Raw genomic sequence first — 72,089 nt, 5'->3', positions numbered from 1 at the left:
ATAACATTAAATTTGCCAAATAAAATGTCTCATATTATTTGAATTCTAGCATGGAGGATTAATAAGTGACTCAACTTTCTCTTCTTTATGAAAGCAAACATTCATCAGACCCCTCTGTGCTTGAAATCAACATTAGCTGGTTATTGTTGCTTGCTCTGGCATGGTTAAATATTATTTAAACAATTGAAATTACAACATTTTCCCCCTTTGCTGATAACACCCCAAAAAATGATGCAGTGCATTTAAATTCTATAATGACATCTAACTTAATAATTTTTTTCACATTTTCACAATTCTTATTTCATTTACTCTTCCATCTTCTATAAAATAGGGAGAGTAGGTAAGTATGTAGTATTATTTTCTTTTTTTTCAGATAAATAAAATGAACATTAATGTGGAAGGAATGTGGAAATTTCTTTATATGGAGGTCTTCTGATGTCAAACCCAGGAGGATATTTCCCACTGCAGTCTGCTAAAGCCATTACATGACCTTGTAATTTGAATGGTTTTTTAAAAAAAATTATCATGAGTTCAGAAGCTCCTTTCCACAGGGACTGGAGTGATTGAGTGGTCATGGAAGGGTTTCAGAGAGGAAAAGAGGGGATTCTCTCTCACTTTGCACCCTACCCTCTCCAAGTGATCTTGTTTTCTCTCCCCAGATCTTAAAAATCTTATGATCTCTCATTTGTCCTTATATCAACTTTAAATCCTACTTGCTTGTGCCATATCTATCACCCTCATTAAAATGTAACTCTTATCTCTATAAACCGAATGCATAATACAGTATAATTGCTTAATAAATATTTGTAGAGTTGAATTAGATTTGGCAAAGTGATTGGCCTAGATCAGAGGTATAAAAAAGGCAACCAGGACCATTATACTCCTGAGTGTGGCTGGAATTATAGTAAAATATAGATTCTATCTGATTTTCATGTATTTATATTTTAATTTAAAAAGTAATATATAAATGTATAGCTTCCTAAATCAATAGTGTATCATTTCATGGCCCCCATTTCTATTGGAGTTTGGCACTACTGGCCTAGAAATGAAGCCCTTTTTGAGTTCTGGCAACAGAGGCACCATGACTATGCTTACCCAGTGATTTAGTGACTGAAAATATCTCCTGACCCTGGCAGGTTCACTTTCCATTAAGTTAAGATGCCACTCCCATCCTAGAGTTCATCCTTAAAAAGCAAATTGAGATCTCCAGGTTGTCTAATGCAAAGCCATTGCTGGCTTTGAATAAACCTTTCTTACTTAAGGAAAGCTTTATTCTACTAGGGTGAAAAGTATTCAATTCAATTACATTACATTCATTTAGTCCAAGCATTGAGTGATATAAACCTGGACTATTGGGATGGCAGTGGGGATTTAAAAAAAAAAAAAAGGAAGAGATGGATGCAAGAGACATTATGAAACAAGAATTGATGGAATCTTGATTGGGTCTGGGAGGAGAGGGAGATAGATGAATCAAAGTTAACTTCAAAGGATTGAGCTTGGATAGCTGGGAGTATGACAATAATGCTGAGAGAAATAAATGGAGATCAGTTAGAGGAGGGAAGTCAATTTGGAGGGGAAAGATATTTTCTTTTAGGAATATTGAGTTTAAGGTAACCGGGATTTTACATTGCTTCATTGTGCTGTTGGAGATCCACTTCTCTGGACCTTACTTCTCTGAGTTCCTGCTGCAGTTATAGTTAGGAAAACAGAGTAGGGACTGAAGTAGTTAGAGAGGGCTTTGTGGAAAAAGTGGAGCTTGAAGAATGCTCAGAATTTAGATAAGCAAAGAGACTATTTCCCATGAAAAGAAGTGTGCGAGGCTAGAAACTGGAAACTGAATGGATGTCCATCAGTTGGAGAATGGCTGAATAAATTGTGGTATATGAATGAATTGTTCTGTAAGAAATGACCAACAGGATGATTTCAGAAAACCCTGGAGAGACTTACACGAACTGATGCTGAGTGAAATGAACAGGATCAGGAGATCATTATACACTTCAACAACAATACTGTATGATGACCAGTTCTGATGGACCTGGCCATCCTCAGCAATGAGATCAACCAAATCATTTCCAATGGAGCAGTAATGAACTGAACCAGCTACGCTCAGTGAAAGAACTATGGGAGATGACTAAAAACCATTACATTGAATTCCCAATCCCTATATTTATGCCCACCTGCATTTTTGATTTCCTTCACAAGCTAATTGTACAATATTTCAGAGTCTGATTCTTTTTGTACAGCAAAATAACGGTTTGGTCATGTATACTTATTGTGTATCTAATTTATATTTTAATATATTTAACATCTACTGGTCATCCTGCCATCTGGGGGAGGGGGTGGGGGGTAAGAGGGGAAAAATTGGAACAAGAGGTTTGGCAATTGTCAATGCTGTAAAGTTACCCATACATATAACCTGTAAATAAAAGGCTATTAAATAAAAAAAACAAAGAAAAGAAGTGTGCGAGCATATATCAATGATCTATCTTGACAATGCTTAAACAGACAAAGTCATTCATCTGGAAAAGGAATACAAAACTAAGATTTCACTGGGATGTAACTAAGAGCCAAGATGGAATCACAGAAAAAAAATATAGTGAGTTCCATATCACCTCTCCTCACCCCCACATAAACTCCTATAAACAGTTATAGAAAATACACCAGAACAAATGATGATTCAAAATGTACTTTAAAAAAGTCACAGTGAGTTATTTTTCCAGTCCAAGTAGACATAGGGAGACAGAGAGGTCTGCAAACACAAGGGATGGAGTCTGTCCAAGGTTGTGTTGCAAAGACCATTCCAAGACATGGGTAGGCTGTTCATCAGGGCAAAAAGAAGTCTTAGGTTCAGCATAGATGGTCTAAAGATGGGTAAGATTCAAGAACAGGTGACAATTAGAGTTCTATCAGTCATATCCCAGATTGAGGAAAAACTTAAGAGGAAGCCACTAAGAGGATTATTTTATGTTAGGAATTGTCACAGGCCCTAGGTTTTATAGTGAGCAAGAATCAAATTCATAAGCAAGCAGCAACTGTGGGATTCAAATCCCTGTAAAGGGGTCTTGGTTCCAGCCTCTAATTCAGTCAGAATCCTGGAGAGGAACAACAAAGGGCAGAAATCCCAAACCAAAAGGAAGCCAACAGTTATGTCATTCAGAACCAGGAGAGCTCCTCAAATGACTGTTAGTGACTGCATCAAACAACAGTCTACTGAAATTCCAAATGGGGCAAGCCCATAACCCTATTGCTCAGACCCAAAATCAAGTCAGGAATTCAGACTGGGGAAATTGCTATCAGACCTGGAGCAGAACATTCTAGAAACACTTTTGAAGCACTCAAATCCCCAACTTAAGCTGGCTTTAAGATTCTGGAATAACACAATACTCAATACTCTTATGCAACAGCAAATAAAGCCCAGAAATTCCTTTCAGAAGTGTGTAGACTAGTCCTGACAAAATCTGAAGCTAGGAAGTAGGTTGGAAGAATTAGTAAACAAAAATGGATCCTGCCACATAGAGATATTATAGCAACAAAGATGCTCAAAAGAGAATGATTTGAAAATATGTACAAGCAAAATCTCAAAGAAAAACACAACTTGGGCCTAAATTTTTTTTAAATGCCTGGAAGAAATGAAGCAGGAATTTTTTTTTTAAGTTAAAAAACGGTCTCCTGTAAATGAAATGAGAGGGCTAGAGGGGAAAAATGGAATAGAAATGAGAGGTATAGAAGAAAGAATTAGAAAGTGAATTTGCCACAAGAAGTACAAAATCTTGTTCAAAACATAACCTTCCAAATAATTGGAATGACTCAAATAGAGATAAAAGACTTCATGAGACAGCAGGAAATATTAAAACAAAGTCAAAAGTATTTTAAAAAACTAGAAGAAAATGCAAGCTATTTCACAGAAAAACAAAGGTGACCTGGAAAACATATCAAGGAGAAATAATTTAATAATCTTTGCACTAGCTGAAATTTATGACCTAAAAAAAGGAATCTAGACATTACATTTCAAAAAAAATTTAAAAGAAAACTGTCCAGATGTCTTAGAACCAGAGGGCAGGTTAGAAATAGAATAGATCCACCAGCAACAACTTGAAAGAAATCTCAGATTGAAACTCCCAGGAATTTTATTGCCAAAATCCAGAGCTTCCAGGACAAAGAAAAAATATAGCAGTCAGAAAGAAATAATTCAAGTACAAAGGAGCCACACGATTGGTAGCCTTCACTAAATAAGAACAGAGGATTTAGAATATGATATTGCAAAAGTCAAAGGATATAGGCTTATAACCAAGATTAATTTATCTAGCAAAACTGAGTATAATGCAACAAGGTTGTTTTTTTTTTTTTTTTAAAGGTCTTTAATGAAATAGAGGTCTTCCAAGTAATACTGCTAAAAAGACCAAAGATGGCTAAAAACTGGAAACTGAATGGATGTCCATCAGTTGGAGAATGGCTGAATAAATTGTGGTATATGAAAATTATGGAATATTACTGTTCTGTAAGAAATGACCAACAGGATAATTTCAGAAAGGCCTGGAGAGACTTACACGAACTGATGCTGAGTGAAATGAGCAGGACCAGGAGATCATTATATACTTCAACAACAGTACTATATGATGACCAGTTCTGATGGACCAGGCCTTCCTCAGCAACAAGATCAACCAAATCATTTCTAATGGAGCAGTAATGAACTGAACTAGCTATACCCAGAAAAAGAACTCTGGGAGATGACTAAAAACCATTACATTGAATTCCCAATCCCTATATTTATGCACACCTGCATTTTTGATTTCCTTCACAAGCTAATTGTACAATATTTCAAAGTCTGATTCTTTTTGTACAGCAAAATAACGTTTTGGTCATGTATACTTATTGTGTATCTAATTTATATTTTAATATATTTAACATCTACTGGTCATCCTGCCATCTAGGGGAGGGGGTGGGGGGGGGGGTAAGGGGTGAAAAATTGGAACAAGAGGTTTGGCAATTGTTAATGCTGTAAAGTTACCCATGTATATATCCTGTAAATAAAAGGCTATTAAATTAAAAAAAAAAAAAAGACCAAAGATGCAAAGAAATTTAGGAATGCAAACATAGGATTCAAGAGAAAAATAAAAAGGTAAATATAACTGAGTAATCATATGAAGTAAACATGGATAAATTGACTATATTTTAATAAGGGTAGAGGATATATGTAGCTCCTCTGAACCTTAATATCATCAGGGGTCATAGAGGGAGTCTACTTAGAAAACCTTGCAGTAATTTTCTTATGTCTTAGTCTTTAAAAAAAGGGGGGGGGGTGGAAAGTGAAGGAATTAGAAGAGAAAGGAACATGGAAATTAGGGAAATTTTTCTCACCTAATCAGGGTATGCAAATAGAAACAAGGAAGAAAATGTTGGAATAGCTGATGTTTGAACCTCATCTAAAATGGTCAGAGAAATACACATGCACACACATAGAATTGGGTACAAACATATATTACATTTAGTAGGAAAGAAAGACAGAGAAGAGAGAAGAGGGAAATAGAGGGAAGGTAGGTTAAAAGAGGGATTAGTCCTAATGGAGCAAACTGAAGATGTGCAAAAACATTGCAGTAGCAAAGAATTAGAAAGTGAAGGAATCCCCATCCATTGGGTAATGGCTGAACAAGTTAGAATATATAAATGCTATTGTAACTCGTTTGGAAGAAGTGATTTGCCTAAGGTCAGTCTAGTGCCAAGTATATAACAGATCCTTAATAAATGATTAGTAATTGCAGAACGAGGACTTGTGCCCAAAGAATCCTGGTCTTAATAATCTAAAGACCTAGGATCAATATTCAGATTTTACTATCTTTGTGTCTTTGATTAATTTCATGTCTATGTGCTTCAATTTCTTCCTCTGTAAAACAAGAACATTGGTATGTAATAAGGTCTCATTCAGTTGTAAATCTTATTATTCTCAGTACAGAGTGCCTTTTATGCAACAACAAAAACTCAAAATCAAGTAGTTTTCAGTGTATAATTTTTGAAAGAGCAAATTATTTTCATTGACAATTTAAACTCTGACAACCAAAAAGACATCATCATCCTTTTAATTGAAACAACTTTTTTTGAGACAATTGGGTTTAAATAATTTGCTTAGGATCACACAGCTAGTGAGTGTTAAGTATTTGAGGCAGTATCATCCTTTTAATGAAACCAAAACACAGCAGTCACTAAATCTTAGATTTAAACCATCATTTAAAAACTTTACTTCACAGAACCCCAGATCTAGAACTGGAAGGGATCATCCAGGCTATTTAATACAACTCATTTTGCAGATAAGGAAACTGAGGGCCCAGAGACTCTAAATCATGGTAAAGATTATGTATGTATCTAATACACAATGTCAAGACAAGCTACAACAAAGCACATAGTCTGAGATAAGAATAAAAGATCCCAGTTGATGTTGAAACTGGATTTCAATCAAGGAATCCTATATTTGGTCTTTTAAAATTTAGAAAATGAGACTCTGAGGGGAGGACCAGTTGCTGAAGCACCAGAAGTGCTTCAATATGAAGACCACATACTAAAAGATGGAAGAAGTGGGACTAGAAACTAAGTCTTTGTCTTCTAATACAGTGTTCTTTGTTGGTGCATCAATTTGCCCTTTGAGCAGAAGATATAGAGAAATATCCTAACCTGACTTATTAAGGAGAAGATGCAGCTTCTGGGTTAAGCAAATGTGAAGAGACAGAACAACTTGAATTACAAATCATAAATCAACATTGGAAGCAAAGAGAAAAAAAAAACAATCAAGACCTTTTTGTCCTGAGATTCTTGAGAAACTTTTGTATTCATTTATATCTTTAGTAAAAATCATATGATGTTGTCAATGTTATCCCCCTCTGCGTCTCATGTATAGATCTTATAGGTGAAATTTATGTGCTTTATTCCATCATCAGCAGACTAATTTTTGTTGTCTTTCTCCCTTTGGGCTGCATTGTGTTAATGCATTCATTTACATGGTCTCATTTTTCTCTTCTTTGGGGTATATAGTAGGTGTTCATAAAATGACTAATGGGGTTAGAATTCTGCTTGAAGTCTGGAACTTTTCCTATCTAATGGGTAGGATTTTAAATTTGGAATCCAGTGACGATAATCCAGAAAGCATTTCAGAAACTGCCAACCTCTGCTAACATCTGGGGTGGAGAATCACCTATAGATTCTTTTCAGATTTGGAAGTCCCTTATATAGTCCAACACTTACTGAAATCCTCTCCTGATTTCTCCATTTGTTAGTGTCTCTCCATCCCAACTCTCACCATCCAATCTGTATTTTAAAAATATCTTTATTTACTTATCTATGAATGTGTTGTATGGCTACCTGTACTCTTCTTCCCATATATGGCCCCTTGAAGGAACGGACTTAGTGGTTTATCAAGAATTCTGATTATACCACAGTTCAAAGGCAACTTGAACATATACTGTCCAAAGCCTTCTTTCAAACACTTGCTGCTGGTCACCTGTGCTCAATTTCCCTTTCTCCATTTTAACTAGAACTACCAAACCTTTCCCTTGGTCTCCCCTTGAATTCAAAAGCTTAAGAACTGGGTCTTTGAAAAAGAGTCATAGTGTACTCCGGGTTGGAAGTCAGAGGAACAATGTTCTATTTTTGGCCCCACTCTATAACAGTAGTGATGTAGTGCCAGGATAGTGCCAGGTCTGGATTCAGGAAGATTCATTTTCCTGAGTTCAAGTCTGGCCTCAGATACTCACCATTTGTGTGACCCAGGCAAATTGCTTAACCCTGTCTGCCGCAGTTTCCTCATCAGTAAAATGAGCTGGAGAAGGAAATGCCAAAAAGAAACCCACCACAATTCTAATATCTTAACAATGCTGAATCAAGGCAAGTCCTTTTCCCTGACTGTCCAACTTAGGAGTTGGACTACATGCTCTCGGGTATTTTTAAGTTCTAAATCTTTTATAATGTGATCTATAATAAATTGTTAAATGTATAGATACACAAGGAATAAATATTCCATGCGTTAAGTGTAAAATGAGGTTGGGAGAGATATTTCAGGTCCCTCTCAGCTCAAATATTCTAAAATTCATTTTAATAGAATCACAGAATTAGTTGGAAGAAACTTGTAACTACCTAGACTAACTCACACCTAAATAAGAATCCCTTTTTCCAACAAGCTTAACATGGGGTCATCCCATCTTTGCTTGGAGATTTCTACACTAGATTATGAAGCGAGGAAGTTTTACCCAACCAAAAGTCCAAAGCGGCTGCTCTGAACTTAAACCTGTGGTTCCCAGTGAAGTCCACTGGAGCCAAGCAGAACAAATTTTATCCTTTTCCCAAAAGACAGAAAGAACTTCATAGGCTTAACAATGCTCACATCCTTCCCTTTGTCCTCACCCACCCTATATCTCTATCCTAAGTCTTCTCTATTCTAGGACAAACATTCCCAGTCATTGCAACCAATTCTTATATGGCTAGATCTTAGGGCCTTTCACTATTTGATCAATCTCCAGCTGATCAATGCAGTTTCAAATTATGGTGCTCAAAGTGAATACAGAACTCCAAATGATGGGGGCAGAGTCCAGGAGGACTAGTCCTTGATGCTGCTTTTCAGTGCAACCTAAGATCCCATTAGCTTTGAAAGCTGTTCATTGCACATGGATGACTCATTATTGAGCTTGTAGTCCAGAGCTTTCTCAGACTATTGTCTAGCTACTACCTTTCCCATCTTGTACTTGTGAAATTGATTTTTAAAAAAAAACCAAATGTAAGACTCTACATCAATCCCTATTAAATTTAATCTTATTAGATTTAGTTCAACTTTCTCTCCTGTGGATATTTTGTTGAATCTTGTCGTTTGCCATGTAAGACTATCCTTTCCCTAGCTTTGTATCATCTGAATACTGGGGAAGTATGCCACTGGGGCCTTGATCCGGGGCCTATGTGGTCAGGAAATGCTATTAGAGATGACCTTGGTGAAGGAAGGCCATCTCTTTTCAGAGACTTGAACAAGAGAGAATGGTAGGGGTTAGGAGGACCACACAGGAAGAATTGACTTCCACTATTGGTAAAGCAATATTGCTTACATTTTCATGTTTTGTTGAGTGTATTTACTTTTTTTGCTTATTTTTTCTTTTCTTCTTCTCAATTATTGTTTAAAAATATTTCTTGTAAAGTGTGTGTACATCATCTCTTAGAGAGAGAGAGAGAGAGAGAGAGAGAGAGAGAGAGAGAGAGAGAGAGAGAGAGAGAGGAGAGACACAGAGAGAGAGAAACAGAGAGACACACACACAGAGAGACAGAGACAGAGACAGAGACACACACACACAGAGAAGACAGAGACAGAGAAAGGAAAGACACACACAGAGAGAAGAGAGAGGGGGTAGGAGGGAGGGAGGGAGGGAGAGGAGGAGAGAGAGAAAAGGAGGGAGGGAGGGAGAGAAGAGGGAGGGAAGAAGAGAGGAAGGAAGAAAGAGAAAGAAGGAAGGAGGAAGGGAAGATTTAGAAGTTTGCAATAAGGGGAAGGGACCTCACTGAAGAAGAGCCTTGATTTTTTGAGTAAAACCTGTGGTCATGAATTAATGGGGTTAATAATAGGCCCACCCATTCTAGAATCAAACAAGTCTCATGAGCACTTTGATAATTATCCAGTGATTAACTCACTTAAGGTCAAAGGGGACCATTTTTTGATGTCTCATGTGGTTACCTTCCCCTCACTTCCAGGGGCAAATAGGACCTGAGGAACCTAGGAGCTGAGCCTTCATGCTCCATTAGGACTGTGAAGTTTATAACCTGATCAACCTGCCTATTAATCTTATTGATTCCTTGATTCTTTTTAATTTAATGGGGGTCAAAGAGAAATATAATTAGGGAGGCAAATATATAACAAATTAACTTAAAGCATTTTGAGATAAATTATTTTGAACTGTATCCTTACTTCCCACGTAGTCGAGTTGACTATATAATCTTCTGAGAGATGTGGCCTGTTAATTGAACATAACTTCCTTTTAGGGCAATTACATATGACATTCGTTGGGGTATAGAAGGAATGTGTTCCAGACCCATGGACCTTACCATCAGATCCTCACTGAGTAGGTAGGGGTATGAAACTGTCACATAAAGAAACTGAGGCCCAGAGAATTGAGATTATTTACCTAAGGTCAAATAGCAAGTTTTGGATAGAAAGGACTAGAAACAATCTCTTTGCCAGCTCTTTGTTAGTAATCATTTACTAAAATTCAGCACACACAAAAAAAAGGACTTCTCTTAACAATTCACGTTTTGACAGTGCTTTACAAAGCACTTGGCAGATTCTGCGGATGAAGCAAGCCTTGTGCCTTTTTACAGAGGAGCAAACAAACTTTAGAAAGTGATGTGAATGAGTTGACCACACAGAGGGCAAGATTGGAACCCAGACTTCCTTGGTGCCATATCCTTTTCTCAACATGAACACTGTCTTCCATCATCGTGCCAGGTCAGGCACGTGGAAGCAACAATTAAATGGAAGTCACTAACTTACATAACACACCTTGACCAACAAGATTTTGAAATGCCACAAATACATCACCAGTGTGCTTTGTTCAACTTTTTTTTTTTTTGAGGAGAGGGTCTGAAACTGTGACTTCATTAGTATCAGGGACTCCATAGATATAGATATAGGCAAATTTCATCTCCATGCTTTGGAATTTATAACAACTTAGATTTAGTATTGATTATTATATGCTAGGCACTATGCTAAGTGCTTTGAAATCATTACTTATTTGATCCTCATAACCACCCTGGGATGGGGATGCTATTATCCCCATTTTACAGATGGAGAAACTGAAGTAAACAAAAGAATTTTTTTTTTTTTGTAACTTAGCCAAAGCATAAGTATCTAAGACCAGATCTAAACTGCAGTTCTCCCGGCCCAGAGCTGACACTCATAAAAGCCATCAGTGATTTGGGAAGCTGAAGGGTGAAGTGATGTGTTTGTAGTCAGTTTTTCGGTTTTCCCCATCCCCATGCCTTGGTACTTGCTAACCTTCACTCCTAGAAAGCTCCTCCTTCCTGTAGAGTACCTGCTTTCCTTCAAGACTCGGCTCAAGCACTGCCTCCTCCATGAAGCCTTCCCTGATACCCAGCTGCTCCCGTCTTCCACTGCCAAATTACCTTGTATAACAATCAGTAGCATTGACACAGAAGTTTGGGATTGGCCAATTTTTTACATGTGATCTCATTTTAGCCTCCCAACCATCATGTGATGTTGGTGCTATGATTTATCCCTTTTCTCAGACGAAACAGGTTGAGAGACTGACTTGCTCAGGGTCAGACCACCAGAAAGTGTATATATCTCTGTGTGCTTATGGAATCTCCCCTTCAATAGAAGGTAACCAGGAACCGTCAACTGTTTGAAAAAAACATTTAAATGTTTTTGTATATGACTAACACAGTGTCTGGCATATAACAGGTACCTAATAAATGCTTGTAGATTGACCTGAACCCAATTTTTTCTGATTCCAAGGTGGGCTCTTTATCCATTACAATACACTGCAATTCAGTTGATTGCTCATTTAAAAGGTGAGCTCCTTTGGAACTAACTGTATCCCATCCTATTCTGACCCAGATTACAGCCATGGTTTTGTTTAATCTATCAATGACATTATACCCCTACCACTACTATTAAAATCATGAACACTAATTTAATTGGGGAAAAAAAAGTATTTGCTTTGGCTGTATGGTCCAAAATGGTCAGGGAACAAAATATATGAAAATCCCAGACCATCGAAAGTACACACTAACCTTCCATCATAGGGAATAAGCATAACCAAAGGTTCAGGAGAGGAACCCACTTTTGTTAGGCTGACAAGTCAACAACAATGGCTGTTTTGACCCAGCTGGACTTCCTGGTTACATTTCATATAGGAAAAAATAAGCTTCACAACACAAAAAATCCTACAAGAATTACTCCCGCGGAATAATAGGCTATTTGGAAGGTGTTCGTGAATGGCCAGTGGGCCATCAGACTCAAAATAAGCCACCCCAAAAAATTGTATAAAAAGATTTATTGAAATTTATCAATGACAAACAGACATAAAACTCAAAGTTTGGCTCTTTTGGGGGAGGGGGGGAAACTGTTGCAAATGTTCTTTTATACAGATGAAATATTGACTAGGAAATAACAAGTCACTTCTAAAGCGATCCAAAAGAGGGATAGGAAAGAAAAACTGTACATTCACTAGGCAATTGCAGTCATTTCCGACTTCCACTAGGTAAGAAAATACAATTTTGCATTAGTTTTTCCGTGCTCGGGTGTACGAAAAAAGAAACCCCTACATTACATGCAGTGCTATCTCCTGCACTTCGGTTCATAAAAATTTTCAAAGTATAGAAGCACAAGTGGAAGTCTCTCATTTTTTCCCCCAAATGCTGGAGTGTCATAATATAATACAAAACCAAGCAGTACACACCTTGTTTTTGTCCCTTCTTTTAAAAGGGTTGGGGAAAAAAATGTTATTTCTTTAAATTACATTTGTCAAATTAATTTCCCATAGAACTCAGAGGACTTGAGAACCCTTGGATACCTTCCAAATGTCTGTGATTTTCAGCATTCTGGCGCCTCCCCTAGTCAATACAATGGGGACAGCTTAGTCCTCTCATAGATAAGAACCCAGCATGGGATTTGGGGAGTGGGGGGGGGGGGGAAGAGAGGGAAAGAGAGACTCGATTGTGGAGGGGCCAGGAAAATACCTCTTCAAACCACAGCCATCCCTCCTCCCCCAAAAAACAAACCAACCCCATCATCAAATCATTGCCTTGGTTGCCGTTTACAAACCACACACATGATTCTGATCTTCCAAGAGGTAAAGGGGCAGCCCCGGCTGAAAGTGGCAAGTCACTCAGGAACAAGAAACAAGACATCACCTGCTCAGTGTAGTAGCCTCTCCCTGCTAGGGGAGGGGTGGGTGGGTGACTGTGCCTGTGCCATCTAGAGTAGCACCTATAATATGGCTGGTATTCCATATGCACCCCCGGCCCTGATGGGACAAGCCCAAGCCCAGATGCTGCCCATCTGGGGAAATGTCACCCACCAATATTTGTAAAACATAAGGATGCCAACACTCTCTACTCCCAGAATAAGAAACAGAAATAACCACTTGGTTTATACTTGCATTTACGGGGACTAAACCAGACACAAAAAAAAGTAGGAAAAAAAATTTAAGAGCGGCAGTAAAAATAGTACTTTATTCCACCCCTTCCCACCCCCCACCCAATCCACTTTTCCCCTCTCATTCCCACAGCAACATTACAATCAGAAAAAAATAAGTTTCGGGGGTAGGGGTGGGGCGGGGCTGGGGGTGGGGGGATATGGGTAAAAACAGTCAAATCACAATAGGAATTTTTCAAAATAGGTTATTCCATTTAGTCATCTTCATCTCCCCCATCTTCGGGTTCTCGTTTTCTCTTTTGTCCCTTTTCTTCTCCTAAAAGAGGAAAAAAGGATGGGGGAAAAGCATGATGTAGGTTATTCCTGTCCTATCTCTTTACAGAATACTGAGGAAGGAGCCAGATGAGGGACATCCCATCACATGCTTAACTGCTCCCAACTCAAGTCGGCTTCAAGTCCAGAACTCAAAACATTATTTTTATCTGCAAAGCAGGAGAGACAATCAGAGCCTTTGGACAGAGACTATATCCCGCTTAACCTGGGTCCCATCACATCTTACGGAAGGAGAATATATTTGGAGATCTATGTGCAAAAATAGCCAGCTGGCCAGTGCTGTTCCCAATGAAAACAAAATGACGGCCTTACCACCAACTTCGTCTTCATCTTCTTCATCATCTACTTCCCCATCGTTGTAACCTTCCTCATCCTCCTGAAAGAATGAAAAGACAAAGGAGCAAATACACTGAAGCCTGTCTGAGGAGGCTCACAGTCCAGAGAAGGTTTGTCAGAGAACAGTCACTTTCCTTGACACTGAATTTGAAAGGTTAAGGATACATCCCTCAAATGCCACAAAGGAATATTAAACTTGTAGGTTCTAGACCCATATCTCTATATCACTTCTTAAGGACATGAGTTTTGAGCTTTTAGGGCCCCTGAGATCATCTTGTAAAGACAAAAGCACTTAGATCCAGAAAAGTAAGTTGAGTCACAAAGCTATGAAGGGCAAGAGCTTAGCCCAGAATCTGGATCTCTTGTCTTCTAATGCCCTCTTACCTGAGCTAAGCTTCTTTCTTTGAAGGGGCAGGACTTTATTCAAGGTTTGATTAAAAACAACAACAAAAAAGTTCTATCAATGTCCTTTGTCATTTTATAGGTTTTTATAGCCTTTGATTTTTTTAATCATGGGGAGGGAAAGAAGGAGGATGAAGGGAACTTAGTATGTTATCATCCTATGAGAATCATTTTTATATAACCTGGGATGCTGACAGTTCAGACCAATGGTCAAGTTGATAAATATTTTATCCCAAGCAAAAAAGCTTCCCTTCACTTTTCACTCCTGAAAGTAAAATCAGTTGTAAATGGAATCTCGGCATATAGAAACTTGTCTTGAATGAACTGAAGGAGCCCACCCTCTAAAGAAGCCATGAGAGTTTTTTAAACATTCCTGTGTCAAGAGATCTGTAGAAGAAATTGGATATTGGGGTTTCATGCTGACAGCATGCTGTGACAGAGCAAACACCAGCTGGAAGTTAGGAAATCTACCTAGGTCCACTGGCTAAGGGTATTACCTCCAGCAAGCATTCTCTCTCCCTGGGCTCTGCTTCCATATCTTCACAATGAAGGCATAAAGCTGGAGGCTCTCTTTTCAGATCTAACTGAGCTGGCGGGTGCAGTGGAGAGACTTGGTATTACAAAGGCCTAAGTTCAAATTCTACCCCAGCTGCGTTGAGGTCCTTAGCAAGTCAATGAACTTTTCTGAGCTTCACAGTGTTCTCATCTGTAATCCCCTAGGATCCTTTCCAGCCCAACATCTACACTCAGCACTGAGTCTCTCTGGAAGAGAACTCAATCCTCCCAGTCCACTGTGGTCATGAGCTTCTTTACCTCTTCTTCTCCACTGACATCTTCCTCTTCTCCTTCCTCTTCCTCATCATCATCTTCTTCATCCTCCACTACTTGGGCATCTTCGTCATATTCCTCCTCTGCACAATCAAAGCCAAAATCAAAGTGATTAGTTGGTCCCTTCCTCCCCTACATGGGCTCCATAGTCTACTGCCAAGTCCAAATTGTCAGAATGTATAACCAACAACAGCAGTATTTGCACTAATGTTTTCATATCATTCTTCTTCTAATTTCTATCTATATCCTCTAGCTTGGGGGAAAAAAAACAAAACTAAAGATCTATAAACAAAAATGTTATATTTTTAAAATATTTTATGAAAAACTTTATAATCTAAAAGTGAGGTTACTAAGCCATAAAGAACAACATCAAAAGAACAAAAGATCTCTTATTTGGTAATTGGAAAAGTCAAAAGCTCTTAGGGTGATGCAAAATGGAGACTCAGACCATATCTGAAACGCCACCTTCATGGACACAATGATTCACAGGACCTAGAAAGATCCGAGTCAGCTTAGCTTCCCTGCCAAAACAAATATGATGCAATCATTAGAATGGTTTGAGTTAAAAAGGGAAAATAAATATTTTGTCTGAATTATTCAGATGATTGCCTCAATTCTCTACTTCCCTTTGGCAGCAAAAATGCCACCAAAGGCTGCAAGACTGACATAGATTTTGGAGTGACTGCAAAATATAGGGGAACACCAGGAGGTGATTTTCTTTCTCATCTCTCCAGAGGGTCCTGAAAAGGAAGACAGCTGTTTCCTCAAGCTCATTTCACTCTGGCTTTTGAGCACACCTTGGCTGGCCGTTGTCTTTGCTGCTGGTTCTCTGTGCTGGGCACCTGAGTAATCCTTAGTTGCCTGGGCCACAGCTGCCAGGAGAATGCAGATGATCTCTCTGTCTCAGGTGATCAGGGAGAGAGGACAGCACCGATCCTCCTCCACAGCTAAAGAGGGAGTCAGCAAAAGGGAACGCTAACCCTTATTTGAACTGACTATGGAGGGCAGAGGAAGGACAGTCCCGAACTAAGAGGGTTAACCCATTTAAACCTCTTTGCCCAGTTTACCTAAAAGCTGCACTGGGGCCCAAGGACAAGGGAGGGGAGAGAACTTTAAAAAATGATAGAAATAAAAGGAACACGGATTATTCCAGTTATATGGCTTTCATCATGGGTTTGGTGAATTAGGACCCCTTGAGAGGCTTTGTGGTTGGGGCCACATCATTTCAATTCATGATTATGAAGTCACCTAGGGGTTAAGGAATGCTAACTCTCCTATAAGATGCTATGGGACATTGGAATTTCTTTCCCGGGAAGACTTTGGAAAGCTAGACAAGAAGCAGAAGGATGAACTCGGCAACTTTGGGTGGGGGGTGGGGGGTGGGGGTCACAGCAAGTCCTCTTGCAATCTCTTAACTATTCCTGGTTTACTCTGTGAAATGAAACGAGGAAGCAAAGAACAATAGAGGCCCCGAGAGCCTGAGTGTCAAGGTCAAAGGCATCTGCAACTGTATCTGCTCCCCATCAGTTACCTACCGTCCTCATCTTCCTCATCATCTTCCAGTCCCTCCACGTAGCCCTCGACGTCCGAGTCAGGGGCCTCCTTCTCATCCCGGTCATAGCCATCAAGGTATGTGAGTTGGGGGAGGAGTTTGAATACATTTTCTCTGTAGTCATTCAAGTTAGTTACCTCACAATTAAAAAGATCTAAGCTTTTGAGGTTTTCTAACTTTTTCTGAAAGCAAAAAGCAAACAAACAATGAATCAATGATATGAAGGGGTTAGCATTTGAAATGAGGAAAGTCAAAGCAGTAAATATTTGTCTTCAGCAACAATAAAGGCTGTATTAAATGTCTACTGTGGAATAAACATGGTCAACGATACAAGAGGTAAGTGTGCTAAGCATGGTCTCTGCCCTTGTGGACCATACAGCTTATTAGAAGGATAACAGTCCTTAATTATATAGAATATTATGGGATAAGAGAATTACTGTGTGTGTGTGTGTGTGTGTGAGAGAGAGAGAGAGAGACAGAGACAGACTGAGAGAGAGACAAAGACACACACACACAGAAAGAGAGAGAAAGAGAGAGAGAGAGAGAGAGAGAGAGAATAGTGCTATTTGACTAAATATCAGAAATAAGGCTTGGAAAGACATGATGGCCATCCCCCCTGTGGACCCCTGAAAAGGGAAACTGGCGTTTCCTCTTCAAAAGGAAATAGGGAGCCACTGAAGACTGTTTTCTAGCTGAAGTGATATAACTGACTTTGTGAATTAAAAAAATTATTTTTAGCAACATTGTCAAAGATGGATTAAAAAGGAGAGAGACTAGAGGTGGGATATGTAAGGAGGCTTTTAAAAATAGCCTAAGTGGGTGGCAGTGAAGGCAAGCTCTATCCACTAACCTCTTGAAAGCAAAATTAATTTAACAACCACATTAACCCCATTTAGGATAAAAGGCATCCCTAAAACAGGAAGTGATATAGCTATTCAGGCCTTTTAATGATTACAACCAACTCTCAATTCTCCAGTTTACCTTCTTCCTGTTGGCCAAATTGCGGCCACATGTCCCCAACCTCTTGTAGTCTAGAGTTCTGAGGTGTTAATGTTTCCATTTAGGATTTAAGTGTGGGAAGGTTAGGAGCTTCTTCTGACAAAACTTCTGATCCTCAAATTCTGCTATCACTTAGTTCAAGTAAAACTGGCACATCTGGTAACTCATAAAAATCAAGAAGAAAAAAGTAAACTTTGTTCCAACCCAATCAGAAAACCTCTGTGGTTCCAAGGCAGTTTTAGTAAAAACAAATTTGCATTCTATAGTGCCTTTATTTTCTCAAAGTCCTTTCATATGTAATGCATTTCATTTTAAATTCCCAAGAACCACCAGGCAGGCAAAGTTCTAGTGTCCTCATTTGACAGATGTGGAAAAAACCTTCCTTAGAAAGGTAAAGGGACAGGTCCAAAATATTACACAGCTAGTTAATGAGTTGAGCTAGGTCCCAGGCCTCTCGTTTTTCCAATCCTGTGCTTTTAAGGAGTCAGGGACACCTGAAATGGGCAATGTTCTGAATGAACAAGAAGCAAGAAGGAAAACATGGAAGACAGCACTAGCTGCTAATATAGCATGGCTTAACACCCAGCAAGGAGGACAGAGACTGGGGGTGGACCTTCATGGCCCAAGTGTCTCCATCCCACCCAAAGCAGGTTTCCACCATCTAGTGGCCCAGTTTAGAAAACACATCAAGTTCAATCTATAGTGAGCTGGTCTTCCTAAGGTATTTTCAGTGGCTCACACAGTCTGTAAAATGGCCAATAATCACTGAGTCACAAAATTCTACAAGGACCCCATAGCAACCACTCAAGAACAAGTATTACAACCTGCTTACTAACACCATGCTAGGAATACAAAAACAACACACAAAGCAATCAATGTCTACTACTTTCAAAGAGCACACGCTGCCACAGCCCCAGAAATTTCTCTACCATTGTTTCCTGCTCTAATACTGTGATTCTGGTCTGATCCCAAGCTTATCTCCTCCCTACCTCAGAAGATGGTGAATAGACTTGAGGTCTTTAGACAGAGTAGATGACTAACCTACTGGAAATGATTGGGCTGGCTATGGGTTGGCTTCTCCCTACTTTACAGATCCTGTTGTAATGACTGATGTTCTTTTGGCATGTGATGCCTGCTCACTTTAAATGATATCCCTATTTCCAAGCAGGAGAAATTGAGGCTAAAGCAAATCTGCCAAATTGCCGAGTCCAGTCCTCAGCTACAGCTCAAAACAAATGTCAGTGCCACGTTCTAATTCATCTAATCCCCACCTTCTAGGGCCACAGAAGTGCTTTCTAATCACCCCTAATCCAGGTGAAATATGGAGAGAAAAGACGGGGCCTATGCAAATTCTCTCTCATCCCAGAATTTCAAAAATAGTGAATTCACTCCCAGGGGCTAGGATTTGTAAGATCTATAAGGAAAAGGTTTGATAAGTGAATCAACAACATGGACAAGATTACAAGGGGAATGCTCAGCTGTTTCAGAACAGACTGCTTAAGTATCCTGAGGCACTTCAGAAACACTCATTTACATTCCAACAGATGTGTTAATCTAATCGGGAATCATTCTGCATTCATTAAAGCAGGCCCCCACAGGATCTCAACCAGGTAACACTTTGTTAACTTAATTCTAGTTACTAGCTTTCTTACCAATTACTATGCCATTTAAAGTGATGAAAAGTATCTTAAAATACACATTTAAAATTCAGACTTGCTTTCCTTTCCAAGTAATATGAATTTTTGAGGTTGGGCCATAGCTGTAAGCTTCAGACTTACACATCAAGGTATATATCCAGGAAAGAGAAATGGGAATTCATTTCAATTGGGTTCCCTTTCCCTGGAAGGCTACAAAGGAAGCATATCTAAACAGATTCATGTGCAAAAAGGCAATGTGTTAGTTGATTCCCTAGACTCATGGACTGGCAGGATGGGGAGTTAAGAGATCACCTGGTTAAATTTGTCAATTTTACAGATGAGAGTAATGAGTCACAACGAGGTTCCTCAAGTTCCTAGAACACATTAGAGTGATGTATGAGGAATTTTTAGCTCTGGCTCTGCCTCTGGTTTGGTATAGGATTGGAGAAGCCATTTAAACCTCTGGGACTCAATTTACTCTCTGCCAAATGAGGATGACAGAACTTATCTGTCAATCATGTTGTGATCTGGTGATGATATGTGAGAATGTGTGAAAGCACTTTGGAAAAGTTAAAATGTCACATAGTGTAAAGGTTATTGGTATTCTTCGATGGGGTTTTTACTTGTTAGTTTTCTTTTTAGGGCAAGGAGCTTCATGTACTAATTACTCACCAGTGGGTCTATTGTACTGAGGTCTTTAATTTTGTTTCCGCTTAGATTTAGATGTGTGAGGTTCGGGCACTTTTCTGCCAATACTTCCAGTCCTCCGGAGATTCTGTTATCACTTAGTTCAAGCTAAAGAGGGCAAGGAAATGAGAAAAAAGTCGCCACTTCATATCAGTATTGAAAACAACCAAGCTCCACCCTCCCTTCTCTGCCCCTGAGCTCCCCACCTTTTAAAAAAGCAAGGCTACTAGTCGGGAAATTATCAGGCAAGTTGAAGCACTTCACTTATTATCTGGCCCTTAAGTTCAATTATATTCCTCAAATATACAATAACTCCCCACTTCCACATAGCAACACACATTCCAATTACTTTTATTTACCTTCTTAAGTTTATTTAACTTTGGTAAGTTTGCAACTGAGGAGAGGCCTACGTTGATTGTACTTAAGAACTCCAGTTCTTCAAATTCATCTGTGAGGCCTTCAATTTTACCATCATATGACCGACAGTTGTCCAGGACGAGCTCTTTCACCTGTAAGGGGAAACACCTTTGTGAGGAAATGTGGAGTGTAGTAGGGAGAGGGAAAGAGGAAGTCTCACAGCCAACCTGAACAAAAGGAACAGAATTGGGGGGTGGGGAGGGGGGAGGAGGAGAGGGTGGAGTAGGAAGCCTTCTGTAATTACACCACAGGGTAGACTTTTCCAGTTTGGGGCGTCATGTTGCTGACGACACAAAGATAGCATTACAAAAAGTGGTCTTTCTCTTTTGAGTCTAGAAATACTAGGGAATGGTGAAGGGAGGGGAGGGAAACAGGGAAAGAGGATGAGGGGAAGATAGGAAGCTCATTTCTCAAATTGAGGAGGTTCCTCAGAGGAAATACAGGGATACAGACCCAGTTTATTGAAGACAGTACTGGCTAATTGTGATAACTGCCACATTCCAATCCAATAGCCAAGAGCTCTCAAATTGCCATTAAAAAAACAAGACACACACACACACACACACACACAGTCCCAAAGCCACCTGACTTGATGTTACCTGCCAGCATTTGCCTGGGCAACAAGATGGTTAGAAAATCTTCCATGCCTGAGAAACAGCATCCTACTGAATTTCTGCTTCCTCTGGCCACTCATCTCTAGTCACTGTCTACCCTCTAAGCTTGATTTTTCATCTTTCTTCCCACGTTAGAGTTGGTCACCCAGCTCACCTTACATTTACCCTTGTTTCCTCTTTCCTGTCCCCTTCAGTTTCCATGTTCTCTTACGGTCCCACAGTCTCAATGTCCCTCATCACCAGGTGAAACTTCACCTTTCTTTAGCTTTCCCAAACACTTGAACTTTGCGGTTCCTTTGCATCTCTCTCACCTTCCCATTCTCTGTCTCTCCCATCCTCCCTCTTCCCCACCTTTTCCTCTTAAAAAACTCACTCTCATTATGGTTATTGTCATGATAATTTCCATCATGTCAGGATTATGGATGTAGCTGTGCTCTGGCAGAAACAACCACCACCATCCACTAGATTTGAAGTTAGAGGGGCACAGCCTTGTCACTTGCTCCCTGGGTGGCTTTGGATGAGTCAATTAATTTCCCTGTGTCTCAGTTTCTTCATCTGTAAACCCAAACAGACTGATGTAGGCAGTGCTACAGTAAGAGAAATGCTGAAATGATGTACAGGAGGCACTTTATAAACAGGAAACATTAGGTAAAATGCCAGTTACTATTATCCTCTTTTCATGATCAGCTTAAGGATAGAAGCTAGTAGAGGACAATAGCTTCAAAGCATCTATCTGGGAAGCCCTTTATCAGAGGCCCTAAAATACAGTGCCCTCATTGAGACCCTGAGAAGGGGCAGTTGCAAGTTCAAGGTCATACACCTAGCTAGGCAAAGCTAGAAGCCAGGTCCTGGATCTCAATCAGTTTGCTCTTTTTCTCTCACAATATCCAGGCAGTTTTTAACTACCCAGGATTTGGGATTTCGGTTTCTTACTTTGATGTATTTGTATGTGGGCTGTTTTCTGTGGGGTAAAGGAAAGATGAACGGGGCAGAGATAATAGAAAATCACAAACTCAGGGCCTGCCAAGTCAGCACTTTGTCTTAGGAGTCTCTGGTTTCCTTCTTTCTTCATGGTTCCCCCCACACACACACCTTAGCCCTACCCCCATCACAGCACATCAGTGCCCTTGTGCTCTTTCTTCCAGCAAACCAGAGCTTTCATTCCTACCAAGGAGTAAATAATTTATAACAGCTTAAAGGGGAATTTTGCACTTTAAGAGGAATCAAAACTTCAGCCTAAAAGGGTGAAGCTTGAATGTAGGTTCAGAGGAAAGGAGAGAAAGGGGGAAGGAAAGAAAGGACATGGAGAAAATTTTCTAAGAGGTTGTGAATTCCCATCTTGGTTTAAGGCAGAATAGCCCAAGTAGGTTCTGGGCAAACTACAGACAATGTGAATTGTGCTCACAGTGGTTCATTCTTGTTTGTGAAGAAGTTTTGATTTGCTAAGACACAGAGTCTGGATATTCATTCGTCCTCGACCTCTTCCCCCCCTGCAAAGCACAAAATTGGATTCTTCTGACGGTGAGAGAAAAGGAAAAGGGAGGAGAGGTGACAAACTGAGCAGACATATGGCCTGCCCCAACACCCCAGCCAGCAAATAGCACAAAGGGTGCTGCCTGCATAACAGTGCGAGATCGGGGAGCAACTTCTGTTTTGCTTTCCTCCTCCTCAGCCCCAGGAATTGCTTCCCTACTGTGGTCCACTGGACCCATTCCCAGAGTATCTCATTTCCACGTAAGTAGCCTGGTTAAAAAAAAAAAAAGCCATATCCTCCAGACTGCTGCCACCTCTCCTGAGGGAGAGGGAGGGAAGTCTGCAAGATGAAGTCATTGGTAACTTGAATTATCATGGTCACATCCATTTTACAGATGGAGAAGTAAAAAACTGGCCCTGGCCCAAGGTGTCTCTCTCAACTTTCTCCCAGGAGGCAGTGAATGGAAAAGGTAAAGTTCAGTTCACTTTCCCAAGGTTATTTGTTAAACAAACTGAACTTGGGAGTAAATGGTGATAAACCTCAATTTCCTCAAATAACTCTTTGCCCTTAAGTCTAGGATCTCCCAATCTGCTGAAAGGGGGGGATAATTCTGTGGTCAGAAGTCTCAGTGGGGAAGCATCTACGGTAGGAGGAACCCACACAATAGAACTCCCAACTCTACAATAGTTTAGACCCAGTAAGCACTATATAGATAGCAAAGATATTTATCCTCAAATCAGGAGAACATGAGAAAGATCCCTGAGATCTAGGCTGTTGTTTCTCTATCTTCTTACCCTTGTACCCCCCAAATTAGGAGAACATGAGAAAGATCCCTGAGATCCAGGCTGTTGTTTATCTTCTTACCTTTGTCCCCCAACTCTTAGTTCAATCAGCCCCTTGCCCAGAGCAGGCTTAATCGAATAAAAAGAGTAACAAATGATTCTCTTTACTGCTACTTCATAAGCAGTACTTGTTACTAAAGAATACGAGGGTACTGTGTAACTCTGGGACATAGTGAAGGTACCTAGGTGGTACAGTGGGGATACAGAGTAGGCTGGCTCACCTTCCTGAGTCAAATCTGGCCTCAGGCACTTCCTAGCTCTGTGACTCTGGACAAGTCACTTAACCTTGTCTGCCTCAGTTTCCTCATCTGTTACATGAGTTGGAGAAGAAAATAGCAAACTCCTCCAGTATCTTTGCCAAGAAAATCCCAAATATGGGTCATGAAGAGTTGGACATGAGCGAATCCACTGAACAACAACAAATAGTATACAGTAACTAGAAGTTACTATGAGACGTGGAAATACTGTGGCTCAAGGATCATTGATTAGAGGATCCTACCTGAATAGCTACATGGGACCACAGAGATCATTGAGCCCAACCCCTTCATTTTATAAATAAGAAAAGAAATAATGAGGTTAAATGACCTGCTTAAAGTCATATAAGAAATGTCAGAGCTAAAAGATGGATCCAGAGGATTTTTGACAGTTGGGAGGGATCTCATCAACCACCTAATTCAATCCATACTCAGTATAACAAGCCCAGTCATCAACTAGCCCAGGGTCACGTAGCTAATAAGTGTCTCGGGCTGGATTTGAATTCAGGGCCTCCTGACTCCAGGGCCAGTGAGTGTTCTATCTACTGCACCACCTAGCTGCCTCTCCAGCAAGTCCCAATTTTGTCTTTACAAAGACACAAAGATAGTTATCATGTCTCCCAGTATTCACAAGTTTTTTTTTTTTTTTTTCCCCTCTAGGCTAAACCTCCTCAGGGCCTTCCAGTGATCCATCCCATGACATGGATTCAAAGCCCTTTTTCTATCCTTATTGCCCATCTCTGGATCCTCTCTACCTGATCAATTTCTTTCCAACATTTTGATGATAGGAATTGAAAACACCTCAGATATGGTCTGCCCAGGGTAGCTAGACTCTTATCACTTTCTAATTCTTGGAAGTTATGCATTTTTCAATCATATTGTGCTTGTCCATTAAAACCCCCTGATTTATTTATTTTTTATTGTTGCTATTCTGTCCTTTTCCATTTAAAAGATTGTTCTTTTTTGGCTGAGAAAACAAAAGCAAGGCAAGAATCAAGCTACTCTTCTTTTTTTTTCACTTGGTCAGTTATCACTATCCCATCCACCTACTTTTTTTTTCAATGATCTTTCCATACTATCTCCCATTGCTGGTATTTAAAAAAAAAATTCCCTTTTATTAAATATCTTTATAATGGTCATTTCTGTTCATGTTGATCCCTGAGATGACTCTTGGAATTCTTTAAATTCCACTGAAGGAGTAATAGTAGCAATCTACCTCTCACCTTCCCCCTAACATCAAAACAAGACTGATCTGTGCTTCAGAATGTACTATGTGCCTAATAAACCACTCCCTTTTCAAGCATTTCAAATATAAAGCTTTTCCTGAAGCATACTGAATTTGGCTTTCCTTTCCACTGCCTGCTGTTACAGAAATCAGAGACTACTTGAGTTGGAAGAAACCTAAGTCAACATCAGCTGAAATAGGAATCCCCCACCCCTAAGGGGATCACCTAGCCTTTGTTTAAAGTATCCTAATGATGAAGCAACTTCCTAACCCTAGATTCAGTTCAATTCAGTACATTTATTCAGCATTTACTATGATTAAGGTACCATACTAAGGATACACAGGCAATAATGAACCAGTCCTTTACAAGGAAGTTACATCCTTTACAAGGAGGCTGCCTCAGTTGAACTTTGGAGGAAAGTGATTCTGAAAACTAGAGATAAGAAAGAACTGCTTTTCAGACAGGGATGGGAGGTAGGGGGTATGGGAAAACAAGCATGTATTTATAAATGCATAGTAGTGGGAGACAGTACATCGAGTTGGGGAAAAAGCTAATGGTCCAGTCCAGTTTGACTAGAAAGTGGAATGCAATAGGAAAAGCTAAATCAGTGCAAGACAGTAGAGGGCATTAAATGCTGGGCTCAAGAGGTTATATTCTATCTTAGAGCCAATCGGGAGCTACTAGAATTAGAAGCTTTTTGAGCAGAACAGTGAAATGGTCAGGCTAGACTTTCGCAATATGAAGACTTTTTTTTTCACCTGTGTCTAGCAGAATACTTGGCATATAATAGGCCCTTGATAAATGCTTGATTGAAAAAGAGACCAATATGGGAGGGGGAAAGGAAAAGGAAAAGGATTCAATTGAGTTTGAGGTATAATGGGGCATCAAGTGTTGGCATCCAGCAAACAGCTGGCATTGTAAAACTTAAGAAAAAGATCAGGAATGTCTTAAAGAAGCCCTTCCCTAAGTTAAAATCCTGGCTCAGCTACTTAGGGGAAAGAAACAAACATTTCTATTACATGCCAGGCACTGTGCAAAGTGCTTTGAAATATTATCCACAATAACCCTGGGATGTAGGTGCTGTTATTATCTCCATTTTATAGATGAGGAAACTGAGGCAAACAGATTCAGTGACTTGTCCAGATAGTAAGTGACTGAGGCTAGATATGAACTCAAGTTTAGTGCTCCAAGGATTGTGTTAACTCACTGATCCCCACTTTACAGTTGAAGGAGCAGAGATAAAAAGTTTGCCCAGGGTCACACAACTAAGAAGTATCTGAGGCTGGAATGGAACTCAAATTTTGCTAACTACAAGTCTAGCACTCTGTGCACTGTGATACCATTTTGCTGCCGTGTGACCTTAACAAAATCTTCCTTTTTCGAAGCTCAGTTTCTCATCGGCAACGTGGAAGAAGGCAGACTAAATGATCTCTAAGGTTTAATTTTGTATCTGCCTCAGAACAATGACCTGTTGTAAAATGGGTGCTTAATACAAATTTGCTAACTTCAGGGTTTTTTTTTTTCTTTTATTAAGAAAGAATTTATTATAATTTCTATTCATTGGTCCTATTTTTATGGATGAAAAAGCAAGACTGTCTCTTCTATATGACCTTTCAAAGAATTGAAGATAGTAATCAAATGCTTCTCCCCCCATTTTCTCTTCCCCAGGCTAAATATCCCCAGTTTCTTTGAATGACCTTTATATTGTGTAGTTGCCTTATCATTCTTGTTACTATCTAAGGTAGTCAATAATCCTTAGTAAAACGTGGCACCCAGTCCTGGGGACGTGTTAACTGTAATTTGGCTAGGAGAGAATATACTGGAGAGACTTTATGCTTTTACTAATGAAGCTTTTTGTCTACAACATTATATAGTTGATTTTGAATAATCTACTAGAACTCCCTGGTTCTCTTTCCAAGATCAGCTGTCTGTCTGATCAAGACTCCCTCATTAGAAGGGAAGCTCTTTGAGGGAAGGGATTATATGTGTATGTGTTCTCTTCTATTCCTAGCACTTAGCACAGTGCCTCGAATGGAGCAGCACTTAATAAATGCTTATAGGGCTTACTGACTTATGGAGCTAGGTTTTCTTCCAAGTGCCAAACCTTGCATTTATCCTTATTATGCCTCATCTTTTCAGGATCCTCTCATTGTTCCAGCCTGTCAAGGCCTTTTTTGATCCTGATTCTCTCATCCAATACATTAGTTATGCCTCCCAGCTCTCTTATGTTATCTGCAAATGTATAAGCATGCCATCTCAGTGAACAGTCATCAAGGAGAGAGGTCTCTGGGGAGGATGGATGGGAAGACAGGCTTTACCATAATGTACCATGCTTTATACCCTGAAAGAGCATCTCCTGCCCCACTGCTATTTCTGAGAGGTGGGGATGGGAGTGGGGGGGACTAAGGATTTTATGGCTGAGAGTTTCTGGTCTCAGCATGTTGGAAGCCAGTCTGTTCTGTCTGGCAATAACCCTATCCTAAAAAACACCAGGCTGTATTAGGCTCAGCCTAATTTCTAAAATGAAGAAGGCATGCTGAGAGCCAGAAACTATTTGTGTATAGATAATATACCCCAGTATACTTCCCCAGCAGCAAATCAGATATATTGACAGATTCCAAAAACTTGTGCAATTATTCCATTTGGGAAAAAGGGGAATCTGTCAGTAAGACAGTGGAAATGAAGCAGCACACGCACACACGCGCACACACACACACACACACACACAGCTGCTAAAGAACATTTTTATTCGCTTTTACCTATACATGATTTATTAGGGCACCAGACTTGGGAGTAAGAAAGACCTGGATTCAAATCATTTAACTACCCTGAGCTTGAGTTTCCTTATCAATAAAATCTAGCTCTAACCTTTCCCCTGAATTCCAGTCTCATATCTTCAAATATCTACCAGGCAATCTGAAATAAATGTCCTTTAGATATTTTAAACCAAGCATGTCTAAAACTAAGATTAACTTTTCCTCAAAAACCTGTCTCCTTTTCCTAACTTCCAAATTATTATCTTCCTAGTCACACAGATATAGAACTTAAGCTTCATCCCTGACCCTCACCCTGCCTCCCATATGTAATCTGATGTCAAGTCCTGTCAATCCTACCTTTGCCACATCTTTCATATACATTCCTCTCTCTTATCTGACATGGCCACCACCCTGGTACCAGTCCTTATCACCTCAAACCCAAGCTACAGTAATAGCCTCCTGGCTGGTGTGCCAACTTTTTCTACATTGCAGTCTACTTTCTACTCAGCTGTCAAAGGGATCTTTCTGAACAACACACTCTCTCCCCTATTCAAATAAATTTCAGTGGCTCCTATATTGCCTTCTGTTTAGCTTTTAAAGTGCCGTATAAACTGGCCCCTTCCTTCCCTATATCTCCATTCTGCTTATATCTAAATCTCCCATCATGCTATTTCTTGCACATGATGCTTCTTCGAATGGCTCCAGTCATATTTAGTGGCTGTCCCCTATGCTTGGAATTTTCCCTCCTTCATCTCCATCTGTTGACTTACCTGACTCCTTTCAGGTCCTTGCTAAAATCTACCTTTCTACAAGAAGGCATCTCTGATCCTCTTTAATATTAGTGTTGCCCCTCTATGATTATCTCAAAATTTATATGTATACCTGCATACATACATATGTATACATGTAGATATAGTTATATCTATCTATATGTATGTATGTATATATGTATAGTGCTTAGCATAGGGCCTGGTACATAGTAAGTGAGCAATAAATGCCTGTTGACTAAACTTTATTTGATTGGACCCAAAGGCTTTTCAGGTTCCTTTCAGCTCTAAACCAATGATCCCTGTTATACTCTTACTCAACTGTATTCTGACTGACTGCCAATCATTCCTTTCCCGGACTACATAATCTGCTCTTCTCATCTCTTTTCATTCCCTCTTCTGAATATAACTGCCAGTTACTCCTCACCTAACTGCATCCTCCTGGGTTGTTCCTCAAATAAATGATAAACCAAACCACAATCTCCTTTCCCAAGTGAAGCTCCTCTCAGCCGGGTGTCAATTCAGTATGCCTGAATTTCAGAATGCTTGAAAAAAAAGATTCAAAAATGAGGTTAATGGTTTGAGAAGAAAAGGGGATTTGTGAGAATACCCCTCTTTTCCCCATGTATAGACATTCTACCTGAAAGTCACTTGGTAGGTTTTAACTCTTATGAGGACAGTTGGGACAGTTAAGGCTACACTATAGCCCAGCTCACGTGTGTCTTATCTTTCTGCATTTCTTCCTAGATGTTGTTATATCACTGTGCTTTGGGTGGAGGTATGGGGGTGGAGGGATGAGGGGTGGAGGGGAAGGTGGAGTATATGTCTTTGGGGAAGCCAACATCACCAAAGAACCCCTTCTACTATAATGTACTGGGCTCTTTAACTACGAAGGCCCCAAAAAGAACAAGTGCTATTATGGTTGGGATGGCAACTTGATTTCAGAATCAGCAGCAACACATTGTAAGGTGCCTGGCACAGACTCATCTTGTGCAACTCTTCCTTTCCCCACAGTCAATCTCTTATTCATAGGCACCTAAGGCTAAAAAAAAAAAAAAGTCATCAAGTTCATCCTCCTGCTGCCATACATGTTCCACCATTTTTTTATAGGCTTTCAAAGAAAAAAGCCTGGTAAGTTTCCCTGAGTAAGAATGGGAATGCGTTATTCTGCCTCATAAGCCCACCTTTCAATTCATTTCATCCCATCCTAACTTCCATAGGATTATAATTCCAAATTATCCAATACAAAAAGATTACTATCTCTTTTGCATCTAGTATATGTGTCCTGCCTTTTAAAAAAAAAAAAAAAATCCTTTTCTCCTGCCAAGTCCTGGGTGTGATCTAAGTGCCAAGTTAAAATTAAACTGAAAATTTGTACCTTGGATTTAAACTACACGTTCCTCATTTTGGGGCACCCCCCCAAACAAAATAAAAATATCAGTATGCAGTTATATTCCTCTTTTCAGCAACCAGAGTTACTCAGTTTGTAAAAACTTTTTTCCTGCCTTAAAAACTAACAAACAAACACTGGAATACTAGGTTTTATTTTTCAAGTGTCAACTTAAAACAATTTTTTTTGGAAGCAAATTCTTCAAAGTTCAGGCACTATCAATGAGGAAGATCAATGGCTTGGGAAATTCTGAAGAAATGGAATCTAGCAGTGATTTGAACTGATCCAATAGGAAGTTCCAAACTTCCTTTAATATGATTCATAGCTTTTTCCAAACAATAAAATAAAGGCAAATCAGTAACTTGCCACAAGCAAAAAATAATCTACCATTGCAAACACTACAAATATCCTTCCTATTACTCTAAGAAATGCCATTAAGCTTCTATGAATGAAGGTAAAGAACATAGGTTATGAAGATAGAAGCTGCAAAACTCATCTGTTATTTAAAACCATAAGCAAATCACATATATAAAACATGTTTTAGATAGATAGATAAAATAAGATAGATGTATCTATATAATCAAAAGTCTTCTTGGAACTCATACCTTCCTTCCCCCATGGAATCATAAATTCCTTTAGGGCAGAGACTATTTTCGTTACATCTTTGCATCCTTCAAACTTAGCACAGTACTTTACATTAGAAACTTAACTTTTTTTTTTTTTTCAAAATAACACTTAATAGTAGATGATCAATAAACACTTATGGAATACAATCCAGCTTTCCCCAACACTAAATAGTAGGATCACCCAAACTCATGAAAATGGGAAGGACATGTGAGATTATCTAGCTTAAGTCTCCTCCATTTTACAGAGGAAGAAATGGAAGACCAGAGAAATAAAATCTTAGCCACGGTAAAAGCCAGTTGGTAGCAGAACTGGGACCAGAATTATTGCATTACAGGACATCATAATTTTTTTTTAATTTAAATCTCTTATTTATGTGTATACATACATATCCGGGCTCTAAATGCAGATGTGGCCTGATTTCAATACTGATTGTTATAGTTCTAATCTCTTCAGTTTTTTTTTCCCCCAATTACAACTAGTCTGCCTAAAGAGGGGCATTCCTAGGTGTACACTGTTGTATTGGCACTAGACTTAATTTGGATACTGAATTGGCTTTAGCCCTCCTGTAACTCAAAACTCCCAAATTCAAGAGATCCACCAACTTTAGGTTCCCCAGGAGGATACATAAACTTAAGCCTTTTTTTTTTTTTTTTAATTATTTAATAGCCTTTTATTTACAGGTTATATGTATGGGTAACTTTACAGCATTAACAATTGCCAAACCTCTTGTTCCAATTTTTCACCTCTTAACCCCCACCCTCTCCCCCAGATGGCAGGATGACCAGTAGATATTAAATATATTAAAATATAAATTAGATACACAATAAGTATACATGACCAAACTGTTATTTTGCTGTACAAAAAGAATCAGACTCTGACATATTGTACAATTAGCTTGTGAAGGAAATCAAAAATGCAGGTGGGCATAAATATAGGGATTGGGAATTCAATGTAATGGTTCTTAGTCATCTCCCAGAGTTCTTTCTCTGGGCGTAGCTGGTTCAGTTCATTACTGCTCCATTGGAAATGATTTGGTTGATCTCATTGCTGAGGATGGCCAGGTCCATCAGAACTGGTCATCATATAGTATTGTTGTTGAAGTATATAATGATCTCCTGGTCCTACTCATTTCACTCAGCATCATAAACTTAAGCCTTAAAAAATATTCATCCCTTTTAATTTCAGTTAGAGCCAGAGATCTGAATCATGAAAAACAAACAAAAAACCTATAAAAGAGTACAATCTCTCTGAATTTGCAAACTGTTTTTGTTTTGTATAACAGAGCACGAGAACACACACAGGGCAAAGCAATGAAGACACATGGAGGATATGCAGGGTGACGACATCCCTTATTATTTTAAGGAGCCATCTGAATTCAGGATGAGGCTACGCCTTGTGCCGCTGTAATTAAGCTGTCCATCACGCCCTAGTTTAATAGGCTAATCCCAAATGAGGAGGGGAAGAGGAAGGGAGGAGGGAACAGAAGAGGGAGATTGTCAGAAGTTAATGTAATGTAAGCATTGTTGCTCCCCACTCAGAACTGGCTTCCCTGCATAAGTGGGTGAGGGATTGGCTTTCTCCCTTCCAAGTGTAGGGACAGCTGGTTCCTTTGCAGGACTCACCCACTAAGCTGAACGAGCAGATCCAAGTGTGGTTTGAAATGACAGCCCAGGTGTAAAACAGAAAGATTTTGGTTTGAGCTTTTAAAACAAGCCATTTCAGCCAGATTCCATTCCCCTTACTCCCTCCATGAGAGTAGTTTGTGAGAATTCGCTCAGACACAGGAACCTAGGGTTAGGTTTTGAGTGATGCCAGAAGGGAAGTTGGGGCTCTTAAGTAATTATGGAAATGGAGAACCACCTGTTCTCCAAAAATACCATGAAAACAAAAAACGTCCCGAGATGGTAACCTTGTTAACTGCTGCCACCAGAAGTTGTCAACTCTTCACTGCATTTGTTTCGGTCAGACTGGTTTCCCAATCCCTCTTGTCTGTGGTCCTTCTGTCTGCTTATCTGATGGCCTAACCTATATTTCTCAAGGACCATACCAAAGCATACCATCCCTCTTCCCTCAAGGCCTTTTCTCTCAATCCTGATGCTGGGAGATATGGTATAGTTTTACTCAGGTCACCAGGCAGTCATAAGTAAAGATCTCAAATTGTGAAGTTTTACTCCCAAACATTGGGCCACACGATTTTAATTCTGAGATTTACAAATCACAAACAAGCTGTGTTATTAGAAATATGCAATTTCCCTAAGCAATAGCAAGTGAGGGGGAGAGGTTGGGAATAAACAGAATAAAGAAGGAAATCCTGACTCCACTTTGATCGTGGCATTTCCTTGCTCAAGAAGCCTCCTCTTCATTTTTAAAACAAAGTGTAAAATCCTTAGATTGTCGTTCAAGGCCTTTCACAATCTGTTTTCTTAAATCTCCATACTCGAGAGTACCCTGACCTTAGCTACATCTATCTCATTTATCCCCTTGACTATGCTACAAAATATCTACCCTTATCTCCTTACCTTCTATACCAATCACATATCTAGAATGACCTTCACTTTCTTCTCTGCATAAATATTCTTACTCAGCCTGCAAGGATCAGTTTAAATTCTCTTTGAGGCCTTCCCTGACCAGGTCAACAGTACTAACTCTCTAGGTCTGACCACACATAATACTTATGATCCCTAAATTCCATAGTCCATCTTCCAAGAAAATTCATAGCCCTGGTGTTTTCACTATGGCACGCAAACAGAGTGCAGAATCTGACAAATCCCACACTGAGCTGTTTGGTTTAGGGAACCGGATGGGTTATGGACTATGTGGACCAACCAACCACATTAAATGCTTAAAGCTTTAATATCAGATTGGCCTGGGATAATACATTTTTGAGCTACAGAAACTCTCAAAGACAGTATACTAAATTATATTCTCAAGACGATCTGTGGCATTGGGGGTATACTCTTAACTATACCACTCTGAAAGCCTCCATACTTGGGCTCTCCCACCCAGATGGCAAGCTCTTTATGGGCAAAGATGGCTTTTTCCCCCCAATTTTTTTGTTCCACCAATAGAACCTCATATAATGCTGGGCATATCAATACCCAGGAAATCAATCAATAAATTGTTGATTGCTTAAATACAAGTATGGAGTACAAGAAGGCAAGCTCTACAAAGGAAAAATTCTTTAGTCCTTAAAAATTTCACTCATTTGCTTCCAGAGGGAAAAGGACACTACCCTTACACGAGTACTAGAACAGTTTCCCAGGTCTACTAGCCAAGTTGAAAGATTAATTTAGTTGATTGAGTCTCCTGAAATTGACTTCTGGTTCTAAAGCTTGGCTAAGATTGTTTAACTCGTGATCTAATAAACCAGAAAAAAATTAATGTCATCAGGAAAATAACTTCACGCTTTAATAAATTAGGAGGAAAGTTTGAGTTTGTTTCCCTGTGATCAAGAGACACACATCTGTATGTTGACAGGCTCTGGTGAGAACTACAGTAGATGGCAGCAAAGTGGGGATTTTTCTCTGGGTGAAGCCAACTGACCAGATACAGAAATTGAACACACAACCTTGGCCTCATTAGTCCTCCCCTCCAGCAACCAGGATGACAGAGCCATCTGCAGTGGCAGAGGTACTGCAAAGCCCACACACTTTATATGCTGCCAATCCAGCAGAAGCAAGGAATAATCAGAATTTTTAGAGCTGGGACAGGAATTTTGCTTCAATCACAGGCCAAAGAATCTACTCCCATGATACCTTCTTCTCCACAAGATGCTTATGTATTAAAAAACAATTCAGTTTAGTGTTTTGTTTTTCCTTGAAGAGGGGTAGACCACTATTTTAAAAGTACAAACAAGAATCAAAAATTCATTCCTAAATACAATGAACACTAAGAAATAACATTTAGTTTCATATGTTAATGACCAGTGTGGGTTTTGTTTTGTTTTGTTTTGTTTTGTTTGGAGAAAAGTATATGGAAAAACATAGGAGAAGAAAAAGATATAAAAGAGACAAAAAGATAATTCAAGGAAGACAAGGAGAGGTCAGATTCATTTGTCAAAATGAGTATTAGGAGATTACATTCTGTTTCACCTGGGTTAAGGGATTTAGACAACAAGGTGTGATTAGTTAATTCATGTCTTTACAAGTCTTCAGCTGTTCTAATCCTTAAGTAGAGGAAAAATTGTAAATAACAGGAAGCACTCTTTGAGAATTAAGCGAAAGAAATAATAGATTACATAAAACACAGTGAACCTGACCATCAACCCCTGGGGTAAAATTCAATCCCAGAATTTTTTAAACAAATCTAAACACTTAGAAAAGAAAAGAAATTAGTGATCACTAGGAGTCAGTACAGATTCACTAGGAAGAAGAACTTAAGAAAGTTTATTAGGTTGGTAAATTGAGTGAATGTTAGAGTAATGCTATTTCAATAAGGAATTGGAAAAAGTTTCATGATCACTATGGGGAGATGTTAATTTTATGATTGCACAACTAAATGGATTCAAAGCTGTACCCCAAAAGTGTTGATTCATGACAGATATAAACTTTCAGGAAGGCCTCTTATAGCCCTTCATTAAAGGCCTGTACTTGGATCCATTTAACCCTTTTATTAGTGACTGGCTAGGAAGCGGTCTGCTTATTCTAGTTCAGGAATACATAAGCTAATGTGGTAGGTAAGGGAATGAAAGTTTTTAAAAGATCAACAAAATTAAACCATAGGTTCAAAATGACAAGCTATAATTCAATACGGAAAACTGTCAGGCCTACATTTAAGTTTTTAGAACAAACACTCATAGGAGGAGTTTAATAATGCTTGTTAATTGTTTACCATTCTTATTTTTATTGTTTATCTTACTCCAGGAGGACCAATGACATCAGGATGGAAAGGTCATGACTTGCAAGTGAATTGGACTTAAGTAAAACGGGATTATGCAAAGTCCTTAGCCTCACTTTCTCCTCCAGAACCATCCTAGTCCAAAGATCAGACACAGATCAGGGTGACTGGAGATGGTCCTGGATGCAATGAAAACCTTGGCCTTTTTAAGCCAAGATCTTTCCCAGGTCTCAGTTTGTCTGAGGCAATACCCATTCAGTGATTAAAGGCTAGGTAAGAAATATTATTTGCTTGTTAATTGACTGAGAGGCAAGCATGTGCCTTGCCATGGTCATGTAGTTAGCACAAACCTGAGGCAGTACTTGAACCCCAATTTTCCTGACTCCAAAGTTAGTCTTTATTCACTTCACTATACTACTTTATCAGGAAACATCTTTGTTTTCTTTACTTCTTTTTTTGAAAGGCTGTCACTGGAAGAATTAGTAAACATTCCTTGTCACTTCATAGGGGGGGAATTTAATCAGAGGGATGTTAAAAAGGAATAGGCTTCAATTCAATGAAAGAGAGAACTTTAGAACCATCAGAGATGTACCAAAATGGAATAAGCTACCTTACAGTATGATCCCTATCAGGGTAAATCACTCAGTCTTGTTTAGGGGATGAAGTAAATTACTTCTAAAGTCCTTACCAAGACCCAACTAACTGGCACTATGGATGGACCACTGGGCTTGGAATCAGAAACACTCATCATCATGAGTTCAAATCAGACCTCAAACACCAGCTGTGTGACCCTGGGCAAGCCATTTAATCCTATTTGCCTTAATTCTTCATCTGTAAAATGAGCTGTAAGGTAATGGCAAACCACTCCCTTATGTTTGCCAAGAAAACCCCAAAATGGTGTGGAAAATGAATCATTGAAATGATAGCAACAAAAGGACCAGACCACTGCTTAAGTCTATGACTTCATTTCTTTTTTTCTTGTTTTTCTGCTCCTATTTTTTATTCTTTTAAAAAATTTACTCTTTAATTTGACATTTACTTTCATAAGATTTTGATTTCCATTTTTTCTCTCTCCTTTCTCTCATCTCTCTCCACAATGGCAATTTGTCTGATATAGATTATACATGTACAATCATATTTAACATATTTCCACATTAGTCATGTTGTGAAAGAGGTATCAGAACAAAAGGGGAAAACCACAAGAAAGAAAAAAATAACCAAAAAAGGGAAAATAGTATCCTTCAGCCAGTTCCTTCTCTGAGGAGAATTTTCTATCACAAGTCTTTTAGAATTTTCTTAGATCATTGACATGCTGAGACTGGATGCTGAGAAGAGCTAAATCTATCAAAGTTGATTATCTGAAGTATCTTGCTGTTAGTGTGTACAATGTTTTCCTGGTTCTGCTCTCTTCACTCGGCATTAGTTCATGTAAGTGTTTCCAGATTTTTCTGAAATCTGGTTGTGCATCACTTCTTTCTTTCTTTCCTCTTTTTTTTTTTTTCCCCTGAGGCAATTGAGGCTAAGTGATTTGCCCAGGATCATACAACCAGGAAGTATCTGAGGCCACATTTGAACTCAGGTCTTCTGGACTTCAGGGTTGGTACTCTATCCACTACACAACTAGCTGCCCTTGCTCATCGTTTTTTACAGAACAATATTGTATTACATTCACATGCCACTACTTGTTCAACCATTCCCCAATTGGTGAGCCTCCTCTCGATTTCCAATTCTTTGTCATCACAAAGAGAGCTGCTATAAACATTTTTGTACGTGTGGGTATGACTTCACTTCTTATACTGAAGAAGCTTCAATCTTGCTAGGATAGGCGTTATTCTCTGACCTATTAAGATGTTCACCCTTACCTTAAAAAAGAAGTCTTTTTTATCATATAAAAGTAAAAGGAACAATTCCCCAAATTTCAAGGCTAGGATTGCCAATACTTCCAAATAAAAACGGTCCTAATTCTTAGTAAAAATCTTAGAGATTAGTTGGAATAGGGAATCTCCAGGAAAGGAAATTTCCCCCCACCAATGAAGGTTGGAATCTTCTCAAACTATTTATATGTAGTCTTAGAAGAGTTGTCCAGAACATTAACAGTATAAATGATTTGTCCAGGATATATACCCAGTTTTGGGTCAGAGGTCAGACTTGAACCCAAGCTTTCTTGATTTCCAGGCGGGCTCCCTAGCCACTACATCACCCTTTCTGACCAAATTAGAATTCAGGTAAAATGAATAAAGCCCAGGAATGGAGAACAGGGAAATGAGGGGATTGCATTCCCAAAGCAAGAACTAGAAAAGGGCAGTGGCAGTGGTAATGGTAGTAGAATGCAGGACCAGTAGGGTGGATGTCTCATGGGATGTGAAGTGTAGCATAGACAAATCTCCATCTGTAATCATTCTTCTGTTAACTTTAGCTCAGAAAAGAGCTTTAGTTCGAAGCTTCTTAAACTAGGGTTCACAATCCCATATTGGTCCTGTAACTAAATGAGAGGACTGTGAAGTCATGATTTATTATCAGTGTTCTTGAGAAATTTCCCTTCTAGTTAAAGTAACCAGAATTATCCAACTTGAAAACAGTGAATTGACTCTGCCTTCAAATAAGTTCCCAAGAGACAGGAAAACACCAGTAGCTTGACACTTGTCAAGGGGAGAATCCCTTGCTCAGACTACTACAAAGTGAAATTCTCTTGGTGAAAAGTTTCTGACCTTTTTAATACTATGTGGCTATTTTCTGAACCGAGCAAGGGGCTAGTTCACAGCCCTGTCCAAATTGTCAGGATAATCCTTTGGTGCTCAATTGTTACAATGGAAGATCATGTTTTACTTCTTTGCCAAAATACCATTCTGCTGGGAAAGAAATTAAACGATGTTTTATAGTCTCATGGAGGTGGGGCAGAAAAAAAGACTATTACAGTCACCCTTTCCTGGAGTCTATCTACCTGAATAGGCTGGATGGACAGGCAAAAGGTACTACTGTTTATATTTATATATGATAACAACTTGCCTTACCATCTAGACAGAATATTTCTTGAGGTTGATGACTGAGTCCTAATTACTTCCTTTCCTCTTCAGAGATTTACACCGACCTTCACTTAAGCACTGGGGTTCCTAACATGGGGTTAATACATTTTTTAACTGGTAACTGAATTTCAATATGATTTGTTTCCTTTGTAATCTCATGTATTGTATTTATGCATTTAAAACAACTCTGAAAAGAGATTCAAAGGCACCCTTAGCCCCCTGTAGAGGTCTATAACACAAAAAATGTTTAAAAACTCAAACAGGGCCTCATCTGTTTGAGAATATTAAAGCATATCCTTCCCAAGTGGGGAACAAAAAGCAATCTTCATGAGATTTCCATGCAATTTTTAATTATCTGTGCTGATAGAAGAGAGTACAAATTAGTCAAAGGAATGAATAATCCAAAAATTATTTTATTGGGCATTAAAATACATTATTGTTGGGACTCTTCAACAATGAACTTCAGTGACCAGATTCAATTCATTACTCATGAAGTACCTACTGTTTGTGAAATTCCTTGCTAGGTGCTAAGGATACAAAAACATAAATAAAACACTGACCATGCCTATTTCTCCTGGGAGATACAATGTACACATAGAGTCAGAAGCAGGTTTGTATTTTTTTAAGAGGTTGTCTCTTTGAGTTTGATGTAGGGCATCGAAACTAACTATCCCACAAACCTTCTCAATATGATTACCTTTCCACAAAGGAGATGGATGATTGTCAAACAAATTAAAAGCTGATCAAAGTAATTTTTTGTTTCGTTTTTTGGTCAATGTAAAATAGCTAATATTAAAGTAAAGAGGAAAGACTTTATAAGATGATGGGTCTAGAGTTGGAAGGGGCCTTCAAGGTCATTGAGTTCACATTTTATATAGGGGTTAAGTAAGTCTTGCCCAAATGGCAGCCTCCTTGGTTATTAGAAATGTTTACATTTAAGGTTAATGGAACCCCCAGCTACAGAGAAGTTCACCAGAAATCAGGAATGTATATGTTATCAATTATCCTACCCAGAAGCAAAAGGGGTTATAATTATCATATACCATTAAAGGTGTCTGAAGGCCATTTCAAATTAAAAGCCTTTACCCTACAAACAAATTTCATGTTCATACATCCACATTCTAACAGTCTCCTTCACTAGCAATGTGTTCCTGGCAGACCACTCCATTTTGAGGAACCTGGGGACCCAGTAGAATAAGTACAGGATTTGGAGTCAGAAAAGTGAGTTTAAAAGACCCTGGACAAGTCACCTTAACTACTGTCCTAGTTTCTTCGTCTTTAAAAAGGGAATAACAGAACTTTCCTCACAGAGTAAAAGGGGAAAAAAATAAGTACGTGTATATGTCTATGTATACATGTACACATGTACGTATATATATGAAAATGCTTTGCAAACCTTAAAGAACCACATAAATAAAAGGTCATTTAAGGCCTAGTTCAGTGGCTACTCCTTCCATGAAGCCTTCATTCATCAATTTCCCCTTCTCTGGAAAAACCCTAGTTTCCACATCTCTGAATTCTAGTTGCTCTCCAGAGACTTGCCTCTCCTCTTCTCTCTTCTAAAAGACAAACTAAGATAAAGTATATTAAAAGTGTTTTGCAAACCTTAAAGCACTATATAAATATCAACTTTTATTACTACCCTTCTAGTTCCTGGCCTCCAGCTTGCCCATTCCGGTTACTGTGCCAAGACTTTGGAAGATGAGATTACCATACAGTCAGCCCTCATTTCACCTTAAGTCCCCTTTAATGCAAGCTAAAGTACCAACATTTGAAAGTATCCAATATGTTGAATTCTGCACTGCCCCCCCCTCCCCCTTCCCCCCCCCACCCCCAAACTGAGTTGAAACTCTTGGCCTACTCCACTCAACAAAGCAACAAACTTACAATATGCTTCTCACAAGGAATTTCCCCTTTCCTGAGCTATATAAAAGCTGTACCTCAGCCAAAAGAGATCTAGTGATGTTCTAGTGATGAAAAGGATGAATCCTAAATACCAGCAAGTAAATTAGGGGGATTTGGGGGGAGGGGAAGAAGGTGGAAAGTGATTGGTGGTGTTCAAGCCCTAAAGTACTAGGCCAGAGCCTTGGGGCCTTTTAGTAGCTCTTTAGCTATATGTAACCTCCTTTTGAGTTAGAATTATTTCATTTCTTGGCCTAATACATAATGTCTGGCACACAGCAAGTACTTAATAAATGCTTGCTAATTGGATGGGTGACTGATCAAGGCAAGGCATTTGTATATCCAGATAAAGATTGATTTCCTCTGTGCCTTAACATCTCTTTGGAGGTTTTTTGTTTTCATTCAATCCAGCAATTTGCCTTGTCACAGCTACATATCATGAAAATGAAGAGAATTCTCAAGCACTAAACATATTTATAAGCATTCTCTCTCTGTTTTTTTTTTGACCTTTCGGTGGCTCCCTAACTTTTCTATTTCCACTCCAGGACTTCATGCTATGTAAACTAGCTTGTCAAGTAAGAAAAATAATACTTACTGTAATTCACCAGTATCATGAAGATCAAATTAGATAATAGTTGTGAAAAAGCTACAGAAAAACCCAAAAGAACATTATATAAATGTAAGCTATTATCTTTATCTCGAGTTTCTCAATAGAAAATAATTCCTGCAAAGTAAAACATGTATGTATATGCATGTATTTATGTATATGTATATCCCTATAGAGAAATATGCTATGTCCAACAGTGAACTAGGGAAAACATGTATGCAGAGATAGTTTAGGGTTTCTAAAGAACCAACAGGGGCCATGATATACAGGGTTTCCCAAAAGTCTTAAGTGTAGTTTTAAGCTACAGTTACAATTATAGGGCTTAAGAGTATAAGCTTCTAGAGGGCAAGGGTCATCATGTCTTTCTTATTTATCTATTTCCTTAGCATTTAGCACAATGCCTTGCATAAAACAGACATGACAAATTAATGAATTATTTAGCAAACTCTTATTAAGAATTAAACTTGTCATTAAGTAAAGCAAATTGCATTTGAAATAAAATACAGGCTCATCCTTCACTTATTAATTCTCCCTTCCCTGAAAAGCTACAGTATCTTAAAACTGCACTAAGATTTTTGTGACATCCTGGTAATATAAATTTAGAGAACCTGAGTGTGAATTTTGGCTCAGAAACTTATACTAGGTGATCTTGGAACTTTCTCTAGAGCTCAGGAGGAAGAAGCTATCTAAATGAACTCGAAAGTACCTTTTAGCTAAGTCTTATGGTTTATGTGATGAGCTAATATTCAATGTGAAGATATCGGGTACTATATCTGGTCCCTCTGTGTGAATCTGTCCGTTCTATCAATAAAGTTGTCAATTACACTGGGATAATAAACCTGGATTCCAGTCCCATTCCTGGCACTAACTTGGCAAAAACAACCAATCAAACTTTCTCATTATTCTTAATTTCCTTATCTCTAAGGTGAAGTGTAGTTTGTCTAAATGATGATAATAAAAATAACTTAAGGTTACACAGCTTCTGGGCTTACAAAATTCATTGGCTTCTCATAGAAATGCAGTGAGGTAAGAACTATAGATGACAAATGCCCATTTTACAGATTAAGAAAATTGAAGATCAGAGAAGGTAAGCACCTTGCCCAGGATTATATTGTTAATATTCAGTCCTCTGTCATAATCTGACTTTCTGTGATCCCATTTGGGGTTTTCTTGGCAAAGATGGTAGAGTGGTCTGTCATTTTCTTCTACAGCTCATTTTACAGGTGAGGCAAAAAGGGTTAAGTGACTTGCTCAGAGTTACACAGCTAGTAAGCAGCTGAGGTCCTATTTGAACTTGGTCTTTCTGACTACAGGCTCAGCATCCCACCCACTGTACCACTTAGCTGCTCTGCCCATGGTTATACATACCAAAGGCCTGATTTGAAGTCCAGTGACTGCTGATTGGGCATGGCCTCTCTAAAGCTTCTCTAAAAGGGCAGAACTTCTAAAAGGGTTAATATTTTGTTATTTTTATTCTCCTGGCGTGGTGAATTTTAGCACTGGACCTGGAATCAGGAAGACCTGGATTTAAAATCTTACTTCAGATAATAACTGACTGCTCTATGACGACATAAAGCTAGTTTAACCTGGCTGAGCTCCATTTTCTCCATCTGTCAGAAGAGGATGATAAAGCCTAAGGTAGCACCTCATAACACTGTGAAACTCACATGAAATGATCCTATGTAAGGTGCTTCACCTCACTCCAGATTATTTAAAGTATGGAATGTATTAATATCAATATATCCAAGTGAATTCAAATGTTTCCTGAATACCTGCTACATTCGGAATGTCCCCAAAGTCTTAGTACAGTTAAAATTTTACTAATTCTTAAATACTAATAGTTACTAATAAATACTTAATAGCTATTAAAGCTTAAAAATACACTGCCTTTTTAGTAGCTTAAATAAACTATTAAAGCTTAAAACTACACTAAGACTTTTGAGACATGATTTATGCATAGCACTATTACTGGTACGTTTCTTTGTCAACCTCTTGGGGCTGACATAAGACCACAGATTTGGAACTTGAAGCAACCTTAGAAATCAATTTCTTCATTTTACAAATAAGGAAATTGAGGCCCAGAGAGATTAAGTAATGAGACAGGGTCACGCAGCTAGTGGTCCTGTCTAAGGCAGAATTTGAAACCATAGCTGGATGTAACTGATTTCTAATGTGGATGTCATCTAGGACAAGTAACCAAACTCCCGCCCTGAGCTAATTTCTGCCTGCCAAATACAGACATGCTTCATGTTTACAAAAATCTGGCGGTGCTAATCAAAAGGACCACTTGTGGTGATTAAAGGCTCTTTAGTTTGGCCAAAAGTAATCATATTTGGCTCACCTGAATTTCTGCTACTGTTTTAACTAAATGGCTTCTTTCCCCTTCTCATGAAGCAAAATTTCCTGGCTCATTTCTCCCCATGCCTCTGAAGCCCCAAACCCATCTCTTGAAGCTCTTATGAGGGACCCATTATGTACAGATCCATTTGGCTTCAAATAACAGCATAATAAGCATGAGTGCAGAAGCTTATGGACTGACAACCGTGGAAATCTGCAGAATGGGACCGTGAAGGTCTAGAATGTTCAAGACATACTTGGGCTCTGTATCCCTACTATATGTATACACACTTTTGTGATACATTTACATTCAGCAAATTGTAATATTTGTAGGTAACACAAATAATTATGGGGTCTTTAAAGGAAGATGAAATACAATGTAACAAAAGGGCTGGAGACTAAAATGGAAAATTAAATGGTCTTTATTCTTGGGAAATAGTACAAGTACTTATGACTCAACATTTTATGGCTTACAACATGCTTTATATACATTTCATTTGTTCATAAAAACCCTTCATTGTTTCCATTTTAGGAGGACCTGATGGCTATAGCTATTAAGTGACTTGCACAGCTAGTAAGCAGGGGAGCTGCAACTTGAACCCAACTTCAACTCTGGCTCCATTTAGTCATTTCTCCACTATATACAACATTATCAAAAATACTGTATGTAGTGCAAAAATTTCTATCTGTATCTATATATCCAAATGACCAGTGGCCCCAAAATTAGCAGAGGTTCAGCCTCTGAAAGCCTTTAATAAAGTACCCATGAAGAGCCATACCATGCAATGTAAAACCCATCAACAGGCAGAGTTCCTGCTTCCTGATATGTAAAGTTGGATGTAGGAAATTTGCAATGTGGAGGGAGCTGTGTCCACACCCACCAGATATATAGACAATTTAGAAAACATGGAGTACGTGTATGACTCAAATAGCCGGTGTTATTTACTCATCTAAAAAGTGGATAAATGTCGAGAGTCAGGGAAAGGGGTGTTGAATCAAAGAAACTGTTCTACTTCTTATCATTCCTTGCTTTCTGTCTTTGACAATTCCAACCAAACCTGACACCTGGCATTTCCCTGAATTTGACCTTCCAGCTCCTATACTTCATTGTATGTCTAAAAGCTAATCTACATTCCTGGACGGCACTTCCTACTTATTTCCATCATTTGGAACTTTTTTCTTCCCTTAAGGCTTGGTCCAGATATCTACTAATCTGTAAAGATTCCCTATTTCCATATTCCTTAGTCAAAAAATAATCTCTTTCCCTCTCTTTCCTTTCCTCCCCCCCTCCCCCTTCAATTACCTTTCATTTATTTACTTGTGTGAACTATCCCAATATCAAGAAGAAAATGAGATCCTCCAGAACAAGGACTTATTTCTACAATGAAGGTCCTTAAAAACTCTTAGGTTGAATTGAAGTGAATTGTGGGTATTCAATTGGGATGAGATCAAAGAGAACTGACCACCTCTCTCTTTAATCAGTTTCCTCATCTGTAAAACGGGTCAAACAGCTTCTAGATTTCTTCTACTTCTTCTATTTTATGAATCTGAGTCTTACCATTAAGGGAAGGTTTCCTGGAGAAGGAAAATTCTTATGGGGATTCACTGAACAGGAAAAGCATGATGTGGTGAAATGGGGCTCAAGGAAAGGAACACATAAGATTATAGGACCTAAAAGATTTCTGCTCAAAAAGCAGAAAGAACTCTAGTGAGTAAATTAAAAATGTACTGTGCTTTGCACATCGTGGACACTTAACTTTTAGTTGAAGAAGCAGGCCAGGGTGAAGCAGCAGTTACTGAAAGATGCAGATATCCTAAGATGCACACTCTCCCCAAGCAGCAAAATGGAGATGGGAGCACAGGAGGGCAGGAATGTCCATGTTCTGGCTGGAGTCCCAGAAAAGGAAAAGCATCAAGGGTCTGCTGTTTGCCTGCTTCTCCCTACCTGCCTCCCCTAACCCATCTGCATTACCAGTATTAGGCAGGGGATGGGGATATGGGATATGAGATATGGTTACTACTCTCAATTATGGGTATACAAAGAAAAACTTGCCAAGAATTGATGCTAGGTAACGTCTCTGCTCCCTTCATTTTACCCTACAAGCTCAGACATCTTTGAGATTCCGGTTCAGATTAACCAATTACCCTTATTAACAGCAATCAGCCAACCTAGGGGCAGTTAGAAGGCAGGACCCAACTTTCTGTCAATTCCCTGAGGAGAAAGAATGGGAAAGATGTAGTAGTCTCCACCCACAATTATGGAGACCTCTATTATTAGTTAGGCTTCTAAGGGGAAAGAAAAGCATGGTATGGCACACAGGAAGGGGTAGGCCCTTCTTGCGCTTGCTCTCCCTTTCTTATTACCCTCCCCCCTCCCCTTAAGAGTCTGTGCCATACAATTTAGCGCTTACTCATCTACTTTCTCTTTTTGTGTCTGTCTCACCTCCCAAACTTGACTAAATTTCTCAAGGCCATGTACTTCTTCTATATCCATCCCCACACAATGCCTAGCCATATGCCCTCTGCAGTAGGCACTTAAAAGTTATTTTTTTTCCTTTCTTTTCCTGATGTCTGTTAGACCTGTCAGTAGAGTCCACCTATCATCACTGCTCAGAAGTGATGTGGGATTCATTATTATTGTGCTAAGGTGGATCTCTCCATAGTCCCTTTCCTCCAAATAGCACTCAAGGCACTTTACTAAATCTGACAGTAATCCTATTAAATCTCTCATTTCCCTCCTCCCTTCATAATGCACCACCTCATAAAAGCCACACACACAGTTCTCATCACCACCACAGAAGGCACCAGAGATCTGGCAGTACAGACCTTCTGGGGGATGGATGGATGAACAGTCCCTGCACAACCTGGTTCTGTTCTTGGCTTTGCATAGCAGTTCCTGCCTCTCCTAGAAACACCAGGAGTCAACTCTTCAACATTCAGAAGCTCGCCAGTCTGCTGCTTATGTGGAGTCCTCTTCCTCCTTCTCACCCTTCCTTCCTTCTTTCACTGGTTTTTGCTTCTCCCTACCACTTCATCCCCTCCTCACTAGCTTGTCTGCCAAATGATAATTTCCATTCATGTAGTGCTTGAAAGTTAGCAAAGCACTTTACCAAGACATGTCAACACCTCTGTGTGAAGTAGCTCCTAAAAGTATTAACTCCATTTTACAAATGAGGATTTAGTCATTCGGTCATGATCACATAGCTGGTAATAGATAGAATGGCATCTTAACATGGTATCATGTCCCAATCAAGACACCTAGTCCAACCCTCTTCCCACTACACAAAAAAGGAAGTTACTCAATCTTGAGACCTAGGGCTTTAGGGAGTCTCTTGGGAATACCAGAGAATTGCTAATAGAATGCCTCCCTCTCACTTGAAGCACACCTATCTTTTTCTTCTAAGGTATTCAGAAATGCTGAATGGCCTCCTAAGCCAATAGTACAATGAGAAAATATACAAAAGAATGTGGTAGTTTTCCTCCATGACACCAAAATTCAGAAAGAATGAACTTGGGATTTTTCATTTTTCACCTGTCAGGAGATGCACAGATGTTGTGGGTTGACCATATAACCTTGGGCAAGGGTGGCAAAGTAGAATGAATGCTGGCCTGGAAATGAAAAGAAACTGAGCTCTACTCTTGGCTCTGTGTCCCAGAATCAATGTCCTCAGCACCTCTGTCTCACACCAAAGAAGTGAAATGTAACTCTGAACCTCAGCTCTCTCATTTATAGAATGCAGTTCATGAAGGCCCTTTCTTCTTCTAATAATCACTTTGGGAAGCTTTGAGTCATTCCCCATAATTTCAGGCTGTTCTCCTACATGCCAAAGGAACATTCTTTTACCCTGAAGGAACACACTACCCCTGGACTTCTCACCCTAAGAGTACCCTTGGCTGCTGATTAGCAGAAACTGGGTTCCTAGAACCTCCATTTTAAGGAGGTTGCCCAGGTCAGTCACATCTTCATCTTCTAATTGGATTTTCTCTACCATATCCCCAAGGTTATCCCTTCACCTTTCAGCTTCTTTTTAGGTGTATCTTACTCCATGAGACTGTGAACTTCTTGAGGGCAGGAACAATGCCTGTCTATCATCAGCACTTAAAATAAACATGGAATATAGTAATAAGTGCTTAAAAATGCTTGTTGACTTCATCTTTTTCTTCTCTCATCCCTGGGTTATGTCTAATCAACTGTCAAGTATTATTGATCCTATTAGCATCCTCTCTCTTGCATCTGTCCCCTTATTTCTACTCCCCCAACTTCAAGCCCACATTCTCTCTCACTTGGCTCAAAGCCACAGTCTCCCCCCTCTATAATCCATATCATTCTTCTGCTCGAGAACCTTCAATAGTTCCTTATTGCCTCTTGTATAAAATACAAACACCTCAATTTGTCATTTAAAGTCTTTCACAAACTAGCTATAGTCAGTCTTTTCAAGCTTTTTACACATCTCTACCCCTTATATATTTTGCATTCCAGCCTAGCTACTTGCTATTCTAACTTAGAACTCCATCTTTCACCTCTGTGCCTCAGGCACTGCCTGTCCCTCATGCCTGGAATATATGGCTCATCACCTCTGCCTCTTGACTCCAAGACTCAGCACTGTGCCACCTCCTAGGGGGACCTCTCTGATTCTCTGGCTCTCTTCTTTCCAAGTTATCTGAGTTTAAATATGGCTTTGTGCCCATCTTTGAGGGCAAAAACTGTTAAATTTGGTTTTGTATTCCCAGGGCTTAATATATCTTGCATATACTTAATGTTTGTTGGTCGGGAGTTATGAAATTGAGTCACAAACTATTTCTTTATGTGTAAAAAGGTTTTTATAAATATGTCACGTAAATGTACTTTGAAAAGTACAAAATGTCATGCAAATGTGTGGAATTGGTATAAAACAAGAATCCCTCCTTTCCTCTTATTTCCTTTTGTCTTCCTCCTTTAGACTAGCCAGTGGTACTTAGAATTAAAAGGCTACTAATCTTAGAAGTTAAGTAACAACTAAAAACAGGACGGAATTCATTTATTCATCCCCTTGATTCTTTCTGGCATAGGGGAGGTCAGAGAAAAGAAAAATGAAGTTCACACTGCCACCCATTCAAGATATAGAAAAAAATCAGTAATCATTTCATACATCATTGGATTGATGATCTTATTAAAAGAGGTACTCCCTCCAACAGTGCAAATCACAATTTATCCAGGCTTCCTTATCCTACTTTTGTCTACTTTCCCCCATAAATCTACCACAGAGAACTTACCCAATGACCTGGATGATTAAGACTATATATTTCCCAAATGTAATTCATTCTGTTCTCTTTTACCTTGTCAACTCACTGTTCACCTGTAGGGTTTGTGTAAGACTTGTACTGATGGACTAATTCAATGGTAATATACCATAATTTAGAAAAGACATTTTTCATCCATTTGGGTTTTTTTGTATAGATTGTTAGGTATATCTCACTTGAGTGATTGCAGATTACACAATGGAAATCATACAATATTTATGTGTGTTTACTAACTTACTTCTTTTTTCCCTAAATTTTCTTTTGTTTTCAAACAGTAAGATTTTCACCCCTCCCCCCCCCCAACTTATTCTATTTTGGGAAAAAAGAAAAAAACCTTAAAGCAAATCTGCATATTCAAGTGTAACAAAACACATACTTACAATGACCATGCGTTAAAATGTGTGTGGGCAGGTAGATGGCTCATTGGATAGATAAGAATGCTAGGCCTAGAGTCAGTAAGTGAGGAAGTCATCTTCTTAAATTCAAATCTGGCCTTAGATACTTATTAGCTATATGGCTTTGGGCAATTCACTTGTTTGCTTCCGTTTCTTCATTTGTCAAATGAGCTAGAAAAGGAAATGGCAAAGCAGTCCAGTATCTCTGCCAACAAAAGTCCAAATGGAGTCATGATGAGTTTGATATAATGGAAACAGGTGAACAACAACAAAATATATGTCTCATTCTATATATTATATCTTTTATTCTTTCAGGAGTAGAATTCATAGTATGATTCATCATTGGTCCATATTATATTATATCTGATCACCTTTTTTTAAAAGAATTCTTAAGTATTTCAGATTTTTTTGTCTTTATATTATTACTGTGTAGATTGTTCTCCTGGTTCTGCTCACTTCACACAAATCTTCTCTTCTCTGAAACTACCTCCTTCATTTTATCTCAAGAATATAATAGCATTCCATCACATTCATATGCCATAATTTATTCAATTACTTGCCAACTGATGGACTTCTTAGTTTCCAGATCTTTGCCACTAGCTACTGTAAATATTTTCTTTTCTACATATTGTTCATTTTTTTTTTATTTCTCTGAGGCATAAGAAGCCATAAAGTATCCAGAAGTTAGGGCTTAAATATAAGGAATCCCTCTTTATTTGGGACTAGGTAAAGAATATTTTTCCATGGCAGAGGCAATTATGGATTTTTTTTTAGCAATACTCTTCAGGTTTTATACTTTAATGAATAGTAAAATCAGAGGACTGATGAATTAAGTTACCATTGTAGTTATATCTATTAAGGAATCTTAACTGACTTTAATACAGGAATGGAAGATACTTTGTTAAAAGAGAGCTATTAATTCTGAATTGAGTCATATATTTTGTAATCAATAAACAAATAGTAGATCTTATACTCTCAATCTTTTAGTTAGTTGTGTAACTGAGATCTACTGTAGAAAATCATTTATTTTTGTTTGTCTACATAGATCATTTATACTATCATAGCTTTAGAATGGTAAGGAACCTTAAAAATTAATTAGAATGTTAAGGAACCTTAAAAACCTGAGTGTGAATCCTCTCATCCTAAAGATGGGAAAACCTAAGCTCTGAGAAGCTAACTGACTTGTCCAAAGTCACATAGCAAATAAGTATCTGGGGTGGGATTCAAACTCAGGTTTTCCTAACTCCAAATCAAGCATGAGAAAACAGGCAAAGGGGTTGTTAGTTTCTGATGTCTTTTCAATCACTTTTACCCAATAATATTTACCTTTGTGATATGCATGTGCATTTTTTTTCTCATATTTGAATGCTTCCCCTCTTTCATCTGTCTTGAAATTTGATTCCCTGATGCTCACAAAATTGTGTTGTCTCCAGATTCCTTCTGTGTTTATTATTTGATCTTCTACTCTTCTTGATTTTGTTTTTTATGTGTCACTTCTACTTTATAGATTCAAACAAATTTCAAACAAGTAACAAATAGATGAAAAAAACGGAACAGATCTGCTAATGTTTTAATAGATAGTGATCTATTTTCATTGTTAAATGGAACCACCACATTTGGCTGGCATACGGTAAACAAACAAACAAAAAGAAAACCCTATACTTTCAGATGCACAACTGATTGTTCTGTGGCTCTTCAAACTAATACAGTAACTAGAATTAATTAGGGAAGGCTTCAGAGAAAGCTGAACTGAACGAAATTGGGGAGGGTCAGGGAAGCTACTACAGTATACAAAGAGGGGATTAATGGTGGTGATCTGGCAAATGCATAATGACTGGAATAAGAATGGTTCAGGAAAGATTAAGGTCATATTCTTAAATGAAAGTAGAAGAGAGATAATGGAGATGACAAAAATTCACCCTAAAATATACCACTGATATCAGATCCTTTCCTTGGAGCAGGTTTTAACTGGGGAAATCTGAGGGAACCAAAGTAGTTTTCAATTGTACTTAGGCCCAGAACTTGAAGTCCTGGATTCTAATACCAGTTCTGACTGGTTTTAGGGCTTTTAAATTTTCCCTATTCTTCAGTTTCTTCATATTACCTTAAAAAGAATGGGATAGCTATAAAAATAAATGAAATCACTTTGGAGGAAAGAATTTCTAACTGAGCAAGTTACTTTCCCCATGGGCTTCTGTTAACTATAAAGTAAGGGAGCTGAGCTGGATAATCCTATGATTGTAGATATACAAATGAAATACGAGTTCTTCTTTTCAAAATTGTGTATGAAAATGCATACCATTTTAACTTGAAACTAAGTGGTTTCCATGTTTCAGAAAATGGTACAGAAAAACAGTGTCATCTGTCTTATTTTAAAACAATGATATAACTTTAAAATCTTCTCTCCCCCTCTTTTCCCTCTTCTCTCCCTCTCTCAAAACATAATTGATTTATCATTTATAACATATAAATGTTATGATATATGTTTAAAGTCTTGTAGGGATTTGCCAAAATCTGTTTTCCAAGTTGGGGTTTATTTGAGGGAATAGAGAGAAAAAGACATGAATGGGGAAATTTGATCAAAGAAATACTTCCTGAGGGGACTAGAACCTTGAGTTTTAAGTTGAATAAAATTGCATGAAAAGGCAAAAGACCTGTAAACCATATGTCTCAACTCTGCTGATTGAAGTATGTTTGTTGTTTCCTTAAAGAATTGAGACTACAATAGCAATTTTGATGTCAAATTTATTTAAATCAACAGCCTATCACTAGATATATATTTGGATCCAGAGCTAAATAGACAAGATAAAAAAGTTAAGCAGAGGGGTGAAGAACAGTCTGAGATGGCACCTCAGTTGAAAATTTTAAAATCATTTATAAATTCCTCATCTAGAGGAATATAACATTGCTTTACCCATTGTACAATATAATAATGAAAATCAGGTGTATCAACAGTAGTACAATTTTGAAATTTCAATTTGATGTATTAGACTAAAACTTTAAAGCTAAACTTCTTAACTTGGAGTGTAGTAGCTTTTTGTGTTTATAGCAGCTTTTTTTGTAGTGGTAAAGAATTGAAATTCAAGAGGATGCCTGTCAATTGACGAATGGCTGAACAAATTGTGGTATATGAATTTAATGGAATACTACTGTTCTATAAGAAATGATGAGCAAGCAGATTTTGGAAAAACCTAAAAAGACTTACATGAACTGATGCTAAGTAAAGTGAGCTGAACCAGAACAACACTGTACACAGTAACAGCCAACATTGTGCAAATGATCAACTTTGACAGACTTTGCTCTTCTCAGGAATACGATGATCTAGGACAATTCTAAAAGACTAATGATGCAAAGTGCTATCCACATCCAGAGTGGGGGGAAAAAGAGTGTGATTGCAGATTAAAGCATACTATTTACACTTTTTAAAAATTGTTCTTTCTTGTGGTTTTTCCCTTCTTTTTCTGACACAACACGACTAATGTGGAAATATATTTAATATAATTGCACATGTATAATCTATATCAGATAGATTGCCATCTTGGAGAGGAGTACTGGGAAAGAGAGTGAAAAATTAAAATAAAAATCTTATAAATAAATAAAATAAAATAATAATAAATAAATAAATCTTATAAAATAAAAAGTGTCAAAAAGTAATAATTCTTTAAAAAATGTGTTAAGTGTATTTCAATATAACAGGTTTCTCTTGTAATCTTATGTATTTATTTTATACACTTAAAAACCTAATTCTGGGAAAAAGCCCACAGTTTTTTGCCACATTACCAAAGGGGCCTGGGACACAAAAAAGAATCCCTGCCCTCAGGTTACAATTTTTAAGAAATAGCACTAACTGTGGCATAGGATGTTATACAGTAGTATATACAGTAGTAATAATTGCTGCAAATCATTCCAGCCTGCAAAGATTAGAGACATGTTGGGGTAAATGGTGGCTTTGGTTCAAGGCTTGCACTCTGATATATGTTAAACATGTACTTATGGGCAGGTAACTTAGCCTTTCAGTGACCCTAATCAATCCTTTCGAATTCTAAGTGGAAAACAAATTGCCCATCTGTGTGTGTTTGTTTCCAAATCAAGAATGGTGCATGATGAGGAATTCATAGGTATAAGCGCCCCATCCCTCTGCTCCCCCGCATCTTCCAAAGAGTAACTTAGCCTTGAGAGAATGATTTAGCTAGGAGTATTGTATGGTAGAAACAATATGGACCTTTGAAGTCAGAAGATATGGAGATCCATACCTCTTACATATATTTATTATCTGACTCTGAGCAAGTTACAATCTCCCTGAGCCTCAGTCTCCTTGTCTGGCAAATAGGAATGATGTATCATTTATCTCATTGGAAAATGAGAGGAAAATCTTTTGTAAACCTTAAATTATTACAGAAATATTGTGCTAAGGCCAGAAAACTGAGTTTAATATGTGGTTGATATCCTTTCAATGTGTAAAATCCTAATTTTTCAGCAACTGGTAATCTCCCCTCACTTCTTAAAGATCGTATATTTTTCCCAATTCACAGTACCAGCACTAGAGACCAAAGGTAGTGAAAAAAGCTAAAAGTCAAACCTGTTATAACACTTTAGTAAAAGTGGGGGGGGGGGGTGGAGTTTAGTGGAAAAGCAAGTGGTTTTGATTATATACTGTTTTTATCATTCATATCATACTCATATTCATTCATATCATACTATTGACGACTGACTGATTGGCTAAGGATCTGACATGAATGCTGGTCAATGCATAATGCACAGATGTAGTTTAAGATAATTTTATATCTCTGCCTCTGCTTTTAACAATAACAATTTCCATGTGTATAGTGTTTTACAGTTACCAAAGTAGAATGTGAAGTTAAATATCTAACTACAAGCTATTTTATAATCATGAATTCTAAGTAACTTGAAAGGAGGTTAATATGTGGTTTAAAGCAGTTAAGCAATTAGTTCTTATATCTAGATCTGGAAAAGACTTCAGAATCCATTTGTATTCCAATCCTTCCATGTGATAAATGAAGAAATGGAGGCCTCAGGAGGGTGACTTGCACAAGGTCACCCAAGTATAGCAATTACCAGAGGCATTATATGAACCCCTTTCCTAAAATTTCAGTTATTATTTGTCCTTTGAGTCTAATGTTTTTCCTACCATTGCTCTGTGCCTCCCAGAAGAACTCTAATACTTCAAAGCACATTGTGTTGCCCATGCCCAAATCCATGTTGTCTAATCCCTTCATTTTACATGTGAGGAAAGTGAGTAAGGCACAAGAAATTAAGTGATTTGCTTACCTTCACAGAGGTCATAAGAGCCAAAGCCTGGATTTGAATCCATGTTCTCCATTCCAAATCTCCTTCTAGGGCCTCATATAGTCTCGAATATGAGAACTCCATGACACCAATAGAAATCATAGGATTAATGTTTTGGGGGTTGAAGGGACTTCAAAGGTCAGAGTGCAATCCTCTCAATTTTTGAGAAGAACAGAGACATTTTCACTGACTATCCCTTGTGATTGGAATTCTCTCCTTCCTGGTCTCTACTTATTGGCTTTCCTGGATTCCTTTCTCAAGGCTCAGTTAAAATCTCACCTTCTGCAAAAAGCCTTTTCTGGTTCTTTTTTAATGCTAGTGTCTTTCTTCTGCGATTGTTTCCATTTTATCCCATGTATAACTCATTTGTACATAGTCATTTGCAAGCTGTCTCCTCCATTAGATGATGAACTCCTTAAAGAGATTGGATTTTTTTTTTTTTGGGGGGGGGGGGTTTAGGTGGAGTTGTGTGCATTTTTAATTTTTGGTATACCCAGTATTTAACACAGTGCTGGCAATAGTGGGTGTTTAATAATTGCTTGTTGACTTGTTGACCTGTTGACCTGACTAAGGCCTAAAGTGGTGGGGGTTTCCTCCACAGATTCTTTAAGTATTAGCACAGGTTATCGGTCTTCAGTGGTTTAGGTAATGCCTCCAAAAGGGGTCAATTATAATTGATCAGTGGATTTTGAAGGCTTACTCAGTAAAAATTCCAAATAGCTGCTACCAGCTAAATAACTGCAGACATTTCCCCTCCTCTATGCTCAAATAAGACCACCAGGAGATTAAGTAGCAATTCAACAAGCATTTATTAAGGTTCTAGTAGGTGCAATACAGGCAATTTATATAATAACTGGACACAGATAATAAAAAACACACACTCCTTGAGAGCAGGAACTCTTTCATTTTTCTATTTATATGTCGATTGCGCAGCCCTTTAAATAAGCTTACTGATTGAATAAGTCAGAATACATACTTTCCCCCCAAATATGTTATGCCCAGATCTTGATAAAAAATTACTGGACAAGAGCTATTCCTACCCTTTTTCTGAACCCCAGACCCCACAGAATTTTTACTTTGAAGTGTCCTTGCACCTATACTGTAAGGGGAGAGGAGAAAGCAATGGATAGAGGTTGAAACAAGTGACTACTAAAAATCCCTTATTTGGCTCAGTTAGCCACTTAACTGGAATATCTTAACCAAATTCATTTCCTTGAAAAACATTCAAAAGAGGCTTCTCCTAATGTAGTTTAATCAGTAATAATTTCCAGGTTTTTTTTCCTCTAAGTTTCAGGCCTTCAGAATACATATAGTTTCTTATCACTTTTCCCCAATAAATACCATCTATTCCTCTTATCAACTGGACAACATTAAAACAAATCAGTGTGGATATATGTTTACAGAGTAAATCTCCAATTATCTATGCTTTGCTTCTAAGAATCTTTTAAAAATCCTGGGTCCCACAGCTTTTAAATATTCTGAGGTAATATAATCATCTGCCTGGAAAAAAACATACCTAGTTAAATAAAACTGCTATAAAATCATCATATGATATATTCTAAAGCCTATTAATATTTTCCTTTATTATAGCAAAAGGAGGCTCTCCTCATGGATGTTGATAGAACAATATAGTTTTTGTTTCATATATTCACAGGAAAGGCCATCCACTCACAGTCAAAAGGATCTGGCAACAGGTGGTTACAATTCAGATATTTTAACCTGTAAAACGTTTGGCTAGTCAAGCCTCACAGAAGAGCCTTCCTTCCAAAAATAATGCTGTTGTTTAAAAAAGTGCCTCAATCCAAGAGTAGTCAACACTAATTTTATTCTGTGGTAATAAAAAAGACTTGTAAATAGAAATAGTGTCTACTTTTTAAAAATTCTATTTCCTTTTAATTTAAGGAAAATATTCATAACCTTAATCTCCTCAAAAGAAAATGGGGGGAAGAGGGAGAAAAGGGGGAAGGAGAGAACTCCAGAACTTCCACTAAACGCTGACAGCCAGCGGAGGCGCTGTAATAACCTACTAGAAACAGAAAGAACGCGACCTACCTTCCCGGAGAGCCCAGCCCAGGAAGGCGTTTTCCCAACTCATCAATAATTCGTTCCCTCCCGAAGGAAGCGGCTGCTGCTGCTGTTGCTGCGGGCATCAGAGATCAAAAGTCTTGCGCGTATATGACGCCACCCCCCCCCCCAAAAAAAAAAAAAAAATCCCAAGAAAAAGAAAGAAAAAAGATCGCGTTTGCCCCACCTTTGGCCAGTTGCAGTGAAATAATGTCAGGTAAAAAAACAACAACAATAAAAAAGATAGTATCAATGTAAAAGTTAACTCCAAGATTCAGGGTAAGGAAAATAGAAGAGGGCAAAATACTGGGGGCAAGGAAAGGACCGCGGGAGGAAGAGGAGATCCCGATTTGATGTGGCCGTTTACAGTGAGAATTCCACCCTTTCAATATTCCTACTCCAAAGAACGTAGATAACAACAACGTTCCATTTAAAGATACAGGATATTCCATTTAAAGATAGCGGGCGACTCGGGCGACTCCAAGGGAGCGGGAGACGTCCCTGCAGAGAAACCACAAAATATGGGTTCCTCATTCACCTCTCCAGCTCCTACGTCGTCCCCAAAAAAGGCCAGGCAGAGGCAGCCAAGATCTTGATCGGTCACTCTACTAACAGTCAGTTCGTTTGGAAACTAGTCCTGTGGAGCGGTTTCGGAGATGGCGCAAGACTTATCATTTTACCTTTATTTTCTCCCCTCCCCAGTGACAACAGCCACAGTGACAAAATGGCAGCTCTCTGCGCTGGCAGTCATGTTACACACACACGCAGAGCGCAGTGAAAGCGCCCCTAGAGCCTTCGCTGCAATTCCGGAGCAACCTTCTCCCACCTCCCCCCAATAACGATAAAGTACACCTCTCTTCTTAACCTCAAAGCGGAGAGGAGGGGGGAAGGAGAGGGGTGCTGGCGGTTTGAACACCTCGGGATCAAAAACTGCCCCGGAGAAATAATTGAGTATTTTAAAGGTTCAGGTTCATGGTTATCAAATATCACGCTCAGCCACCCATCCTAAAACATACGCACACCCTTGTCCCACATCTCCCTCCCCGAATATCGCACAAATCCTCATGGAGACAGTCGCTTTCATTTCAAACCCTGCGTTTTTCTTTTGCAGCTCGATGGGGGAGGGGGGGGGCGGGACGGGAGAAACCCAGGAAAAAATGGCTGCTCGTCCTATTTCAGCTTCATCGCGGTGTTGCCAGCTCCCGGGACAAAGTTGAGAAAGGATTCGGAGGTGTGTACTGGGGGGCTAGAGGAAGGGGAGATTTAGGGGGGCGCTGGGGGCGCTCTCTCGAATCCTTTCGGAAAGAAAACAAAAATACACGCACCCACTTCTCTCATCTTCCTTCCCAACCCCCTTTGTCTCTTATTACCCTGTTTTCTTCCCAAACAACAAGCAAACTACCCCCCTCCTTCCCCACTAATGCCCAACCACTCCCCACTGGAGTGAAGCGGGGATCGGAGGAAAAAAGAACACGAAGGGCTGGGGATGGGGGGAGGGAGTACGCGTGTGAAATATCGTTTAGTATGCGCGTCGTATTCCCCTCCCCCCTCAACATAAGACACGAAGACTTTGTGAAGTTTAAAGAGCGGGTTCGATCCGCTCCCCAGTCTCTTCCATTTGGTTAAGAATGTTTTTAGAACCCACAACCTGATCCACACAGTCGCCCAACGCTAGCCTCAGCCCCTCCCCCCCAATAGGGAACATAGCTCTAGATCTTATCTGTGGCTGGGTGGGGGGTCGTTAAAGTGGGCGTCCAGCCCAGTTTCCCTGCAGACTACACGCGGCATCCCCCCATCTCCTAAACCTTATAACAGTTAAGTCCAAAGATGTTATATGAAAACATTACCAAAATAGTTATAGTAATTCTCTTTCGATGAGCACCCTCCTCATCTAACAAACCATAAAACACACACACAGTGTATACAACTGCGTTTTGACAGTATGGGCACAAAACAAATCTTGGTTTCAAAAGTCAAACCGAGGTTTAGGGGAGAAATTATGGGAGGAGAAGTGGAGGAAGGGAGGAGGGAGGAAATGGGTGGAAAGGTTCCATCTTCCCCAAGGATTAGTCTTTACTGGGGCGGGCGGAGGGGGAGGGTGGAAGAGTGTCTGGAGTCCGGTTATAACGCTCTCAAAGTTGCCTACGCGCCCAGTCTACAAAATCCATCGTTCTCTTGGGTTTCAGCGATAACCTAGTCTCTTCCCGCCCTGCGCCCCTTCGGAAGGGAAATTGGGCGAGACTATCACAATCCCGGTCTTTTTATTTTTAACCTATAAACAACCTCAACCTTCACGAAGGAGGGGAAATATAAACGAAATCAGGCGATATAGCAAGAATTATCAGGGTAATTAGTGCATACAGTTCACCTTCCCCTTTTCTTGGGTGTGTGTTTTGCAAGATGCTCTCTCGTTTCCCATCCATTTAAGTTTCTTCCGTCAGTGCTACCGCCGCTGCCCAATCAATAAAAGCGAAGGGAGGTAAGCTCCGATCCTAGAGATACAGGTTTTCTGGTGCTCGCATAAATCTGGACACAGCCAATACCCACCACCGCCACCAGCCATGGACTGCTTGCGTCCTGACAAACTTTCTTGTTCTCTTTTATTCAGCCAGGCGCCCAACAGCTGCCTAAATGCTAACCGCGGAGGAAAAAACAAACCGGGGTGGAGTACTTGTTTTAGGGGGCAAAAAGCCCTTCACCTTTGTGGGGGACAGAGTATGCAAGAGACTGGAATGAGGAGGGGAACGTACTGCCTTTTACTAACTTGAAATCGCTTTCAAGGTGGGGGGAGGCGCGGTGATTTCAACGTCTTCTCCCTTTAAAAAAAAATCCCTTTTTAATTTTTTTGGGGGGGTAGAGGAAAGGAAGAATCCTCAGCATCTGGAAGGAAGGTGAGATAGAGTGAGGGAGAAAAAGGAGAAAGAGGAAGGGAGACAGAGAAAGGGAGGGAGGAGGGGGAGAGAGAGAAAGGGCGCGTTCACGAACACTACAAAGTTACAAATATGGCTCCCCCGTCTCTCGCCTGATCACTGCAAAGAAATGAAGACGCACTTTAAACTCGAACCATTCCCAACTCCAGTGCATCCTCTCTCCCCATACTCTCTTCCCTAGGGGGGGTACTTAGCCCAAATATATCGGGAACTAAACCCGACTCGAGAAGCACAAAACTTATTGTGTGCTGTGTGCATGGAAAGGGAGGGGGTACGGGGTGGGGGGGATTTTCTCTCCCTTTCTTCCTTCCTTCCTTTCTTTCTCTTTCTTTTTTTGGGAGGGGGTGTTAATTCTGAGGCAGCCCCCTCTTCCTCCCCCCACCCGTCCTCCTTCATTTATCTTTCATCCAGACACCGACTCATTGGAGCAGCGGGCTCGTAATGTGTTATTTTTTCCCTCATTCTCTCAGACCACAACGCGTGCGCCTTCTGGCCCCCCAATGGGGTGTGCACACACATACACACACTCTCACACACACTCTCACATTCACATACACACATACACACACACACACACACACACACACAGGTAGTCACACACCAAGGGCAGCGGCGGCAGCGGCAATAGCAGCCGGAACATGCATGGCCATTGCAACCCCCACAACCTTGCAATTCATTTGCAGACAGGCTTCCTAACCTACCCCACCCCCGCGCCCCCCAAAAATAAAAATAAAAAATACACCACCGCTATCCCCCCAAAAAAGTGAAAACACAAATAGCTATTTTTGGCAAATGCTTACATCGGAGGGCTTCCTGTTCCGCAGCTCTAAACGAATCCGTTTCTCCATTTCTACCTCGCGTTCCCTCTTTGCAGAAGTCTCCCGCTTGGGCGGTATTCAATCAATAAACCCCGAACCCACGGCAGCGCGTTTTAGGACTTTGAAGGCTCAACCAGCTCCGCTTGGTTCTCGAGCCCCCAGCACCCGCGGCGCACACTAACCTGATCGCCGCGGAGGCGGGTTCTGCGGGGCCCTTCGGCGGAGCGACAGCGGCTCTGACCAATCATTATGATGCAGGGCCTCCCGGCGGCGGCCAATGAAGGCGCCGGCGGCGGAAGCCAAGACCAATAGGCGAGCGGCGGAGTGGGCCAGGGGGGCACCGCTCTCGGCTTGTGGTGCCGAAGACGGACCCCTTAGATTTCGGGGCGGCTGGGAAGAGCTGCGGCCGTTCGGCGGCAAAGTAGGGGGGAGAACAAGGTGACGGGGCCCCGAGGTGCCCAAGCGCCATGACTAGTCGCCGCCGCCTCGGCCTTACTCCCGGGGGCGGGGCCGCAGGTGCGTTATGGGGGGGCGGTTGGGCGGGTCCGCGTTGTGTCGGGGTGAGAGAGAGAGAAGGATAATGGGAGGGGGTCCCGCCGCCGCCGCCGCCGCCGCCGCGGGCTCCGGGACAAGGCCCCGCGTGAAGTCGGGGGTCGGGCCCTCCGGCCGCCGCGGGGCGGGGCGGGGCAGGGCGGGAGAGCATCCTCTCGATCCCCCCCCCCCCTCAGCCGCGCCGCGCCGCGCGTGGGAAGGAGGTGGGCGAGCTTCATAAAGATCCGGAGTGGCGAGGGAGGACCGGGCATTCGGGTAAGGGAAGGATGTTTGTGGTTTATCCCACCATCCCTCCCTCCATTCTCTCTCCCCCGCTTCCTGCCCCCCCCCCCAGGAATTCCGCTGCCCACCGTCTCCCCCACGTCCCTTCCCCGGGCGGGGCTCAGCCGTGCCTCGCGCTCGTCCCCAGCAAAGCCTCCCTTTCCTTCCCCACCCCTCCAAATCAGTAGCAATTCCCTGTCATTCCGGGGGGTTCTACGGGGGCTGGATGAACCGAAGATGCAGCAAACTATACCCTCCCCAGGTACTTCTGTCAGAGAAAGATCAGCTTCCGGGGGAGAACCCCAGGAAAGAGAGGCTTCCTCCCCTTTCCTCCCCTCAACTCCTCTCTATAGGGGTGGCTAAAGAAATGGGACCTGAAACATGACTTTTTTTTCCTAAAGGAGGAAGGAAAATAGGGTGCGGGGCAATGGTGTTAATGAGTTTTCTTTAGATACCCTCTGGCCTTTTAGCCAGAGGGAAAGTGACAAGTATTATAAACCTTTCCAAGACTTGGTTCATAACTTTATCTTTTGATTGTTATCAGTGACTACCTAATTTGGTTGCATTTAGATTATAGAGGGGATCAAACTTGGAGAGTTTCTTCAAAGTTTATATATTAATTTGAGGTGGGAGGGAGACCTCGGAGACCTTAAGCTTTACAAACACCCAGAATACTGATTGATTTTTCCTTAATTTTTCATCAGTGAAAGTGGAAAACAGTTGTCTGTTCAGCTGGGTTCTGTGGGACACAGAGCTGCTTTTTCCTTTGGTGAAAGTTTAGAGGAATAGCTTTTTTTTTTTTTTTTTTTTTTTTTTTTTTTTTGAATGAGGAATGGGCCTTAGAGATGATCTTTTCCAGCCCATTGATTTTTCAGTGAGAAAACTGGTTCAGGAGAAGTTGCAACTTGCTGAAGGTCAAGCAACAAATTAGTGGTAAAGCCTGAGACTAACCTGTCTTTCCAGCTATAAGATTGTAGAATTTCAAGCTGGAGCCTTCAAGATCATTTAGCCAACCCCTTCATTTTACAAATCAGTAAACTGAGGCCTAGAGAAGTTAAATGATTGCTCAAATCCTTTGAACATAGTTTTTGTGTAGTGTACCTATTTCCCCATCAACAAAACATCAGTTTTTCTGCCAAATCTAAGGATGTTGAATGTGTATTGAGGGAAGGGTGGTAAGGATCAGACTTACTGTATGTACAATAACTGGGAAATATTTTCATAATTTTCCAAAACAGTTTCATTTTTTTTTTACATGTAAGAAATTTTTTTCCTTTAGTGGAAGAGGGAATCAAAAAAGATAGGAAATAAACAATGTGCATTTATATAAGCAAATAGAATATATACAATGGGGAGAAAACTCTAGTCACCATAGGATATATTAAGCTGATGGATTACAGATTTTTAGGCTTCTCACCAGAAAATGGCACAGGGTATTAGTACCAGAAACATATTTAGCTTAGTTAGCTCTCATGTCTGATAAAGTACCAAGCAATAAACAAAACATAAAGGGACGAAATATTTAAATTTTGACTAACAAGGAAATTCAGAATAAAGAGTAAAAGTGAAGATGTTAGATTCTCAAATGTGCCTATATTTTTCATAGCAAGTTAGCTTAACATTTTTCCTGTCATTGGGTTGTATGTGTTCATGGGAAAGACTCACATCTTTATAAACTGACTTCGACCTTATTAACCTTTGAACAAAATATATTGGTATAATCAATTTTTTATATTATTGTTGGGTTTTTTTTTTTTTTTTTTTTGATGTGTCTTCTCTCTATAACGGCATCGTTTTTGAAAATAGCAGTGGTTGAAAAATAATCACACTTCATCCAGGCTTCTAATGATGAGCTTCTTTGAACTTAACAAGATAAGTTTTTGCCCCTGTAAGAGGTACAAACATGTCTATCCTTAGGGATCTTTCAGCCTTCTTGTTCTAATCTTTGGAAATGCAGAGTCACCAGTAATTCCTTCACTTTTATGGGAAGTCAGAAATTATCTTTTTCCCCCTTAATGTACTGTGGGGTTTGTTTTGTAGAAAAAAGAAAACGACCCTGAGAAAGCAAAACTTCCTTTTTGCCCATGATTTAGTTGCTACTTAAGGATATAATGCTTAAGAATGTATCAAAATATAAACTCAGAAAAACTTAGCCAAGAACACTTGGATTCAACAAACTATATGGCAACTGTAACAAAGCACAGAAGTTACATTTTTAAAATAAAAGAATCTTTTGCTACAAATCCCAGGGATGAACTAATAATTTTAAGATACAAAAATAATTTAAAAATTTAAGATAGTTTCAACAAAAACAAAACCTTTTAAAGGCATTCATATTGTGTGTGTATTATCATACCGAGTGGAGCTAGTATTATAAATAATTAACTGTTTTGATAATAACACCACCAAGTAACTAAATTTATTTTTAACTTGAGGAATATAATGTAACCTGTTTTGCAGAAGAGGAAAATTGTTCTTTTGTCCTAAAAATACTCATTTTTACCTGGCCCATCAGGTTTTGAAATTGTATAGATAAGCTCTAATCACTCCCTCCAAGCAGAGATTAGTTGAATATTTTATGTAAGTACTAGAAATAGTAGGATAAAAGTCACCTACTATACAGAATGTATGTGAAAACAAACTGAAAATTTGAAAACAACCTTTCCTTGGGACAGTCAGATTGGGAGAGTTGGAGAAGAGAACCAATGAAATGACAAGAGTCCTAACTGTTGTAGAAGCATATTTATTTCATCCATTTTGATAGAAGATTTTACATAGCAGTTTAGAAAATATTTCACTTTTCTACTAAACATTACATAATATATTCCTATTTCATAAATAACCACTAAACATTGAAATAATCTGAAAAGTAGAGTTTATAATATAATTAGTACATTCGGGTTTTCAAAATACTTTGTCTATATTAACTCACTGGAATTGTCCAACAACTCTAGGAAATAGGTATTCCAAGCAGTATGCTCCATTTTACAGAAAAGAAAACTGAGACTAGAAAGTATTTTTTTTTTTACTTAATTCAGGTCTCATAGTTAAGTAGGCAGATCCAGACAAACACATCTCTGTACTTCAAATTTAATGCTCTTTCTACTGTATTGCCCACTATTCCCATCCCAACTCCTTTTGATCCCAGACCATTCTGGAATGTATTTGTATTTATCCTGTTAAGGATTTTAAAAAGAGGATGTTTTCTTACTCTGTCTTGATAATTATTGGAAAGTACTTGATAACTAGACTAAGTAATATAACAATAACCACATATTGCTATAGCATTTTACTAGTTAGAAGGCATTTTTCTCCCAACCACTCAGTTTAGTAGGTATCACAAATATTACTGTCCCCAATTTGTAGATGCAGAAATTGACTTAACTGAAACGACTTACAAGTTGAACAGTAAATAGCTGAAACAATTGTGACCTGCCCTCTGATTTCTTTCTATAGAATAAGGAAATGGAATTTAGATCATTTTAGAGAATCATCCTGTGTTCCTCTGACTACCTTATTTGCTCTTCTGAGCAAAGGTGAAGATAAAAAAGTTAGTTAGCATCCTCCCATGAATACTCTTATAATAATTAGAAGACTGAATATATTTTTTTCTTCAGACTAAATAATTACACACTAAAACCTGTCCACTTCAGTGGAAACTCCTATATAACATAGTTCTGATTCCTAGACTTCAAAGACAGTTATTACAGCAAAGCATCAATGTGATTATTTTCCTTTTTGAATGTATTTGAAGTTGTCTTTAGGATTATAGATTATTCCATTAAAGTTTAGTGTTAGCCACCACATTAAATTAAACCGAGTTTGAATAAAAACTACATTGAGATTGTATTTGAAATATTTACTTTTTTAAATTGCCTTTTGCTTAAAAAAGGATTTGATTGTGCTTTTCCAAGGTTGTTACCTGTCAATTTTATGTATTTATATAACATTTATTTAAAAGACAAGAAAAGAGGGTATTTTGTACCAATATTTAAATCCCCTACTTGATAGATATGTGTAAGAATCATTAAATAAAAATGTTACTATGCATGTCATTTTAAAAAGCAATAAAAAGTTAAATGTTCTAACTTTTAAAGGTAATATCTCAAAGAAAATTAAAACTGTATCCTCCATTTGGGATTGCTGTTTAAGAGAATTATATTAAAAATAAAGCATTAGTGAACTGACTTCTGACAGTTTCTAGAGAAAATATGAAGTAAATAATAGTAATAATGAACCTATCTTTCATTTTCAACAGAAAAATCTGAGATGTAAGAAAGTATTTTTTTTTTAAAGCAGGAAAAAAAATTGTTTGTGTTTGGGACAAGGATAAATGTTTTAGACACAAATAATGGAATAAAGTTTGTAAAAAAGAATCTATGGGCCACCTAGGCGCAAGAAGTCGAACACAACTTGAAAAAAACATACAAAAAAGTCGTCATTCAGACTACAAATTTGAACCTGATAAATCAGCCTGGGCCAAAGTTAATCTTTTCATAGTCTCAGAACAAAAGTTTATTAGATGAATGAATTGCTTAAACAAAATTGTAAGAGGCATAATTTACAAAAGAAACATACCTACTTAATGAAACTAGAGCCTTCAATGCCTGTTTGGTAATACCTGGTTAACAGTTTGATACACTGTGCTTGAAAGTAATAAAAGGGCATCCAAAAGTTTTATAGCTTCTACTTATAACTAATTTAGACTAATTTTCATGGAGTTGAATCTGTTGTAAAAGGTAGGACTTCTGAAAACAGGATATCTGGAAATCTTGAAACCAAGTAGTAATTCATGGTGGCAGAGATATAATCATTTGAATTGTCACAAATGACCCATATCAGTGAACTCTGCTGCATTAGACTAGGCCCTCAAATGATAATGTCAAAGGATCACAATTTTGACCCTTTTATTGAATGCAGTATCCTGGGTCAAGAATTTACTTCTGATGGCAAAAAGATTTATGCTGTTTCTGATGAGTAAGAATTATTTTTAAAATAGTATTTAAAGACAAGCATGTTATTGTCACATATGCCATACTAAAAATTTAGTGACAACTTATGATTCTGCATCCTAATGACGAGAGTGAATGGCATGGATAATTCTTAATCAGAAGTAAGCCAAAGAATAGTTTCTATTTGGCTTGTCTGATTGGTCAGACATATCTGATATTTCAAGTCTTCATAATAATTCAAACTAAGGAAATGGTTCTGTAAAGGTCTGTCTGTAAGACCTTATACTTAGCACAACTCCTTCCCCACTCTCTGTTGGGAATAGATTACATCACCTCTCAGACTAACACAAAGAGCCAACCTAAAAGCAGACTTGACCTCTGTGCTAACCTGTTCATTCACACCTTCCCTAGAGTAGAGATATAATTGATTTAGCTTAAAAGGCCCCTTCTTTCATCTCTCTCTAGTCCAGAGTAAACAAAGATACTCTATATGCCAACAAAGTATTAAACTAAGCTGAGTAAATTATATGAAAATTGGAGGGTAAGAGTTAACATGGTATAATTCACAGTGAAGAGATATGATTGAAAAGTATATGAGTTAATCCTAAAATATAAAATTTTAAAATAGTCATTTTTTGTAAAAAACAGAAGAAAATGTTGGGATTTCCATATATCTGATGATACATAATTATGATGTACAATAATGAATTGTCATTAATAGGTTTCTGTCCATTGCTCTGTAGACATTTAAAATCCAAAACACAGAAGAGTAGTACACTGTTAAGTAAAGGAGGATGGTGTAAGTAGTAAAGACATTTGAGACATAGTATCATGCAATAGGGAAGAAGAGTGATTCAAGGCAGGATATTTTGTCTTCCAGGAAAGTTTGAAAGAGAACAAAATGTTGGTAATAAAAGAAAAGTGAAAGTCACAGGTACATCAGTGATTCTAATTCCAAAGACTAGAAGGGCAATAACAATTCAGAGGAAACATTTCTGAAATAACTGCATAAAGGAAATATATTGTCACCTTTTACATAATTCTGGGCCAATAATAGGACATTTGGGAGGTTTCACCTCCCAAAAAGCAAGGTACCATGTTATGCTGAGCCACCACAAAGATGATTCTTAAATTCAGATGTGACTATTCTATGACCCTTCACAATAAAATCCAGTAACTCCCTAGAGATAATGAGCATGTTTGGCATTTAAAGCATTTATAACCTGGCCTTTTCCTATTTTTCCAGTATTCGTACACTATTTCCCTCAATGTGTTCTACAGTCTAGTATACTGGCCTCTCCAGTTTCCGGGCTTTTGAACTAATCTCTGCCTCTTGGAATCCCCGTGGTTTTTTCCCCCCAAGACTCAACTCAAGCACTACCTTCCATAGAAACCCTTTCATGCTTTTTTCCTTAACTACTAGTGCTCCCATCATCTAAGGTTCCCTTGTATGCCTTTGCATGTATCTTGTATCTACCCATATTTGTATGTGTTGTCTCTCTGGGTAGAATGTTAGCCTTTTGAGACAAGAACTATTTTATTTTTCACTTTATATCCCCCTCAGATAGACCCATCTAGCGTTAAAAATAATTCCCCAAAGCAAAATATAAGGTAATTTTTGACTTATTGTTATAAGGATTATTCATTGTTACTAACCTGTCCCATCAGGATGGAAAATCACAAACTATCCCTGGATTTTTAGTATGGCATATTGGATCAATAAAATGGCATTTGAGAATCTCATCTGGTAAAAGTTCATAATATCAAGTTTTAATGACAATTTTCCTCATTTTCAAACAACAATTTGAGATCTGGATACTAATTCCAGTTCTATCTGTCAGCATTATTATTTGAGTGGGTTTCTTCAAATGTGTAAAATGAGGAGCTTGTACTACACCATTTTTAATATCTAGTTCTAATGTTCTTTGATTCTGGGTTGGTCTGCATATAGTTATGCCATTAAAAGAATTCAACTTGTTTTTGTTCTGTCTTTACAGATATTAAGGCATGCTTTGAATGAATGGATTTGCCTCATAAACAACTTAATACTTCAGCAAAAGTAAAATTCATCAATAAAAAAATAAGACTTGATCAGATTTTTTCTTTTTTTATTATAGTTTTTTATTGACAAAACAGATGCATAGGTAGTTTTTCAACATTGACCTTGCAAAAACTTCTGTTCCAACTTTTCCCCTCCTTCCCTCCATCCCCTCCCCCTAGATGGCAGGTAGTCCTATACATGTTAAAGTATATGTTAAGTACAATATATCTATACATATTTATACAGTTGTCTTGCTACACAAGAAAAATAGGATTTAGAAAGAAGGTAAAAATAACCTGGGAAGAAAAACAAAAATGTGAGCAAACAACAGAAAGAGTGTAAACTCTGTGTTGTGTTCCACACTCATTTCCCAGTGTTCTTTTGCTGGGTGTAGCTGGTTCTGTTCATTACTGATCAATTGGAACTGATTTGGATCCTCTCATTGTTGAAGATAGCCACTTCCATCAAAATTGATCCTCATATAGTATTGTTGTTGAAGGGTATAATGATCTCCTGGTTCTGCTCATTTCACTTAGCATCAGTTCATGTAAGTCTCTCCAGGCCTCTGTATTCATCCTGCTGGTCATTTCTTACAGAACAATAACATTCCATAGCATTCATATACCACAATTTACCCAGCCATTCTCCATTTGATGGGCATCTCTTCAATTTCCAATTTCTAGCCACTACAAAAAGGGCTGCCACAAACATTTTTGCACATATGGGTCCCTTTCCCTTCTTTAGTATCTCTTTGGGATATGTCCAGTAGTAACATTGCTGGGTCAAAGGGTACGCACAGTTTGATAACTTTTTGAGCATAGTTCCAAATTGCTCTCCGGAATGGTTGGATCCGTTCACAACTCCACCAACAATGCATCAATGTCCATTTCCCCACATCCCCTCCAACATTTGTCAATATCTTTTCCTGTCTTTGATCAGATATTTTAAGGAAAATGCTTGGTATTTTAAAATTTTAACATTTGATTTTTTTAAATCTTTTTTTTAAATCCACAAGAGTCCTAGATTTCTATTTATACAAGTTTTGAATAAATTGTTATTCCTTTCGTTACAATCCATAACATTCAAGTGGTGCCACAAAACTAATATGAAAAGCTGCCATCTATTTTCTAAAAACTACTGGTAAATGAAGAAACGATGAGAGGTTGCTTATAAACTCTTTTTTTGAAGCTTAAGTAGCTTTCTTCTTTAAATGAAATTTAAATAGCAATAGGCATGGCTAGGAAGTTAGAAAAATTGTACTAATAGAGTTAGAAACAAAAGATTTCTGATTTCCAGAACCATTTTTGAACCATTCCAATAAAAGTTGATTTTTAGTTTAAAAAAAAAAGTTCCTACTCAAAAACTGCATTTTGAGTTGTCTTTTTTTGAGTTCTCTTTTATAATTCGTATTAGGAAAGGTGAAGTGAAAAAATAATTTTTGATATATGTGATATTGTGCCTATGTGATAGGCACTGTGTTAAGTAAACCCTTACATATATTATCCCTTCAGCTTCACAATAATCCTCAGAGTTGGAGACCTAGGAATAAAAAAAATTCCCAAGCTTGGTAGGTATATCATATTCTCTTGCCATTTAATAACTGTCTCCTCTATAGGACCACCTTAACAATTTATTTGTTCATTAAAAATCAGTCCTTGTATATGAAAGCTACATTTTTCTTCCTTACTAGAAATATCCATGAAAATGGGGATGCTTTGTTTTATTAGTTTGGGGAGCTATTTTATCGAAACACTTCTAATTGAAGGCAAATCTGTAAGAACATAGGATGATCAAGTTTTAATATTTAATTCAATGGTCATTTTTTAGAACTTTACTAAGGCCAGACACTGCTAGTCCTGGTAATACAAAGTTGATATAGTATTAACCCTCAAGGAGCTTATATTCTGTCAGGGGAAAGCAGCATGACATAGTTAAATAAATATAAAATGGATGTAAAGTATAGATAGACATCATTCATACCATGGAAAATAAGAAAATGCCTCTCATAAGAAGGGATAGCTAAGTAGTATAGTGGTAATAGTAATGGGCCTGGAGTCAGGAAGACCTGAGTTCAGATGACTTCAGATACTCTGGGCAAGTCTCTTAGCTTTGTTTATCTCAGTTTCCTCATCTGTCAGATGAGCTAGAGAAGGAAATGGCAAACCACTCCAGTATCTTTGCCAAGAAAACCCCAAATGGGATCAGTAGAGCATAATTAAAATGAATAACAAAAGGAGGTGGCAATTGAATCATAGAATCATGAGGAGAGGAAGGAGAATGTCAAGTGGGAAGGACAGCCTCTGAAAAGACATGCATGGGTAAGAGATGTAATGTTCCACAAGAGACACAAATTCTAGGATTGGTGGGAATCCCATTTCCAGTGGCATTTTTTGCCTTTACAGGATATCAAATAAGACAGTTTCCTGGAATAAAGATTATGTTAACTGAAAATTGAATCTAAATGGACAAATCTGCTAAAAAAAAAAAATTAGAACTTTGGGCTGTTTTTATATATTGAAATATGAAAAAAGTGTTTGCTCTTTTAAATAGTTGTACCCTTAAAATATTTGAATTGCCATTACAGATGTATTTCCTAGTCATATAGAGTTGCACTTCATTGAAGCTAAGTAAATCTATTATAAAACCTGGCATAATTAAAAAAAAAATCGTCCTCACTTTTCCTAGGAAACACATTATCATTGTTGTTCACTGATTTTGTACACATACACATTTACACAGTTGAGACACTATTGCATATATGTATAGCTTATGGACAGCCTAGATGATACAGTGAGTAGGGTACTGGAATTAGAATCAGGAAAATCTTAGTTCAAAGCCAGCCTGTGATACTTAATTGCTGTGTGACTCTGGGTGAGTCACATGCTCTGCCTTTTCCCACCTTTAAAACGGGGATAATTGCACCTATAAAATTTATAAAGTAACTCTCAAACTTTAAAATTCTGCATAAATGTTGCCATCATCATCATTATTCGACAAGAATGACTCTCAACTGTTGGCTCTGTTTTGAAAATCTCTAAAGGAAGAGATTCAATCATCTTACCTTTGGGAAAAAAGTTCCAATATTTAATAGCATTTGAAGTCAGGTGAAATCAAAATACTTTTACTAGGTACTGTGACAAGATAACAACCCCAGAGGCAGACAAACTATTAGGAAATGTAGAATTTACCTATATTGATACCTACTGGTTATGTACATTTTTGTGATATTTTTAAAAGCTAATCTGTTATCTGAACCTGTTGTTATTGTTAATTATATGAAGATGCAGAAAGAGAGCAACACTGATGAATATGAAATGATAGGATTTGGATTTGCTGGAACTTGAATTGTCTTTATTTTGTGGTTATTAAATTGTTTAAATTTAAGCACAGACATTGGCCTGCATAAACTCTGTAAACATGGTTCTAATAATTCATTTTCACTTTACCTTAATAATCTACCCATTTCATATTTTATAAGCAGTCACCATTTCATTTGAACTAATGGTAATAAATTTTTCTTCCCATTTTCATGTCTTGTTATAAACTGCTCTTCTGTTTGCAAATCCAATTTCTTAAATGACTTTAATTGAAATCCCAAATGGGGTTAGATTAAAAATACTACTTTAAGGAGCCTGAAAATTAAGAACTCATACTTTTAGTGAACAAACTAACCCAGACTTTAATAAGAAATGCAGACCATAAAGAGTTAAAGAAAAGGTGGCATGACCTCATTGAAGGAAGGGGAGAAGAAAAGGGAAGGGTGGTGCTGGCAGGGACCAAGTAAGACATTCCAGAGAAGCAATTGAGTCCAATGAGAGCCCAACAAGGCAGAATTCCAGATTGGCTGCTGTAACAAAAACACCATAGTGGTGAAAACACTGTTTTGCCTCTAAATATACCACTGGATTTGAAATATATGAAATGATGCCAAAATTAGAGTACATGCCAGGGCTATCTCAATTTCCCCTCATTTTTACATCATAGTTGGGCAAATTGCTATGAGGGCACAGGTGGTAGAAATTAGTTGGGGGAGAAAAACTCTAGTATAGATAACAGGTTGCTCTGTAACTTTAATCACTAAAATGTTTCATTTTTTTTGAGTAAGACATTTTTATTTCACCCACTTGAAAATTAACAGAATAATTCAATTATATAGCCAAAGTTTTACATATCTATAAAAAATGCAATAAATATTTATTCAATTTCCAAACTTTCCTTGGATATGGGACTTGTAAATTAAAGCTAAAATGATAGACATTTTAATGTTACTTGTTCATAATAAACTCAGAATGTAATAAACTTTTGGTAAATGTCTTTTGTCATTTTATTAAATAGCCAATAAGATCCCGTTCAAAAAAATAAAAGATATTAAGATGAAAATCTTTGACAGCAGGTAACCTAATATGTTTCATGAAACTTTTGTGATCTCTTGTCACAGTATTCAGCCAGTGAAGAAAATAAACTTTGAATAGCATCCCTTCAATTAGTATGCAAAAGAGCATCTGTTA

At 38.6% G+C, this 72,089-nt stretch overlaps 1 protein-coding gene and 1 long non-coding RNA gene across 4 annotated transcripts; one reads left to right on the top strand and one right to left on the bottom strand.

The window, feature by feature from the left end:
* Nucleotides 1-12,015: 12,015 nt before the first annotated feature.
* ANP32A (acidic nuclear phosphoprotein 32 family member A) lies at nt 12,016-60,033 on the bottom strand. 3 transcript variants are annotated; one of them, XM_031955315.1, is made up of 7 exons: nt 59,958-60,033; nt 20,269-20,418; nt 19,895-20,017; nt 16,570-16,768; nt 15,020-15,117; nt 13,781-13,844; nt 12,016-13,451 (listed from the first exon to the last, which is right to left on the bottom strand). In XM_031955315.1, the coding sequence occupies exons 1-7, from the start codon at nt 60,021-60,023 to the stop codon at nt 13,390-13,392; spliced, it is 762 nt and encodes a 253-aa protein (XP_031811175.1). In that variant the 5' UTR covers nt 60,024-60,033; the 3' UTR covers nt 12,016-13,389. The 3 variants fall into 3 exon arrangements, with proteins under 3 accessions (XP_031811175.1, XP_031811174.1, XP_031811173.1); XM_031955314.1 differs by having other exon boundaries at nt 59,758-59,963; XM_031955313.1 differs by lacking the exon at nt 59,958-60,033 and adding an exon at nt 53,946-54,360.
* Nucleotides 60,034-60,588: 555 nt separating this feature from the next.
* Nucleotides 60,589-67,631, top strand: LOC116421835. Its single transcript, XR_004232392.1, has 2 exons — nt 60,589-62,483; nt 67,538-67,631. It is a non-coding gene; the product is annotated as an uncharacterized LOC116421835 (long non-coding RNA).
* The last annotated feature ends 4,458 nt before the right edge of the window (nt 67,632-72,089 follow it).

Source organism: Sarcophilus harrisii, chromosome 2, assembly GCF_902635505.1.
Source record: "Sarcophilus harrisii chromosome 2, mSarHar1.11, whole genome shotgun sequence".
Classification (NCBI taxonomy): Eukaryota; Metazoa; Chordata; class Mammalia; order Dasyuromorphia; family Dasyuridae; genus Sarcophilus; species Sarcophilus harrisii.
This window is presented reverse-complemented; position numbering and strand designations above follow the sequence as displayed.

Excerpts from the sequence above, each read along its gene's own strand:
- ANP32A (XM_031955313.1), bottom strand. The coding sequence starts at position 54,065 with ATGATTTCTATTGGTGTCATGGAGTTCTCATATTCGAGACTATATGAG. Across the intron at positions 20,018-20,268 it reads AGTTAAATAAACTTAAGAAG|CTTGAACTAAGTGATAACAG; the intron begins GTAAATAAAAGT and ends TGCCCTCTTTAG. Across the intron at positions 13,452-13,780 it reads AGATGAAGACGAAGTTGGTG|GAGAAGAAAAGGGACAAAAG; the intron begins GTAAGGCCGTCA and ends TTCCTCTTTTAG.